Source organism: Neopsephotus bourkii, unplaced genomic scaffold (genome assembly GCF_033783945.1).
Source record: "Neopsephotus bourkii isolate Nb327-2 ecotype Australia unplaced genomic scaffold, CSIRO-AGI_Nbou_v1 NB_887, whole genome shotgun sequence".
Taxonomy (NCBI): Eukaryota; Metazoa; Chordata; class Aves; order Psittaciformes; family Psittacidae; genus Neopsephotus; species Neopsephotus bourkii.
In genome coordinates this window covers 1265276-1337364 of record NW_026901381.1, presented here as the reverse complement: position 1 = coordinate 1337364, position 72089 = coordinate 1265276, and the positions used below count along the sequence as shown (strand labels likewise).

The 72089-nt window shown below is 43.5% G+C and overlaps 1 protein-coding gene across 2 annotated transcripts; it reads right to left on the bottom strand.

Moving 5' to 3' along the window:
* Positions 1-39871: 39871 nt before the first annotated feature.
* Positions 39872-59765, bottom strand: TXNRD3 (thioredoxin reductase 3). Of its 2 annotated transcripts, XM_061357157.1 has the most exons (16): positions 59530-59728; positions 52912-52972; positions 51294-51403; positions 51010-51123; positions 49782-49854; positions 48831-48950; positions 48288-48430; positions 46825-46940; positions 46491-46716; positions 46168-46263; positions 45671-45747; positions 43670-43826; positions 43377-43484; positions 42376-42471; positions 41379-41513; positions 39872-41129 (listed from the first exon to the last, which is right to left on the bottom strand). In XM_061357157.1, the coding sequence occupies exons 1-16, from the start codon at positions 59650-59652 to the stop codon at positions 41067-41069; spliced, it is 1818 nt and encodes a 605-aa protein (XP_061213141.1). In that variant the 5' UTR covers positions 59653-59728; the 3' UTR covers positions 39872-41066. The 2 variants fall into 2 exon arrangements, 1 of the variants encoding a protein (XP_061213141.1); XR_009726102.1 differs by lacking the exon at positions 39872-41129 and having other exon boundaries at positions 41471-41513; positions 43377-43441; positions 59530-59765.
* Between the last annotated feature and the right edge of the window lie 12324 nt (positions 59766-72089).

Sequence of the window (72089 nt, the reverse complement as noted above, 5' to 3'; positions counted from 1 at the left end):
GGAGATACAGCAGGGATGAGGAATTAGCTGCAAAATGAAGATGGAAAGGAGTGATTTGGAAACTTTACCCCTTCCCATAACCCCTGATTCAGTGAAGCGTTTTTTCCCTGCACTGCAGTCGTAGCCAGCAGCATACACAGAATAAGGATTGAAATATTTTGAAGTGCTGTCACAGTGTGAATGATTTCCTTTAGAGCATCAAATCAGGCTGCAAAGCTTTTTTGTGTCTGCAGCGACACAAGAAGAATATAAATGTCACCCTATCTGGCCCTGGGCTTACAAGAGGGCAGCACTGGCCTTAACCAGGTTCTCTTTTTCGTTCAGAGTCCTTCTAAGAAATACAAAATCCCACAGCAAGCCTGAATCTCAGAGGAACAGGATTTCTGCATAGCTGGACCAGCATGACTTTGATTATTTGGAGATGCATGATTTAATCATTTCATTATGCATACCTTTTCTCAGCAGGCGCCACAGCCTAAAACAGAGAGAGACAAGCATTAGATAAAACAACACGCTTTCTAGCTAAAGAGATAGGAATCAAAGAGCTTAATCTTGCAAGGCGCTGATATCCTCAGTGCCTTTAGACTTGGCAGCAAACAGCGGGGGTGCAGAATACCACCAAATTGAGCCTTAGCAGCGTCTGCTGCTCAGAAGTGACATCCAGTGGGATGACTTTAATTTCTCCCTTCCATAGTGCCAATGTCCCACCTTCCTCCCCCTCTCCTTCCTCACCACAACATGTGCAAAGTGCTGTCAGTGTCCTGACATCCACCATCAGTTCAGGTTGCTCTGACTGCCACACATCCATCCAGCATCTGTCCAAGCTGTGAAATCATCATGGAAGAGACCTGGATCTCAGATCTATCTATGAAGGACCTAAGCAGCTTTTTGCATCATACAGTCAATAAATACCATCCTTGTCATGAGTCACAGATTGCTACTCAGCAGCAATGCACAGAACTACTTTAGATAGCAGCAGGCAGTCCATCGTGTGTGGTTAGCCTGCAGAGACTGGTTTTCCTGCATAGAATCCCTGTTACACCACTATCTTCAATTGCAGATCCTTTTCCTCTAGTATGGACTAGAAACAGTCAGAGCCAATGCTCTGCCCTGTCCCATGAGCAAAGTCTGCACTGTACCTCTCCCTTGGTACATGAAAGAGCAGTTTGGTCTTTGCAGCAAGATGTGTGCAGCCCATCAACCCAGCACAGACATGCTTGTAATGCTGCATTATTTAGTGGAGGGGGAGGCAGTGTCTGGAAGAGCCTGCCTTGATTGCAGAACAGAGCCTGTGTTCATCTCCCTGCTCTCCATTCACTTGTTTTGGTAGACAGCTGACCCAAATGGCCTCTATTTGTAATGAAAATAGAAGAGCATGCACCAAAATCCCCTGGAGAGAAGCCACCAAATGTGAGCTCATGGAGCTGGTTTTACAGTGCTGGAAATGAAGGATATTGCAGTTAGCTGTTGGGGTGGATGGCAGCCACGCCCCAGTCATGCCCATCATCCAAGCCGCATCGGTAAGGCACTAAACATCAAGCTCAGGAGGCTGGTTGGCACCCATCTGTGCCCAGTGCCCCTCCATCAGTGCAAATGGGGCTTCCACAACAGCACCAGCACAAGGTTGGTTGGCAAAAGACCTCTGGATTATTTCCCAATCCCACTATGGGAGGAGGTGGGTGAGGAGCGGCTGCGAAACCAGGTTTGTTCATTCACCCTGAATGCCAGCTTCATACCCAGGTTAGCACCCATCCATCTCTCATAAGCTTCCCAGAGAAGCTGTGGCTGCCCCATCCCTGGCAGTGTTCAAGGCCAGGTTGGACACAGGGGCTTGGAGCAAGCTGCTCCAGTGGAAGGGGTCCTTGCCCATGGCAGGGATTGGAGCTGGATGAGCTTTAAGGTCCCTTCCAACCCAAACCAGTCTGTGATTCTATCATCTGCTCCCCAGGGAACCGGGTTTTGGAGAGTCTGGCGTTTGGGTTATACCAACCTAACAGCCCATGCTAATGTGCTTCCATCAGCCGGCGGAACCCCCCCATAATGAGCAGGGACTGCAAACTCAGCATCTTCACAACAGCTCTTTGCAGATAAGGGAACTGGAGCAACAGGAATAACAACGCAGCTCTCTCTCTGCTAGAAAGGAGGCTGAGAACACTGACCAGTTTCCTACAGACCTAAGCTGCATTCGCCCAGTGACCTGAGGAGGCAAAGCTCAGTCCCAGGTCCTAAACCATGGTCTCATGGCCAATTAAATGCTGTTCAAAGGGCAGTAGAGTATCAGAGAATGTTTTGATCTCCGAGATACCAGGCAGATGTGTAATACCTACCCAGGTGTGTGTGCAGGTATCACTAACAGTCCATGCACATCAGACAGACAGGTTTCTTCCTGGGTTTGCTAACAGAAGCAGCGGTTGCTCACAAATCACAGAGAACAGAAATAATCCCTCACTTTTAAACATCAAAAAACTGTAAAGCTTCACAGCTGCGTGGTTCTGAAATTGAATTGAACGACTTGACTTGCCAAAACCAGAGATCAGAGTTCTAGGTCTTTCATGCCACAGCTGAAAGCATCAATAGCACTCAAAGAAGAGCACAGAGCTGCTTTTCAACTACTGATTGTGGCTTTAGAAGCGTTATTGGGTCTTACCCTTCAAACACAGTAACCTCAATTCAAAATGGATGTGGGAGCAAAGGAAACTGGTTTTCCACATGAGCATTCTATTACTTAAAGCAGTGATTATTCTTTCTGAAGTTCTACCTGAAACTAGCCAAGGAATCTGGATTACAATTGGGTATGAGTATAAAATCAAAAGCGTTTGAGTTCATCTCTAAGTAGGAGGGCAGCAGCGCAAGTGTTTTCTCTGCAAGCAACACAACAGCAATTCAAGAGCAGTATCTGTGCAAGCACAGGCTTGACCACACAGGGACTCAGGGAAAAAGGCTTTGGGGATGAAGTATTCAATTCCCAGCAATCACTTTCCCCACGGATCCAAAAGAATGTGTTGACTTCTCCTGAGGCTGTAGGACCTTGTGGCTCAATCAGAAGATCTCTCTGCTTAAATACAAATCTTTCTGGCTTCATATATTGTCCCAACACCTAAAATACATCAGCAGCCCAATCTAATTCATGCATTTATCCTTCTAATGCCCCTTTGATTTCCGGCACTGTTACTACTTACCTTTTACATCAGGGAAAATCAAGGCAGAAGGAATCTAAATAACTTATCAACAGCATCTCTTTTTACTCATTTCTCATTGCATTATTCAATCAGGTTATTAGAGATAAGCAATACGTCATTAACAATTGAATAACTGCTTCCAGCACTAAGGTCAGAGTTGTTCTTCTTGCAAACACAGGGAAGGGGATTGATCCATCAGCTTTTTACTCACCACAGCATCTCCTTTGACAGGCTGAGTTGGAGCGCTCAGCAACACTCAGAGGCATCTCTGGTCCTGCATCATCTGAGGCAATAACCAGGGGGGGATTCTGACAGCAAACACTAGATTTATACATATGTGTGTGAATATATATATTTATATGTCTAAACATACCTATATTTTAATAGGTTTTGTATATACACCCCAAACCCCTGAGCTGTGAGCTTCAGGAACCAATGCCTTGCATCAATTTTGCTGATGTCTGGTCCTTGTATTCATAAAGCTTCAAGTAAGAAGCTGCATCTGAGCTTCCTGGCACCTTTGCAATGTATGAAAAGCATGATCTAGGTTTGCCCCTGAGACTGCACAGTAGATGGTTAAAAATGAACAAGCAAGCAAACAAAACCCCCAGCAACCCCCAAAATCTGCTTATTTTACATGCTCAAGCTTCTCTGAAGCTGTACAAACGCTAGGAAGCAGCCAGACAACAGATGCATCAGGAAATTAGCTCATCTCTTCCAAGAACACACATTAAAATGAAGGAAAAGATGAAGATCAGCGGACCTGATGCCCTTCAGGGACTCCGGCTGGAAGCTTTGCCTCTAGGTGATAAAGCAGGAGGTGGTTAATCCAGGGCAGGAGGAGGTAGATAACATTTCTGTACTTGTACAATTCTGTACAGCATTAGTCCAGACAGGAGTCTATTAACAGTGTCTGATGGAAGCAATTGTATTATTTATTAAACTGACAAGATCAATTGGCTGCTTTGTACCCTTCTAAAGAGAACTGTTGTACTTTCATGTCCTTTTAAACACAGAGAACAAAGCGCTCCCTGGGGTGCTTTCATGAGCTGCCTTCGATTAAGAGTTCTGAGAGCATCTGATATTGTCAGAGATCAGCTCTCCAGATCCCCAGCTGGATTCGAAGCCCTCACAAAGAAAGGAAGACGGCAGCAATTAAAAGTGAGCTGAGAAGGAAGGACCTTACCTGACTTAGAGGAGTTGCTTTTACTCACTCTTCCCAAAGACTAGGCTCTCAAACCTGAGGGAGATTGACCGGCTTTGATTGCACCGGCAGCAATGTCAGGAGTAGCATCATGGCACTGATAACTGAAAATGGGAAGTTAATTCTCTTCTTTACCTAAAAAATGGGGGGCAGAGGAAGATGACAGTTTCTAGGGTATGAGCAGTATTTGATAGGGCTTAATTCTGATAGACAGAAGTGTTGTGTAAGTTATCAGCAGGTTTTACAATGAGTTGTGCATTATATCTATATAATAACCCCATGCAACATCACAGGCTTGGGGAAGAGTGGCTGGAAAGCTGCCTGCTGGAAAAGGACCTGCAGGTGCTGGTTGACAGTGGCAGCACATGAGCAGATTGTGCCCAGATGGCCAAGATGACCAACAGCATCATGGCCTGTATCAGCAATAGCATGGCATCATGGCCAGGGCAGCAGTTGCCCCTCTGCACTGGCACACCTTGAATCCTGTGTTCTGCTCTGGACCCCTCACTACAAGAGAGACATTGAGGTGCTGGAGCGGGGCCAGAGAAGGGCAAAAGAACTGACTGCATTTAGGTCCCGTTTGAGATCCCAGTATTTTTCTTTCGCAACTTTATTCTGCAGCCTGCTGCTGCTTTATCTCAGCTGCACCCGATAAACCTCAAGACTGATGCTCAGCATCAGGACTGCGCAACCCCTTGGCACACCAGCATTAAATAGCAAAGCCTGTGCCCCACCTCCCGGCTGCTGCACAACACTGCAGGAAAAGCAGCATTCCCAAAGGCTTGATCTTCCAGGAAAATTAGTACCTTTAACTACGCCTTTCCATTGCTATGACTTGACAAAATACTGCTCTTCCCTGTGAGGGTGCTGAGGCGCTGGCACAGGGTGCCCAGAGAAGCTGTGGCTGCCCCATCCCTGGCAGTGTTCAAGGCCAGGTTGGACACAGGGGCTTGGAGCAAGCTGCTCCAGTGAAAGGGGTCCCTGCCCATGGCAGGGGTTGGAACTGGATGAGCTTTAAGGTCTTTTCTAACATAAACCAGTCTGGGATTCTATGACAGCAGAAGGAAATGGCAAGACATTACCCATAGAAATGAAAGGAAGGAAAACCAAGGTAAATATTTGCAGCAGGAAAACAGAACAAGGAACACAAGTGAGGCAACACACAGGCAAACAGTGACTTGGCCATCACACGCCACCACTCAATGCCCATGTTCCCAGATCTACAACCTTCCTAGGTCTGAGGACAGTTAGTGTAGACAGGGCGTAGTCTAACAGCTTTAACTAAGAGTAGTGCCGTTAATTACAAGAGTTCTCGTTCATCTTTAAAGTATCTATCAAGAGATGACTCATTAATTTTCTTACAACTTGCATGGAGAAAACGAATTCTGAAGTCCACTAATTTATGTGCTCATTTGACGGAAATAGCTGACCTTGTCTGCAGGAATAGCCAAAGGTGCTCACAAGACAGTCTTGACGTCTCCAACCACCCTGTGATCCCAGCCTGCATGCACAGGAAAGGAAACAACTGTGTAAAAGCACAGCATTATTTATCCTGCAATGGTCATTATGGTCTCTATACAGTGACAAATGTGTCATTCCCTGTAAGTTATACGGAGGAGACAACAACTGTGGAAAATAGCTGTGGAAAGATGGGATAGTCCAGCTGGAGCACAGGAATCTCCTGCTTATCATGAACATTTCTCAGGAGTCCCCTCTCTTCTGTGCTCTGTTGGTAGGGCCAATTTCAGGACATCTGTTTGGCTTGCTTTTAAGATATAAAATAAAAGCCCATATACAAACACTGCTCTTTTCTAAAGGTAGAACAACAAATCTTTCAAAGCCCTTTCCAATGTGGGTCCATTCCCAGAGGCACATCCCAGGAAAGTCGCAGACAAAGGTGAGCTTCTCTATTTTATCACCATTCATGAGTTTTCTTTAGCAACAGAGTGATCTCATTGTCCAACTGTGCCTCAGGAGCTTTTTCACCTCTTGCACAAGAGCAACGGAGGGAAACAGATAACACTCCCATGTAAAACCACCTCCATTTACCTGCGTCACTGGGTAAACTCTTACTTGTTTCGGCATTTGTGTCTTCCTGGGAGCAGTATTTCCTGGTTTAGTAAACTTCCTGGATATAATCTTCTCAAGGCGTAATTAAAAGGCAAGTTCAAGCACATACCGTATAATGACCTGACTTTGTGAGGACATACCAACATCCTGCTTAACAGCTAGGAATATGGCTCTAAAGAATCATAAAATAGTTAGGATTGGAAAGGACCTTAAGATCATCCAGCTCCAACCCCCTGCCATGGGCAGGGACACCTCACACTAAACCATGGCACCCAAGGCTTTGTCCAACCTGGCCTTGAACACTGCCAGGGATGGAGCATTCACAGGTTCCTTGCTCAACCCATTCCAGTGCCTCACCACCCTTACAGTAAAGAACTTCCTCCTTATATCCAATCTAAACTTCCCCTGTTTAAGTTTTAACCCGTTACCCCTTGTCCTATCACTACAGTCCCTAATGAAGAGTCCATCCCCAGCATCCCTATAGGCCCACTTCAGATACTGGAAGGCTGCTGTGAGGTCTCCACGCAGCCTTCTCTTCTCCAGGCTGAACAGCCCCAACTTTCTCAGCCTATCTTCATACAGGAGGTGCTCCAGTCCCCTGATCATCCTCGTGGCCTCCTCTGGACTTGTTCCAACAGTTCCATGTCCTTTTTATGTTGAGGACACCAGAACTGCACACAATGCTCCAGGTGAGGTCTCACGAGAGCAGAGCAGAGGGGCAGGATCACCTCCTTCGACCTGCTGGTCACGCTCCTTTTGATACAGCCCAGGATACGGTTGGCTTTCTGGGCTAAGTATATTTTTATATAACCATATCTAGCTTACTTACTATTATAGAAGAGACCAAACAATCTAAGAGGTATTTACATCTCACACGTCCTCAGAAATCTACATCTCTGTTAAGTTTTTATGTCTACTTCTTACAAAGCCAGATGTACACATAGAGGAAAATACACCAAACCCAGACTTTTTCAACCAACCTTGTCTTCCAGGGCTCTCTAAAACTTGTATGATTCCAGTTTCCTTGCATAGGATCGTTTCTTGCTCATGGCACTAAATCTGCCTCACGGGATTTGGAGGTCTGCCTAAGCTCCATTTTCAGCAGGCCATCAATGTGCTTGTCTATATCAAATTTACCTCTATGTTTGTCTCTGAATATAGAGAGCTTCAATTTCTTATCTCCCCTTTTGCTGTGCTTAGCAGTACTCCATCTCAACTACCATCTTTAGGCCTGCTGTAGGAACTTACTAAAAGCCAAACCACTGGAGATGTCCTGCCAACTCAAGGCTTTAGAGTGAAGAAGAATATCTTTATTCCCCCCCCTCCAGTGAAGAGCTTTCTATCTTAGAAGCCTTTTCAGTTCTGTTTCCAGAGCTTCAGAACAGGGTCAATAAGAACGTATCACACGACTGGTCTCTTGTGCTTAATTGGGTGCATATTGATGTGTGCTCAGAACAGAGCCAGCCTGAGTTCAGCTCTTGAGCAGGGAGGGTATCACATTTAGAAAGCACTAACTGAGCCATATAGTACCTTGTGCAAGTTTACAAGGGGAAAATAAGAGATGGACAAGCAGAGGACTTAACCCTGGATAAAGCCAGATGAGGTGCATGAAGAGAATCCAAGCCCCCCTCAAAAGCTAATCCATTATGGTTACAGTGCATTATGCTTCTGAATCCATAGAACAAAGCAAACACAATCTCACTAATAACATGGGCAGGGGTATCATCCTTAAATACCTATTTTCTGGCTGCCAAAAGGGCTGAGAGAAAAAAAATCTTTTGGGGCTCTTTCTCTACTTACAACTTTGTTCTTTGCTTTATGTATTCTGAAGGTCTCTCTATCAGGGGGTTCATTTGTAGTGTCGGGAACCTGAAAAAGTAAAGCACATAAGACAAGCCATAAGCAGAAAGAAAAGCCTTACCCTTGTTTCCTAAACCAACAGACTGTGATGTGCTGCAGCCAGAAGGCATTGATTAGAAACAAAAAGTACCACCTCAGATTCCCATAGCCAACCTGGCTTTCAGTAACCTCTGATAGTGTAACACTTCCTACCGAAAGATCCTATGTGTAAGGAAAGCAGAACAAGCAAACTAAATAAGAAACACAGAGGCAACAACAGCATAATCCCACTTATTCATAGCTCAGCTGAAGTGTTGCCTATAAAACCCACTGCAGTGATTTATTCTGCTCTCATTTTAATGTTGTCAAAACCCTGCCTTCCTGCTACAAATCAACCTCCGTTCGCTCACAGAATAACCCAAATACAGAGACATTTACACTAATAAATTCTGCATTGCATTCAAATACATACATTAAACTTGATGTATAACTAAGCTACCTTCTGCAAGTGCACAAGCTGAGATTGTTCTACCAGTAGATGTCACCAGGAGTAAAGGGTGATGATTCCGGCTTTCCCACTTGGATGTCAAAAGGCACCCAGCTCCGATAGGAGGTTTCAGAAGGAACCTGAGTAGGAGGTTGCCAAAGCAAACATGATTCATCATCCTTTCTGCTGTCTGGGTGCAGGGCTGGAGGAAGACACCCATGACACGCTGCTGCACTTTGTGTGCTGATGCCAAATGGTTTCATACAAACCTGTTCCTCAGGCCGCATCTCCAACACGCATTGACAAAGGAAAGATGGAGGGAGATTCCAAACTTAGGAGTTTCCAAATCCCTGTCACCTGCAAGCCTTGGCCCCAGTGAGTATTCCAACTGTCACAATCATTCCTTCACATAGAGAAGAGGCAATCCCTGAGCTGGTTTTCCTCTTCATTGCTGTGAGCCGAGTCTAGGAACATGATGAGGGTTTCTGACACAGCACTAACAGGCTGTGTAATGGCAATATCAGGATGGTTAAAAATCAACACTCCTATAAGAAGGGTGTTGATAAAAAAGCCCAAAATGCCTTTAAAACCCACCCCTATCTGCATTCAGAAGCACAAGATCCCAGCTCTCACATCCTCACCTGTACCATGCATATGCTAAAAAGTGCCTCACGACATCAAAAGTCTCATAGAGAATATATTTTTCCATCAGTGAGTGAAATTCAAATATGATGTTTTAGGCAAGACATAAATGGTGCACAGGAGAGCAGCAGCAGTACTAAACAGGCTAAGGAACGTGTTCTGTTGTGCCTTTTTATGTCAGAATAGGCAAAAGAAATATTTCACAGTAAAAATGCAAAGGTAAAACTCAAGGCTTACAAGCCATCTATTTCCCAGGAAACGTGCATATTTCATCTTGCTTACTGCCTTCACTCACTGCATCCTTCACACAAAGTATTCCGCATCCTTTATTTTACTGGGTCTTGGTTACCAGTACCTGGTACTACAAAATACACATGAGGATTTTCTCCTATAATCCTTAGAAAAAGGATTAACAAAGGATCTGTGACGAGTGAGTGAAACCTCCTAACTGTAATCGATCAAATGGTGTTTTCTTCCATTTCTCTTCGTTGTCTTCACCAAAATTGAAGTTTAAATGAAAATCTTCAAATATGGATTCTTTTCTTATAGAACAAGATGAGAACTCTCACAAAGAAAGCATCATTTACTTCTCCAATTTACCTTTCTGTGTTCAGCCAACGGAACATAGGAGCAGAGCACCAGTGAGCTAGCTGGTGGGAGAACGGGGAAGAATTAAGTCAGTGCTTCTGTATGTAGTATTTGTAAGGAAATTCCCTTCAGAAACCCAACCTGCAGCACATAAAGGAAATTCCTTTTCAAAAGCCACCTTGTTTGCCCAGTTTAGTATGTGTGTAATATGAAAGCTTCACTTTTCTTCAGCAGGTAGCCATCTCTGCTTTGGAAGCATCTCTTTAGCAAAGCAGGATGTGAAATCTTCCAGTCTTTGGCCAAAAGAACAGCCATTCTTCCTGCAAAGCTTGTGCCCTGGAAGGCAGAAGGAATGGAACCACACAAGGTTCCATTCTTTCCTTCCACTGCTTACTGCCCTACTCCAGACACCTGCAGCAAAAGATTGTTCTTAGGTACAGTTAGCACACGGTGGCAGGCTTAGCTGCTGAGATCAATTCTTCCTCCTTCTGAACTGAAGCATCTGAGAGCAGCAGCTCATTCAGAATTCAATTCCTTGCCTTTCACAGCAGTACAAGTTTCAACTAAAGTTTTTACCGGTTCAAAAAGCAATTAGGCAAACCCAAGACAGGAAAATCCATGTGAGGTCCCAGTTAAAGCTGAAGTAGCAGCAATACCACAGCGCACTGGCTGCTATGAAGATGTACTGGAGGACTGTCATGGAATGCGTGCCCTGTTCATTTCCTCTATAAGAGACTGCACGTTCTGTCTTATTATGGCTGTTCATATGTTACATTCTCATCCAGAATATGTATGTACATAAAATGTATGTAACATATCCTACCTTTCAGGTAAGAGTCCATGTCAGTGAGCCTAGCAACACCAGCTTTTTCTCTCTTTTGGTATTTTAAGATGGGTTCTCAAAGATGGATGAGGGTGGTAAAGATATAAGAAGAGTAGTATTTTAGGAACATTATTAAGATGAAAACCTCATTTACCTATATACGAAGATGCTTACAGAGCTAGAAATCAAGATTCCACACTAGGAACCCTGCCCCATTCCTGTTTTATTTTACCTCCAAATGATGCTGCTATTTTCTTTCATCAGCAGCTCAGTGCGAAAGCGAAGAGTGTGATTTATTCTGGGTTCTCCACGCCAAACAGCCCAGTTCTGTTATGTGTGACCAGCAACCACCATAGAGGATGGAGGAAAGTCAAAAACCAAAGGTATCCTTGAAATAAAATACAACATTTAATTAGATGTTAGAATTAGAAGGATATTTTTCCCCAATTCAGATTTGTATCTATATGATGATTTCTGCTGCTTCGCCTTTCGCACAGAATTAACCTTACACATTCATTTATTTGGGCATTTATTCCAATTCACAGTGTGAAAAGGTCAGCATTAAGTGAGTCAAAAAGCTCTTGTTGAAATTCAGATTATCCCAATTTTCTACAGTGCTTACATGTTGCTCACTGGTGCAGTGCATTTTGCAGATAAAGAAAACAGACAAAAACCAGCCAAAGAACAGGGAACATCCACTAACTTCTAATGGGAAGGGCTTTTTCCACATTCCCACTTTCTATATCCAAGAAACATCTGTACATGGGAGTGAGAAGAGTAGAGCTTTAACTGCACAGCAAGATCTAAAGATCCTTTTTAAACGCTTCAAAAGCAGTCAGGAAACAAGCACAGGAGTGTTATCAAGAAGGCTCTCAGCCAGCAAATTCTCCTAAATAGCCCAGAGCTGTATTGAACAGCTTGCAATGGAAGATCAAGGAATCAAGACAATCTATGAAACAATCTTAATGCTGATTTAGTAATTGCCTGTGAATACAACTCATCCCGCACTAGATGAGGCTCAGGAGACCTAAGACCCATCAGCTCCCCAAAATAGGTCACAAATGGAGCTTTCAGTGATGCAGACACTGAGTGTGGATTCCTCTCTGGGGAATAACTTATTGCCACATTGTCAAGGGAAGAATCCATCACCTGATAATTTTATTCCATTTGCGAGGCAGTGAGCAACTTCAGCAAGCAACAGCTAAATGAACCTCGGAAAAGCAAAGCCGGTCTCAGTTGAAGACGAGGCAGCTTTAATCATAGGGACTTAACAATGCGGCTCCACATGCACAGATAGCTCAGCCTGACAAACACTGATATGTGGCATCTTGAGCCAGCACAAAGCCAACAGCCTGCCTAAAACTCAAACGTGACAAGTTGAGCTTTGACTCTCTGGAAAGACTAAACTTAATCATAGAATCATCCCAGACTGGTTTGGGTTGAAGGGACCTTAAAGCTCATCCAGCTCCAAACCCTGCCACAGGCAGGGACACCTTCCACTGGAGCAGCTTGCTCCAAGCCCCTGTGTCCAACCTGGCCTTGAGCACTGCCAGGGATGGGGCAGCCACAGCTTCTCTGGGCACCCTGTGCCAGCACCCCAGCACCCCCATAGTGATCCCTATACTGAAATCTTGCCTTTTCCATCATAAGGTGTGGAAATGAGAACACTCTTAGTCCTCAGATGAGAACATCTCCCACACCTGCTGCAGTCACATAAAGTCAGGTCCAAAGCCACAGGTATGTAAATGAACTGTTCCACCAGCTCACTCACTGACCTTGTTCCATAAATGCCCCAGTCTCTCCATTTACTCCCAGGGATTTCTCACAGCCCTGCTGTTTCTTTTGGTCTGCTGCTCTCTGGCTTTCTACCTATCGCCAACTATTTCCTCTTCATCTGTATGTTCAAAGCACAAAGCTAACAGTGCAGAAATGAATTACTTCTGAAGCTTCTCTCCATGGAGGAGCGGACCCTGTCTCTTGTGAGGACCAGCACATCATGATTCATATCAGCAACATGGGCACACAAATCTGCTGAGACACAACCAGAGGAACTGGGGGGCTGCCCTCCACACACAGCCCAGAGCTGGAGGCACAACATGCTCTCCTATACTAGCAGGCTGTCTCCAGCTGCAACACGATCTAATACATGCAAGAAAGAGGCAGGAAGAAAGGATGTGCTCCATGTAAATTTAGCCAGCCTGTTCTCAGATCTAATTGCTTTAAGTGGTTGGCAAAGCTGAGAGCATCTAATTGATGTGGAGACTTATTCCCAGCTTCCTGACAGAGACGTTTTTAGAACTGTGCTTGCTGACGAGGGACAAGATAATGTTAGGAGGCCAAAATCACCTGCCATTTGCATGGGCTGAACACCTTCTGGTGAGGCCATGAAGCAACAGGCTTAAAGACCAGAGGACATCTTGACACCTACATGGCACACCTAGGCGTGAATTGCCTAACAGGGTACCCCAAACTAGTAAGTATGCAGCAATTTAAAGCAGAACTGAGAACTTTCCTCAATTCTGTGAATGAACTTTGATGTGTTTTTATCAAATATAATATGTACTCTTTAAAAAGTAGAGTTTCACCCCTCTAAGCCAAGATCCACACCTCCTTATCTACCCAACTGCAGGGCAGCAAAACTGCCAACATGCTGTTGGCAGGCCATAGGGGCAAGGGACTCACATCAACCATACAGAACAGGCAGGACCTTGTTCTAAGAGTATTCCCAAATACCCCCTAATCTTCAGGATAACATGATTTCTCCAAGAACCCAACATTATCAAGACTGGATCGAGCTTCAACAAATCAACAGGTTGGAATGTATTTTGGAGGTAAGAAAGAAGGGAAATAAGCAATGTTTAAGGAGTGACCTTCCATCCCCTTCCCAGATAAAGCTGGAACGCTGACCCAGCCCAGCCCAAGTAATTGTGTCTAAACCATGACATGCACACTCCCTTCACCCATTTCTGGGGAAAACAAAAGCCAAACAGAAACCCAAACCTTCCAAAACAGTGAAGGGAAATTCAGGATTGTATTGAACAGTAGGCACCAGGTCATTGATTTCACCCAACTATTCACAGGAGCCAAATGAGCCAGTTTAAAATGCAAAAGAACCATCCCAAAAGATCCGAGTAAAGGTTAAATACTTGCTGATGAACCTTGCACGTAACATGGCTCTGACCATGGAAAATTGAGTCTAATCAGTTATAGTGGTTAAACTGCACGTGGGTGGAATTCAAGTGGGTTGGAAGCAACCAGGGTGCAGAAATCAGATTAAGCCTGGGAGAAACTGCAGTGTGATTATCATGTGATAATTACCCAACACTTTGACAGAGCCCAAGGCTCAGCCCAGCCCTTGACAATGAGAAGGCAGCACAAACATGTGAGTATGAAACTGCATCACTTCTCTTAACCCACCAGCATTTCCTCTGTGGCAAGTCCACGAGCATCTGATGAAACCCCAGGGGCTGCTAATTCATGAGCATCCCATAGGACCAGAAACAAGGTCCAGACCCCTGGAGAAGGCAACGTCAAGTCAGCTGCAGTGCAAATCTGTGTTGATAACCTTTTGGAATTGGGTCACCACCAATCATTCCTGTGTGTGGAGTTCTTAGAGAAACCCATCTGGTCCTGGCATCCATTTGATCTGCTCTTCATGCTGTTACCACAGCAACTGGTGCTTTAATGAAAACCTCTCAGCAAGTCAGATCTACAGATGGCCCCACTACATCACAAGGTAGCAATAGTGGATGCTTGAGGCAGGGATGGGAGGCATTTGTCCGCATGTTTACTGACAGGGTTTTCAGCCTTGTTTTCCATTTGTTCTTTTTCCTTTGACAGAAGAACCATCAGCACACCAATTTTTCTGTACCAAGAAGTACGCTGTACATTGGTCCCATCAATGCTGGCTTTCTGTTTGGGCTGCTGTGCAGCCTAAAGAGCTCCTAGAACATTGGGTTTCTGCCTTCAGTTTCCATATCACACACAAATCGAACACTTTTGGCTGTAAACACTACTGCTGAGAGATGTAACAGCAGCCACATGCCCTTTCAGAAATAAAAGGCGCTTTACAAAAGTAGGAAAATCTAATTAGATCTTCCCAATGGCACCTGGATTGGTCCTGTTGGATTCAATCCAAATTCCCTTAATACTTCAGGGAATACAGAGCTAATATTCCAGGTCTTTGCTGGGTAATTTCATGTTTGGCAATACAGCTTTTAAAACTCATTTTATTTGGAGGGAGGGAAAGTGTGTTTGTAATGAGGGTATCACATGAGCTGATGTAAGCAGTGTTGTTCTCCCAGCTGACCACCTGAACTAGCTCTGACATAGGTCTTATTTCTGTCTCTGGCATAACAGAAGTGCAAGAACTAAATCTGAGCTCTGCCAATCTTTGTCCTGAGAAGTGGAACAAACAAGGGTAAGTTTTGCCCCAGCTCATGAACCAGATGTATCTTAAAGCAACACCTACATAGACTAAATATGCTGTGCAATGCAAAGGGGAGGGTGAACAGCAGGTGAGGTGATGCTGGGGGTGGCACTAGTTTGCATTGTCCACATCTTTAAAGTCAATACTGGACAATGCCAGTGGAGATTAAAGGGAGGAAGGTAACAACTATGTCCTTGAATTGCTTTTCTTATTACTCAAAACCAAGAAGTGGGACCAGTTTAGGCTTAAAATGTTCTATGTCACAGGTATTATTTCTATCAAAGGCCAAGGGGACGGAGAGAAAGAGATTGAAGGATACTAATGGGAGAAGTGAGCAGTGTGGAAGATAACTAAGCCTGAAACAACGAAGTACATTTCAGTAAAGCTTCACTATTACACAATTTGCTCACCAATTCCTTGTAATCAAAGGAACTGAAAATATTTCACCACAAAACCCCTCCTAAATCTTTTTACCACAAGAGCATTTGGTTTAAAAGCTGATTAATTCCTCATGGATCAGATATCTTCCAATGGGCTGCTTAAAATGAGACAGTGAAAACATCGGGTAGATTTCTGTTTGCAGAGAAGTCAATGGGACTTTTGTTTTCATGTTTCCAGCTCTTTTCTGCTCCATCATTTCTTAACCAAATTGGAAAAGAAGGAGAACACATAAATCATGGTGGTTGCTCTATCAGGAGCAGAACAGTGACCCATGAAAATGTCTGGCACAAACCTACCTGCAAACACATTTGCATGTTTAGTAGCTGAACTTTGCCATCTGCAAGCACTCATTAAAAACCAACCAACAAGTCATTAGCACAAAATAGAGTGGAAAACACATTCTAAAAGCCAAGAGAGCAAAAGCAAACTGGAAACCTTCATGTTTGGGAATTGGGTTGTCCAATGAAAGCACCAAGAGACCCAAGGTACTAATTCTTAGTCTTGAATTCAGAACTGGGACTCAGTTTTGAAGATCCTGAATTGCAAGTTCTAGAGTGGATCTTCTCTGTCAAATGGAAACACATCTCTGCTCATGGCAGGGGGTTGGAACTGGATGATCTTCAGGTCCTTTCCAACACAAACCATTCCGTGATTCTGTAAGCAGGAGAAACAGCCCAGTAGGAAGAAATGATGCACAACCTATGCAAATAAGCCCACATTCTGAGAGAAAATTGCAGTAATTTAATGGTTTTCAATGGAATAACCCTGTAACCACAACTAAGCTTTCTGCTGACGTCAATCAGGTAAAAGCTATTGAGGAAATGAAGGAAGAAACTAAGTAATTGAGGAAGAAAACTCCAAATCTTAATTTGATCCCATACTGCTAGTGATTCATATAATAATATTTATATAATAACATTGAAAATCTGATTTGGAAAAGCATATGCCATGTCACACCATGACTCTTCCTCAGCAGTAAATCACTACCCACCACTTTCCATGTGTGAGGGCCGAGGACAATAATTCACTGGTCTGATAACAAGTACCATGTTTGTTCTTGCCCTTCTCCAGTGACTTCATGGAGTTGTCTTTAACTAGGAGAGCAAAGATGCTTGCAGCTCCTGTCTCTGGTCCAAGCAATTGTTTTAACTGCTCCTGAGTTATTTAACTGTTGGTGTTGACAGGAAGCTGGACATTTCTGCTCTGATGAGGGTTTTGTTTTAAGGTGTCTCAGACCCCTCTAACTTCCTATCTTAGAGACCTAAACAGACTGCTATTGGCTATGCACACACAAAACTCCCTCTTTCAATCTCCTATTTGCATTTTGCAGGCAGACCCTCAGGAATATTTGAGCTTGCCCCAGATTAGACAAGGACCTGATCCATCCCGTTACAATCAATTTTTACAGAGGCAGGATCACAGTCTCATCTTCTCCCTGCAAGTTCCCACTAAGATCATAGTGCCTTCTGCTCCCCCAAAGCCAGCTATTAAGACAAATCATATGCACAATAAAACCAGATCCTGCCAGCAGTGTACTGTACATTTGTATTCCAGACGAGATGCTGGTGTATGCCGGGGTCTTATTCACATATTGATCTGGTGGAGCAAGTACAAGGCACATAAACTTCTGGTCTGCATTAATTTGGACTATAACTCTTGGCAAGGTATCCGCTGCAAATGGTCTCCACCATGTTTTAAATCAATTACCTGAAGTAGCAATTGTTTGTTATCAGTAAGGGGAATTTAATAAACAAGTCATCCTTGTTAAATCAGTCACAGAGAAATCCAGACATTCCCATTTCAATTAATTCCCATGAATTTATAAAAATGAGACTGCTGGGATTATAGTATTTCAATAGAGCAAATTAACCTTTCCAGTCCTTGTAACTTGGTACGTTACATACACCCTGTCTATTTTTGATCTGCTGACCTTTACTTCTGGTGAGACAATTAAGTATTGTAAAGAGGCCAGGTTCTAAAGCCTGGACTGTTTTCCTCTTTAGAGTATTGTCTTAATAGAATCAGTGAAACAAAATGATGAGTTATGTTGTTGTATCAGCAGAACGGCTTCTACAACGTACCTCTGTTCCTACCAACTTGAAATATAGTGTTTTAAATGGGCTTTACTTGTCCACTCACCTGTAAATGAGCACTGCTGGAGCAGCGCTGAGCCCACTTCTGCTTTCCCACCAGCTACATCTGTTTCCTTCTTCTGCGAAATCACTGCTGGTTTACATCATTGTGAATTAGGTCAGAAACAAGCCAGCGACTGCTCATTGCTGCTAGCGAAGAGCAGCAGCACTGAGACATACATAATAATGCTCCTCATCTCCAGTCAATTAGATTTAGACCATGCGGAGCTGTAAGTACACAGCAAACTCGGGCAGGGTGACTGGCAAGCTGGAACAAACCTGAAGTGCCTCTTAAATCCATCTTTCCCATGAACTTTAATCAAGAGCTATGAAAAAACCACCCCAACTGAATACAATACAAATTTAAACAGTGAAGAGCGTTAAGCCAGACGCTTCCCGTTACCTCACGGTGACTTGCAGGAAAACCTTATCAACTTAAGGTGCTCAGCCCCTGTGTTATAATCATCACTCACCTCGCTGGAACACAAACAGCACGGTAATGTCTGCATTTTCTAACACTGTGTACTGAAGGCAGATACAGAGGAGAACAAACATGTTGTTCCAAGTTACAAAAGAGAATGATTACAGAGGGGATAGGAGCTCTTGGAATGTGCTTTCGGACATAGGAGTGTCTTTTGAGAACCATCAAATGTATCTTCAACTGAAAACTATACATTAAGTGTAATTATTATTTCTGACAGCTTGCAGGTGAAAAATAAAGCATTTATCCTGTCATTGTGGCTCACAAACTCAGTGCAGGACATATGATGTGTCCTTCTGGAGTATCCACACCACTGTCAACGTACACATTCCTTTTGGATTGTCTCCACCACAATTGTTTTCCAGGTACCTCTGTTCTCTTCAAAATTACGTGTCTAAAGAGTTTGTCCTTTGGCTGTTGTGATTTTTCACACCTTCCCCAGCAAACCCCATCCCACAGTTGTAATCCTCTGTAAAAAGCACAGTTCAGCCCTCACTCGCTGCCCAGCCACCAGCTCGACATCAACCATTCTCTCCTCCCATCTTCAGCAGCAAACCCAGACCTTTCTGTCTCTGCCCTGCCTGTAGATCAGGTATTATTTATTGTATTTACCCACATGCTCTGCCTCAGAATTTGCCTGTTCACATCTTTAAGCTTGTCAGGCCATCTCGTAAGTACACTTCATTAGTGCATCCCCTCCATCCTTACGTTTCAGCCCATCAGCCCTACAAGACAGATCCTTTCTTTAAAACCACAAGTGACTGCTCTACAAGATCTGCTGCACTCTTTATAAACCCAACACACATTTATCTGTTTATACAGCAGGTTCCAGAGGGCAGGGGCTTTTCTTCTTTGCCTTAGCACAGAGCTCATAATTTAAAACACTGCTACTAACAGCCACATTACAACAACATCAACAACGCTACTTTGCTGCAATTAGGAGGGAAGCTTGCCAGCAGAGGACCCAGTTTAAACTCTTCTTGACAAAGAGAACAATGCTGAGACAATCAGTTAAGCCTCTGTTTACAGAACCCAAAGGGGTATCTAGAAACCCCAGTTCAAACACGGACTGTCTATACAAGTGACATGTCATGTAATGGATGGTTTAGCTTGGCAAAAAAACAGACACAAGTAAACACAGTAGTATTAGCTGCAAAAACTTGCCCCATGTGCAACAAAATGCATGACCTGCATTTAGAGGCAGGTTCTTTTTTGAAAGATAGCAGGTTTTTTGTTTCTTGATATATTTTGAAGTATTGCTTTTGATACACAGCGACATGTATTACCATATTCTGCTTCTAAGAAGGAATAAACCCCAAATACTAAGGATGATATTAAAAGCTGACAACACAAAATCTTTACTAACCCACTTCCCTGCAGTATTTTTATTATGAGATCAGTCTGTCAGCATAAAATCCAAGGTAATGGGGCTTTAATCCTGTAAATACATTGTTCAGAAGCAAGTTTTCATGCAATAGCCATCCTCTAGCAGCCTCCGAAGGCAGAATGGACCCTACTCTTAGCCAGCCATGACTATGAACCAGCTCATGCCAGAAGGGAAGAAGCAAAGAGAAAAGAGGATGATGGAGTTCTTCAAAGCAAAGGAATTCCTGAGGTGTCCCTGGTTGGTGGAACAAACTTCCAGGTTGTATTCACTGATAGAAATAAAAAGAACACCACCAAATCTGTGCCCAGAAGAGGCCAGAAATGGTTTTTATTCATAGCAATAATTTCTCTGTTTTGGAAGGCAGGCCGGCTACCCTGCAGACAGAAATAGGTCCGGATTACTCTGATTAGAGAAAACCAGAGCCACTTAACATGCTTAGGTTTGACACTGCATTAGATGACAAAAACAGCAAAAACCTTCGGGGTTTGACCATTTCCTCCACAACTGCAGAGGCTTTACTCAGCATTGCCCATTAGGGTTTCTACAAAGAGGTTTCACACAGTATTACAGGTGGAGTAGGGTGCACAAGGTGCTCTGGAAGCTTCCACCAGGCACATACCTGCCCCTCATACCTGATGTCAGCAGACATCAGCAAGTACATCTTAAACCCATATTTGAGAAACTAAATATAAAGAACCTGTTCTTTTTCAGATCACCAGCAGATTCTGTTGATAACAAAAACATTTACTCTCTGTGTTGCTTTAGGCTTAGATTGTGTAATACAGGGTATTATGGAAACTCTGGTTACCATCTTTCCTTGTGTAAGCTTGCTTACATTTACTGCACTCTTTCCAAGTATAACCTATAAGGAGAGCAGGTAGAAGGGAGAACCCAGCAAGACTAATGATGCACAGGAAAACTTGAGGCTATTCTATGACCTCCTCATCAGAGTTTTGACAGAAGGCTGCTTATTAAGAGATCAAACCCTACATCTTTAAGATAGGGTGATGTGATCTGAACTTGAGCCAAATTCAAACATCTTCAACCTGAAGTTTGCCTCTGATATGAAACGTTCAGAGGGGGTTCTGCAGAAGGTTTCTCTCCAATAGACAAACGGATGGAAGGGTTTGTGCACCTCGTTGTTATTTCAGGAGAATACCAAATCTGTAATTTATTATATGGGCATATTCCTGATGAGCAAACTTAGAACACATCCAGTTTCCTTTACCTTCAGGAACACCGCTTGCATAGGTTAACTTCCAGCTAATGCATTAATCACTCCCTCACCATGAACTAAAACCACCTGTCTTTACAAGACTGGTTATGTGCTTAATAATAAAAGCAAAATCCCCTACCATAGCTTTTAACTACCATTTTGGTGTTCTAAAGACAGACATTGATAGCTTTCAGATCAATTTTATGAGCAAGCACAGGAGGACAGTTGCTATTATCTCCATCCACAGGATTGAAACCCACCAACACTGCAGAACCTTTGTAATAAATATCCATGCTAATAGTAGAGATTATTCAAATCAAGCATTGACCAACATTGCATCTAATTCAACCAAAAAGATGAATTATCTGAACAATTATATAAACTAGAAACCATGCTCCAGTCTCCCTGTTCCAAGGAGATTCCTTTTTAGTTTATTCCCTAAAAGTTGTATCTAGATGGATGGAAAAATATGAATCAGTGTACAAGGAACTACCACTGCCAATATTGGTGGGTAAGTAATGAAAAGATGATTGGCATAAATCATTCAGAAACCTTATTGCACAATCCTGATCCGTATATTAGATTGACTGGTGTTCCAGAGCTGAGAAGTACTAAGGGTCAGATTTACTCTGGAGCACTGTATTTCCTCTCACACTGTATTGTAAAGAGAGAGTGGAATTCTCATCCCATGGGAAATTCCAACATTTTGACATTTATTATCAGTGCAAATAAAAAACATTCCGAGTTTGAATCACCCAAACTCTTATATGAAATAGTAAAGGAATATCAAAATAATGTAAATATCATAGAAGTGGAAATGAAAGGAATAAAATGCCAATATAAAATACTACAGCATTGCCAGAAAGAAATAAGGGAAAATTATTCATTTTGATATTTTCCCATCAAATTTAATCTAAATCAATGTAGTCACTTAAGATGATTCATTTTTGATGAAATTGCATTGTCTGGAAAGAAAATGGTGGGTTTTTTTTTTTTCACTGGCTCTCATTATTAAAGATTGATCAGATTGTGCAAGTGGTGGGGAGAAAAATCATTAAGAATTCTGCTTTTGCAAACTTCTGTTGAGAGTAATTTTGATTAAAGTTTCACAATCCCCAGGAAGGCAAAGCAAATAGGCGCAGTAATTGTTGAGCATATTCAAAGGGTTTACAGATGGCTCTAAAGTGACTTCATAAAAGACAGCTAACTGAATTGCTAACATGGATCCAGCCCTTTGAACACCAGCTCTGCCTTCCTCCTCTGCAGGTCCTGTGGTTATTACACATCCTCGGTAGCATCCTGTGCTTTGGTCTCTTCTGTACTTCTATAGTGTAATCCTGAATATAGGACTTAGAGCCTCTCTGTTGAACCAACTTGACAGTGTCCAATTGACCATCCTGTTTAGGAGGAGATATTCTTCTTGGTATGTTCATCCTACTGTTTCAAATATTGCTCCTGCACCTTGTTTCTATGGTGTTAGGTGTCAGCTCTCTTCTCCCCTTCTATCCTCATTGTGATCCCTTCATCCACTTCACTTCTTCATTCTCACCTCCTTCTCTTGCTTTTCTCTTTTCCTACCACTCTACAGAACTCGTGTTGTCACAGACCAGAGTCTTCCCTTTCCACAGGAATAATCTCCTCACTCACTGACCTCTCATCCTGCATTAAGTTTAAACACTTCAAGGCTCTTTGGGGAAAAAAACCCACGTTTATATAAATGGTTTGACTTCAGAAAGCAAAGAATAAGTGAGCAGCAGCTTCTTTTCTGCAGGGATAGCAATTCAGTTCTATGCCAAGCTAATTAAAGGAACTCATGAAGATAAGGGATGCCTTCTGTTCAGATGGCGCTATATTTTCTTCCTACAGCCTGTACTGATTCTGTACGTCCACTCACCAGGTGCAAATGGAGATCAAACCTCAAGTGTTTCAATGTCCTTCACTGATTTAGTATAATGATTCTATCACTAATCCAGAAAAATGATAGCAAAATCAGGTTGAAACAGCAGATTCCCCTGGAATTGCTAATAAAGCAGTAAGTAGGACAAATGAAAGAAATCAGTGTCATGTACTTCCTTGCCAAAAGTTTTGATGCTGTTGTACATGGAGAAAATCCGGCTTGGAAACATGGGCTGGACCTATTCACACATATTGAACCTTTCCCTATCTTATCCATCACTAAATTTCTTGCAGACATTAAGTGACTTACGTAAAGTACTACAAAGAGCGAAAACATCAGTAGAAAGTGCCTTGCATTTCCAACTTGTAGCACCAAATCTAGCCCTTGGATACTGTGGCTCTATGAGTGATTTGGTATACTTTCTGTACTAGGGTTAGGAAATAGTGAAATAGAAATAGTAAAATAAGCCAGAGGCTAATACAAAAGTATTTCTTCCTGTATAATCAGTATTTCTCTGGTCAAAGATTCCAGTTTCACAAGTTCTCTCTCAAGGAAGTTTTGTCTTCTCCTTAAGTCCATCCAATTACTTGTAGGTGGCCCTGCCTCGTTCCACCCTAATTCCTGTTGGCGCTTCTATGCTATAATTGTGGACATCTATCACTGGCAGTTCTCTCGGCAGTCTCGTGACTTGGACACAGCAGAATGGAACTGGTGTTTAGCATTTGCTTTGTGCGTTTCCAAAGCACTAAACAACAGTTCATTACCTGCGTTTGGCAGCCGCCCAGCAAACTTCAAGCCCTTGTGAGGATGGGGACATTATCCAAGTCTATTCTCAGAATCCTGCATTTGCATTTACTCCTGCTGCAATTAAAGAATTTCTGCTTATTTCCAGCCATCTGAGAGCCCCAGAAAGATGGTGATGTAAAAAGATAGGGAAGCAATTCTTTATTATGAGGGTGCTGAGGCACTGGCACAGGGTGCCCAGAGAAGCTGTGGCTGCCCCATCCCTGGCAGTGTTTAAGGCCAGGTTGGACACAGGGGCTTGAAGCAAGCTGCTCCAGTGGAAGGGGTCCCTGTCTGTGGTAGGGGTTGGGACTGGATGAGCTTTAAGGTCCCTTCAACCCAAACCATTCTGTGATTCCATGTGATTCTTTCCCCTTTATATTGGGTATCTTGCAGTGCTGCATATCACCAGCCCTTTTGCGAACAATTTGAAGGAGCCAGATTGCTATGGTCAGTGTGGAATTAAGAAGAAGGTGGGCAGAAGTATCAGCTTAAGCTCTAGGCTGCCTTCACACAACTGTGTGTCATTAGAGTGAACTTGAATTTGCCTAGAAAAGATGAAGCAGGAACATTGGGTTTGCTTCACCCAAGCATGCATTCCTACCGTGCTAGAACGGACTCAGCAAAGTACAAGCCCTGGCATACTCAGTGCTTAAAAACCAAACCAAACAGGTAAACAAAAGCATCACAACACAAGAAAGAAGAGTAATAGAGGGCTGGGTAAATGCCTAAAACACTTTTTGGCTTGATGTGTTTTTCTAGTTTTGCATTGCTGTCTTTTCATGCCTCGGATGAAGCGTTGTTATGTATTATTACCATTAATAGCAATATATTACAACTTGCCATGATCAGCACACCAGAGAGGAAAGAAAACCTAAATTACATTCTTCTCACAAGAACAAGTCTAATAAATTGGCCATGACTAAATTTATCCTTGATTACAAATGGGGTTTAGCCATCAAAGCAGAACTGTTTTTCTGCTAGTACAAGCAGCATGAGCAAGGCAACTCTTTCATTTATGTGTTTAAAGGAAAAAGGGAGGATTTCCACCCTTTTAAACTCTACTGACTCCAGAAATACTTTCATGTCCATTTCAAAAGCAAAGGTGACAGGTCTGGTGCATGGAAGAAGTGAAAGGTCAGAATTCCGAGGTGTTTTGGGTGACGGAAACTCAGATGGAAGCACCCAGTCTGAATGAGGACACTAGTCAAGATGTGAACTTGCACTTTACACCCCCTGAATGAAATCTTGAGCACTGGGACAATTCCTTCCCTGACAGAGATTTCGATATAGCTGGTATGTTCCTAGGAAACACTGATGATTCAAGTCCACATCTCTTACTGACTGCTGATTTAGTTGGAAGCGTTCCTCTTGCTGTCAGTAAAATCTCAGTTTTACCTCAGTGCTTTAATTTGATGCTCTGGCACAAACTTCAGTACAACTCTTGGGCAGTCACTTCATTTCCTGCATACCCACGCTCTTGCTGTGATTCCTCCCTCTCCATAAGCTTTTCAGGGAAGTGGAGTGTCTGTAATTGTGACTATAACTCATTGCTCCATCTTCACATCGCAAATTGCCACTGCAATAAAGCTCAGGAGTACTCAGTGCAAGAACGCATTTCCTGATGCCTGGAGAGCTCAGCCCTGCTCAGTCGCAGTTCTTGGGGTGAATATTAGAAGCAGTTTTTCATACGCAACGATCCCACGGATTGCACAATGCAGCTCCCGGTACCTTTAGGATTCCAGCAGGGTCACACCCATTCATCCATGGATAAGTCAGCGTGGTAATAACCTTCCCAATGTTCATCTCACCGTGAAGACGTAGTAAACTGAGGTGAACCTCAGCAGTGCACACAGCCAAGCAGGTGAGAACAACACGCACCACGTGAGCATCTCTTCACCCACTGACTCATAACAAACCCTTGGCTCTCAGTAGCTGCACAGTGCTGCAGAATGGCTGCATTACTCACCCAGAGCTGTGGTGCAGCTTCCTTCATCGATTGTGGAGTTAAAGCTGGCTCTAACAGAGCCAGGGGTCAGGTAACAACCACTTAGGGCTCCACGGAGACCCCAGGTTAGGTAACGCAATGAGTCATTCCATGCACTTATCCCTTAATCTCTGCCTGGGGCCACCATCAGTCTCCCACTCGCTCTGGCAACTAAATAGGGATTATTACACCTCTGGGTGTATGAGTGCATATGTGTATAAGAAGGAAGAAGGATTCTGTTGGGGTTTTTCCTATTGCTACACAGGTAGTTCTCTCATCATTTTCGGGGAGAAACCATTTAAATCAATGGTGTGTCTGAGGATGCAATTCACAGGCAGAGGTTTGTGTAGTACACTTTAAAATACACCACTACTAAAAAGAAATGACAAACAATGAAGTAGATCTGCCCTGTACTTGCAATCCGCTTCTCTACACTCATTTTAGTGAAAATGGATGATTTAATAACCTTTCCTTATAAACAGCATTACAGCTCTTACAGAACCCAGTTTGTAGTTTGTGATTTCCCACATCCCATCAGTACAGCACCTGAGCAGTTATCAGGTGCAGAACCAAACTCCATTGCCCTCTAGTACCCCTTTCCATACCCTCTGAGACTTGTGGTGTTGCACAGTTATTTCTGAGGGCAGAGTATGAATTGCAGTGAGAACTGCCATGGTAAAAGTATAGTAGGGAATTTGTCTAGCAGGAGTTTCACTTAATGCCCAATGCACCATGACCTATACTGGTTGGATTTAACAATCCGTGACTGTGTGGCTGAGTGCATGCAATGATTTTGAGCAATCCACACCCTACATTACTGTAAAGTCATAGAATCAACTGGGTTGGAAAAGACCATTAAGATCATCAAGTCCCCCTGTCACCCCAGCACTGCTGACTCAAAACGCAGTAGTTCCTGGTTCCCATCTCTGCTCTGAAGCAATGGAAAAGGGATTTGGCTCTGATTCTTCCACCCATAGGTCTGTATCAGAACCACGAGAACAGAACTATCAGAGAGAGCAGACCTGGTTTGCATTGGCACCTAACCTCTGGGTAGGAGATGGAGCTTTCTTACCTCTGATGGGTAAAGAAGTTTGTGCACTTGTGGAATGCCTTTGGTAGCTTGGGAATGAAAGTTGCTCAGGTACAAGGCCGTTTGGGACAGGGCTTGGAGCAAGCTGCTCTAGTGGAAGGTGTCTTTGCCCGTGGTAGGAGTTGGAGCTGGATGAGCTTTAAGGTCCCTCCCAACACAAACCACTCTGTGGTTCTCTGATACTTCATAACACATTAGGTTCTTCTCTACCTGCTCCATGGCACTCCTGGATGTGCCTTGCTGAAGGATCTGGTTTAACAGCTTTTTGAAATGGAAACTGGAAATGCAATGAAAACTGGACTTTGAATCACAGCCTAGTGCTCAGTGCTCCAGCTCAATCCACAGGCTTGATAATGTAAAAGAGAATGCATCATGCATAAATGCAGACACAAGCAACAGGGCAAGTCACCTCACCATCCCCAGCTCACCTGCATGGCTCCAACTGTTTGCATGCTAGCTCTCCATCACCAGAGACAAACATCAGATGGGTGCTAATCCAAACTAATCCTTGCCACTATGGATGAATGACATCCATTAACTGTTGTGCTGATGCTGTAACTGAGGTTTTGCAACTCATGGAGCGCACCAGTAAAAGCAAAGCTTTCCTGGCCAGAACTGGAGCAAGCAATGCACTAAGCGTCCCTGTTGAAAAGGAACATGAGAACTCTACCGTGACAGAAAGGCAGCAGAAACCATAGTTCATATTGTGAGTGCTGTAACTATTTGCTTTACTTTTTGTACCTTAGATGTGGTCCTTTTTTGTATTTTTCCTCTCTCTGAAATACAAATGAGATAATGGAATTGTTGCTCTATCACTTGGCGATTCCCTAGAAACACATTAGAATGGCCTTTGGTAATTGGCTCCGCTGCAAAGCGAATGAAAGCACCTACGAGTCACTATTACATTATACAGAAGCCACAATTTAGCAAGATTGGAATTATTTTATTAGACAGTAAGACATAGGCTAGCTGGAAACACTGCCTGCTTGAGAATGCAGTCATTACCTGAAATGGTATTTTCTGGTTTACTTAGGAGAGACTATTTTAAGAGGTCTAAAGAGAAATAAGTATTGCTTTTCCTAGTGAAACTCAAGCGATCTTATTTTGATTAGGGAAGAAACTATACATCTAGTCTAGAAACAATATGAAAATGAAGCTAATATGTGTTTGCTTGAGTATTTGCACAGGATAAGTCTCCTGGATACCTGTACCCACAGCTGATGCAGATACAGCGTGCTCTGATGAGCGCTATTCCCACAGGCATTTTTTGCTTGTCTTCGTTTAATGCATCTCCACATAACCCCAAGCAGAGTTGCTTTGCAGTACAGAGGGACTGGGAACTCTTTGTGACACTCCTAAACCCCACAGCCGTTTATGTAAATAAACCATTTCACACTCCATCCTCTTTGCAGGCACTCATCAGCTCTCAGGGTGCTACCTGCAGATGGGCTACTTCAGGAGACAAAACACGTAGGCACCCACTCAAGATACAGCCCTGTTTGTAAGGGCTTTCTAAGGGCTGGATTTAGACCTGAAGCAGGCTCGGAACACAACTAAAATCCTATTAAAATGGAAATGAATTTTCCGACTCCTTTTATCAAAAATTCCTTCTTTTCACTTCCCTTCATCTCCAGCAAAGGTGCAATTTAGTGTTTGTAGCTTCTTATTTAGTCCAGCAGAATAAACAGTATTAGCAAGGTGAAAGCTTATATTAATGCATAAAAGCCCTGATATTTTTTATAGTATAATGAAGGGAAACTTAAGCAGCACAGCTTTCTTTATAGTCAAGTCACAGAATAACTTCTATAATGTGAGGTTCATAAATAAGGGAAGCAAAAGCATTCAGCTAATTTGAGACTCTCAATGCTCCATTTGCTATAAACAGGTTCCAGCAGCAAGGGCTTACAGAGAAAACAAGCAGCAGTATAGAACCAGCAACTCTTTCTTCCCTATTCAAGCACTTATTCACCCTCTTTGCCTTTATATTTACACTTACCTGTCTGCCCAAGTAAGATGAAGTGGCTCCAGTCCGTGCTATATAGTTTAATAGCCTGGGAATTCCAATCCTTTTTTCCCTTCTGATGCATGCTTCTCATGTCTTCAAACTTCTCACTTCTTTCTCCTTAGAAACTCTTTCTAACCTCTTTCTCATAATCCATTCATAAATGCAAATCAGTAACAGAAGCCTTTCAACAAGTAACAGAGCTTTTCAAGGCTCAGTGGTTGAGCCAGATCAGTTTTGAGAGCTGTGCCTACCTTACCTGAAGAAGATGGACTAAATCACCTTTAGAAGTCTTTTTCTGTGTCTTCTCTGGGTTTTTTTTTCCCCCTATAGAAGAGGATCAATATTGACATTTCAACCAGAAGTCACTGGCATCTGCAAGGAACCAGAAGAGATATATTCTTATTGACTACATTCATATATGCACCTCCAAACACCATTATCTGATCTGGTTTTGGTCAGAAATCCTTATTTCTAGTTTTTCCTTTGTCAAGAAAGGAAGAAAAAGGGACATCTGAATGAAACACATCAGGAAATAAGGGATAAATTAGAATAAGCAGTGCTTTGAACAAAGTACAGTGTGAAAGGGCAAAAGTAAAACCAGTTCCTTGCCATGTAGGGTCTGATGTCCTACAGTATCCAAAGTGAGTGCTTCCATTGGGGTACTTGTACAGAAGGTTGGTGGAGGAGCAAGGACACAGGCAGAGCATCTTGAGTGGGTGCAGGAGGAATGCTTTGATCTTAGCCATGAATTTAAAATAGCAAGGGAAAATGATAAGGTAAAGCTGAAGTTTCACTATAGGAAAAGGATTATCTGAACCTACCCTATAGGGTTTCCATTCAACTAGTCCTCTACTGAAGAACAAGCCTTGTTATAATGTATTCCAATGAAGTCCTACATATTCACTTTATGCTACAAGCTTATCTCAACTGACATGTTTAGATGGAATCAGCACATGCTTTATACATTATTTAAGCACTAGAAAGTACTGGAAGCTTTCAAACAGTGATAGAAGAGTTGCAGATGATGAAAGACCAACCCTACTTGAAGATGACCAGTTCCAGCTTTGCTGGAAGCCATGCTTCTTGCTAAGATCTTGGTTGGTTGGGACCTTTCCCAGGCATTTCTTAGTGAATCTACTCCTCATTCCGAACTTCAGAGCTTTACCCAACCTCACCTGTGGTAGGCTCCTTTCTGGAATAGCATGTTCCATGGTTTGCAATCCTCATTAAACGAGCAGACCTGTCGTCAGCACTCTGATGGATTTTCCAGCTCCCCTGTATGGACTGGATTATGGAGAGCCCCAGAACTGGCTAAAACCATTCAGACACTTGGAGGTTGCAATAAGAACAGTACAGCAGGTTCCCCTTTGACAGGAATCAGTGCTCTTTCACCACAGAGGGCAAACACAGAAGAGAAAACCATGCAATAGCCAACATCAGTTGTAACAGACTGCAGGTTATATTGCACGTGGCACTCTCCCAAAGCAAATCACCTGCTCCTATAAAGAGGTTTTTTGTGTAGTTTTTAGATTGTGATAATTTGCTGAGAGCTCAAGATCAGGAAAAACCCCAAATATCAATTACCTGCTACGGATGGCTACTGGAATCAGATGCAGCAGTGGTATGGATGCAGCAATAGCAACGGCATGGCTCTTTCCCTCTTGTTAGTAGAGATTATATTGCATTAAATGGTATTAAGAGGGTGGAGAGAAGTAGAATGCGCCTAAGACAGTGATGTATTGTGGAGCTGGATGAGCTAATTTTAAACCATTTAAAGCCAGGAGCTGGCAGCAGGTTTTCTAAGAGCTCAGTTAAGACTCATTTACCTTTAATCGTGCCCCGAACTCATCCTGCACACCCCCAAAACGTAAACCCATCACGCGCTTAGAGAGGATCAAAAACCACCGTGCTTGTTCCTGCAGGTTACAGAAAACTGCTTTTAGAAGCGGTGATGCCAAGAGGACATGACTTGCATTTTTAGGCTCATGAATGCTCTTCCATGGTAATTAAAAATGACATATCCTATTAAATCACTTAGTACATACCTTAAAGCATATGATGCAGAGGGCTCTTGAAAAAGCCAATTACACCAGATAGCTCTGTACAAGGCCAGTGCTTCAAAGCAATTTGCAGATTTTATGGGTTACATATGCTTCAGAAAGGGAGAATCTTCATGGCTTTTCCTGCCAAGAAGATACACTGCAAATAACATACAGGGCTCTCTATTTCATTCTGTTGTTGGTACTGTGAATTGGAAGGCTATTGCATAGCTGAGCCTGTATAGCACAGATAGTCACAGGTTATGAGGGAGGCCTTTGAATGGAGAGGCCCTGCTTTATACTGAACTTCAATGTAAGAAAAGAAGCACTGATAGTTAGATGATGGATAGGATGCGGTTCTGGTATTCCTTTGCCTGTTCATAGAATCACAGAATAGTTAGGGTTGGAAAGGACCTTAAGATCATCCACTTCCAACCCCCCTGCCATGGGCAGGGACACCTCACACTAAACCATGGCACCCACGGCTCTGTCCAACCTGGCCTTCAACACCATCAGGGATGGAGCATTCACAACCTCCCTGGACAACCCATTCCAGTGCCTCAGCACCCTAACAGGAAAGAACTTCTTCCTTATATCCAATCTAAACTTCCCCTGTGTAAGTTTGAACCCATTACCCCTTGTCCTGTCACTACAGTCCCTAATGAAGAGTCCCTCCGCAGCATCCCTATAGGCCCCCTTCAGATACTGGAAGGCTGCTATGAGGTCTCCACGCAGCCTTCTCTTCTCCAGGCTGAACAGCCCCAACTTTCTCAGCCAATCTTCATACGGGAGGTGCTCCAGTCCCCTGATTGAAGATAACTGAACTACACAAACACATCTGAATCAGTGCGCACTAAGTTCAGTTTGAGCAGCCAAATGCCTTGGCTATCCCAGAGAATGAATCCTGGATGTCCTCCTGTAACAGTCCTTTAGTGATGTCAACTGTTAATGGAAAAGGGAGAAGAGCCTGACTTGTGTAGCAGCTGGAACTGGGGGAGTTTCTAGCAACATCCATATTTATTACAAGTCAACACCATCCATCATTCTGAGTATTGATAGGCTCCCGGGAGCTTTGTGTCTGAAAATGAGAGGAAAGACAAATGCCCTGAGGATCACTGATCCCAGTACCTGCCCCTCTTGGGAGCCGACTACAGCTGAAGCCCTCACCTGGAGCGTAAGAGCAGCCACTGCCCCAGGTCCATTCAGAACTAAAGCAGATGGAGCTAAAAGAGTGGTGGCTCATTCAAACAGTGCCACGGTTGCCTCATGAGAATGTGACATAGATGAAAACCTGCCACCCCTGGACTCCAGCACATACCCGTCTCATTGCAGGGTCCTTGGAAGAAGACCAGGGTGTGATGAACAGACACACAAAAGGATGGCACCGACGGGCAGGAACAAGCTGGAACAGTGAATTCCCTGAGCTTTCATAGCAGACGTGACAGCCAATAAAACCAGTACATTTCCATAGGCTGACGCAGGCTCTGCTCATACACCAGTACTCACGTGTGGGGATTGTGTTTGAATACTGACATTGGTAAGATCAGAGCAGTGCAAACTATGGGGGAATATGTAAAAGCCCAGTTTAAAAGGCCTTATTGTGACAGCAATAGAACTTGATTCTGTCTCCATCGATTAGTCATCCTGCTTCCCAAACTCCAGCAAAGGACTGGGAGTACACTGCAACATGCTCAAATCACCACGTGGAAAACAGCTGTAGTGCAGAAGAGAAGGAAACAATACAAACAAACAAGAACTGAGGCTGAAGGAGGGCTCCATATAATATCCTACCCTTGCTTAGGCCACTGGCATCCTGATTTTAGCATAACACAAATGTGCTGTACACAAATACGTATACAAATAGATGTACACAAATATGCTATACACAGATATCCACAAATATGATATATACAAATAGATATACAATAGATATACACACATACGATATACATAAATCGATAGAGGGTATGAGACTATCACTTTGTTTCTTCCAGGTAGGCAAGAACTCCTCAAATTCATGATTCTAATCTTTCAGGTTGAAGTAATTAACGACTACATTTAAAGTCTCATCACTGTAATAAAGGATGACTTAAGAAGATAAAAAACACCCCAATTTAGTGTAAGAATTACCTTGACATTTTTATACTTCACTTTGATAATCATTAGGTTCTTTAATGTACATTATTTTTAGGGCTGGGTGGAAAATCTATTTTGATCATCAGGGTATTAATCATCTTACAGCACAGAAAGCAAAGAGAAGGCAGCAAGATGAACACTCCATGGCTCAGCACACCAAGTCACCTCACCAGAGGCAAGGGTGATGGGTGATTCCACAATGATACTGGGGGAAAGGCACCAGTGCTGACCAGAGCCAGAGATGAACACAGCCCCTTTTCTACTGCATATTGTACCCCTTGCTTCCCAACACCAGCCAAAATGCTTTGGAGAAGAGCTGCATTTAAATCAATTATTTGCTTTATGCTTGCTCTTCCCTGCTTCTCTTTGAGCTATTGGATGTCACAAACAAAAAGGAGAAAGAAGACCCCCCCCAGGTAAAACGTAACAGGTATTTATAAGGGGATACACAAGTGACAGCAACTAAACCAGTCTGGAGGTGAAAAATGTTGGGGTTTTTTTGTCCATCTCATACTTTCCTACACACAAAAATCACTAAAACCCCCTTTAGTGATAACAAGAAACATGCTGAAAATGATGTCTTTTCAGAAGAGAAGAAAACAAACCCATAAGGACAATGTGCCCCAACCCTGCTCGGGACTTCACCATAGAGCTGCTCGAGTTCTCAGCTGTATTGATTCCTCCATGCCTGACAAATACAGCTGGTTTTCCTACTGTTCCAAAAGGAAGTAACTCAAGGCGCAATCTGCAGTTTTTAGGAGCAATCCATGCTTGCTGTCAGGTGCCACTAGGATGAAGTGCAAAGACAGTTTGTTCCCTGATTACAAGTGCAGACTCTTGGAATACTAAAGCGATGCACAGATGGTGTGATCCTGAACGGAACAGATCTGCCCAACTAATACTGCTTTGTGGTCAGTGGCAGGACAACAGGGGAAGAGCCAAACCATAAAATCACAGCTCAAAAGCATTAACTGCTGGTAATAAAACAGGGATTGAAGGCAGAAGTGTAAACCTGAGTGCCTGTGAGAAGGACTCACATTGGAGGAGTTTGTGGACTGCATCCCCTGGGATGGAACTGGTGCTGGAGCACTGGAGATCATAGGATCCCAGCCTGGTTTGGGTTGGAAAGGACCTTAAAGCTCCTCCAGCTCCAACCCCTGCCATGGGCAGGGACCCCTTCCACTGGAGCAGCTTGCTCCAAGCCCCTGTGTCCAACCTGGCCTTGAGCACTGCCAGGGATGGGGCAGCCACAGCTTCTCTGGGCACCCTGTGCCAGCGCCTCAGCACCCTCACAGGGAAGAGCTTCTGCCTAAGAGCTCAGCTCAGTCTCCCCTCTGGCAGGTTCAAGCCATTCCCCTTGGCCTGTCCCTACAGGCCCTTGTCCCAAGCCCCTCTCCAGGTTTCCTGCAGCCCCTTTAGGCACTGGAGCTGCTCTAAGGTCTCCCCTTCAGGAGCCTTCTCTTCTCCAGGCTGACCCAGCCCAGCTCTCTCAGCCTGGCTCCATACAGGATGATGAGGAAGGAGCAGGGGGATGAAGCGTTATGACCTGACCACAACCCTCCGCTCCCGATCCCTGTGCTGCAGGGGTGGAGGTAGAAGAGCTGCAAGTGCAGTTCAACCGAGGAAGAAGGTGGTTTTAGTTTTGTTTCTATTTCTCAGTGTTTTACTCTAGTATCAATTGGCAGTAAGTGGGGTTTTCTTCCCCCAAGCTGAGTCTATTTTGCCTGTGATAGTAACCAGTGAGTACTTTCTTTGTCCTCATCTCAATCCTGGAGCTTCCCTGTCCTGCTGAGGAGGCAGCTTGGTGGGCAGTGATGCCCAGCCAAGGTTAACTCACCTCACCTGGCTTAGAAGAGCTTGAACAGAGAAGTGGAGGAACTGAGTTTCTCCTAGGGCCCCTTACAAGACCTAACACAACTGCTGGTCCCCAGCCAGCAGCAGATCTGCATCCACCAGCTCCTGTCAGCGACACGTCTCATTTTATAACTTTAAACGCTGTGCAAACAGAACTAATCCTCTCCCTCATGCAATAGCTGCTTATCCCCAGCGATGTTGAGCAACCGGCACAGTCACACCGCAGATGCGAGACAAAGCAAAGTCCTGACCTTCTCCGTCTCTGCCCCACATAAGCAAAGCCAAGCACAAGAGACACAGACACGTTCTAAATGCATGCATTGCTGCTGATTGAGGTCAGGCTCAAACTCCAACCCCTGCTGAGGGCCAACTAAATCAAATGGGAACGTCTCAATAGCAGCAACTCAGGCTTCCCAAGTTAGAAACTCAACTCCTTTACTGAAGGGGAGAGACAAATCAGAGCCTGAAGGGAAGGGACTGTTGAAGGATGCTTCATCCCATGTGGGAGGCCCTTGGCCTGTTTCCCAAGCTTTTTTCCTCCACCCTCCTGGCCCAAACACCTTGAATGTTATGGAATTGCCCAGCTGGCAATCAAGGAGCACATTTACTCACCATTAAGAGAAGCAATGCTTCTAAAGCTTGACCTTGGAAGGAGGGAGTGTGTTATCAAAGGTCAATACAACAAACATGAAAGAGCATTAGAAAAGCAATGGGGAGAGGACAACTCTAATCAACAGCCTGGAAAGAATTAGGGCAGTTATGTAGAGGTGTTTGCTCCAGGGAAAATATGGAGAGGGAGAGTAGGAAGATCTCACATCCCACTGCCTGGGCCATAAGCTTTGTCAGTGGGGACAGGTCAAGCAACAGAGTCAATGAGGCAGAGGGAAGTTCTGCCTGCACTGCAGGGAGCAGTGCACAGTAAAATCCGTGTTTCCCAGTGCCCTCACCTGCTGGTGTCACTGCCTACCCCCAGAGAAGGCAGGAGTGAGGAGCAGACACCAATTCCTTCCTCTTCTGCCCTGCCACTGACAGCATGGGTCCCTCTACCATCACACAGTGTGCTCCAGGGACATCCACTGGAGCAGTTCAGACCCCATCCCTGCTCCATCCACACGCTATGGGAGCCCCAAGTCAGAGCATGTCGAAAGGAAGATTACACAAGGAAGCCAGTGCCAGGTTCCCAAGAGTCACAGGTTTCCAAGGCAGGCCGGTGGTGAACCATGCCAGCACCTCCCCACAGCCATCAGCCTCTGCTGGATGCAACAGCAACAACACTGGAAGCACAGCTCAAGGGGAGCTTCTTGCTCAGACACTCTCAGGCTCACACACCTTGGTTCTCAATCCACTTACACCTCCCAGGTATCTCCACTCAGCAGGAACACTGCTTGGAGCAGCAGGCACAGAGAAGTCAACTCAATCACAGCGGGGGACTTGGCAGGGTGCAGTGGGAACAGGAGACAAAGTGAACCTCTTTGAGGACAGAATTCCTTATACATACAAAATCCCCCTAATCTTGTATTCCAGATAAAAACAGGACTGCAGCAAGTCATTTTTAACCCAGTTAAATAAAGAGATAGCACTTTTGTCCTTATAGTGGACAAAACAAAGCTGCTCAATGATTACAAACCTTGCTTATTACTGATGGTTTCTCTTTAGAGGTAAACTGCTTAGATTTTCATCACCATAATATCTGGACTGAAAGCTTTGTCAGAATAGCAAGTTATTTAAGGGAAAGCCAGGAGAAAATACCATAGCTCAGAAAAACCTCCAAACTCTGCTATCTCTAGCTAAGAGAGGGATTCGTTTCTCCATTATCCAGACACATCTGCAGCAGACATGCATACAGCCAGCTCTGGGAATTGGGTAACTCCTGCCCTGCACACATGAACACAAGTCACATTTGCTGGTCCAAATGTAACCATCAGACCACTGATGTTGGCTCTGCAACATCAAGCAATGGCATTTTCTATCCTGCCCTGCAGTTCAGAGGCATCAGTGCTTACATCCCAGACGTGTGGTAACACTGAGCACAGGACTGCTCCTGTTTTTGCCATGCAAAGCAGTTCTCTGCATGGACCGAGGCTATTTTTGGAGGCAGCAGCAGAAGCCAGGGAGCTCAGCTCCAAACTATGAGCTCATGCACTGTAATGAAGGTGAAGCTGTTCCATCGCAGAGCACACACTCACTGTGCAGTCTCAATTAGAAATGGTCTTTTAAGGAGTTCTTAACCAGTCTCTCCATTTACTTGAATTACAACCTGGAGAATAGCTTACGCAGCGCTGCAAACCCACACATAAGTGGTTTGCTCCATTAGATCCACTGCCTATTTTTAGTTAAAACACTTGACCTTTCCTTCCTCTGCTGTTCCCACCTCCTCTAAATTCCATCCAGGAGTTTCTCCCTTGGCAGTGTTCAGGGGAGGCTTGACGAGACTTAGGCATGTAGAAATTCCAGTTTGGAGCTAAAAACCCCAACTTAGTCTTCAGCTTTCTTCCACTATTTGAGATTTGCTGAAAGAAGGGAAACGCTTCAAGTTGTTAAAAGCCACTCCAGTGGGAAACAGTGAGAACCTGAAGATCAAACAGTACAGTTACACAGGGAAAACAATCTCATGTCTTAGTCTGGCATTTCAAGGCTTATTACAGAGTATTCAGCTTCCCCGTTAGCCTCTCACTTGCCGCCTCAGTTCTTGCACAGGGCAACCATCTGCTCATGTTACTCAAGACAGTTTACAGCGCTCAAAATGCAATTAAAATCCATGCTATGTGGAAAGCCATCTACTCATTTGATGATTGTTCTCCATGCTTATAATAACTATAACCCGAGGGTGCTGAGGCGCTGGCACAGGGTGCCCAGAGAAGCTGTGGCTGCCCCATCCCTGGCAGTGTTCAAGGCCACGTTGGACACAGGGGCTTGGAGCAAGCTGCTCCAGTGGAAGGGGTCCCTGCCCGTGGCAGGGGTTGGAACTGGATGAGCTTTAAGGTCCCTTCCAACCCAAACCAGGCTGGGACTCCATGAATACCCCTTTCAGAATCTGGTGAACAACATTTATGACAATAAAGATGTAAGCATACCATTTTGCCTTTAATGCCCATGCTTCAGTGTCCGTGTTACCCAAACTCACTGAAGACTCGAGGCAAACGAGTTTCAGGACAAGGCGTCTGTTCCCTGTTAGCTAGAAGGAAGATTGTTGAAGCTCATTGTAAGCTGCATTAGACTTACATTAGCTGAGTTTTCATCAACACAAGGTTGAAATGTGGACAAACACAAGCAGATACTCATCTAAATGCTATTTAGGTAGGTTTAACAGCCAAAGATTCTCCCTGCAGTTCTAAATGTCTACTCCTGTCACTCAAGCAAATACACACTAAGTGTTGTGCTTACTCCCTGCAGTTCCTCAGCCTAGAGAGGATCATTTCATCAGCATGTGTAAACCTATGTCCATCTTCCCCAGGTCTTATCAAGCCAATCCCCAGCAGATACACCTCATTGCACCACAATGCACGCAATTCCCCACAAGGTTTTTGTCAGAGGCAACCCAGCAAACTTGCAACACCATAAACAGGTAAAAGCTGTTCCAAAGGCTTTTCAGAGCTGCATCAGGAAGTCCTCCCCACACTTGGCCATTACACCAGGCCTGTAACTTTTTAGTTCCAGTTCTGTAAGTCATGCATTACTAAGGTACAAGCCTGAAAGGTGCTGGGCAAAAGAAGGCCTTGAGAATGAGATGATGTAGCCCCAGTCCTTGGGAAAAGTGACAACCTGAGCATTAGGGTCACAACACAGCTATGCTCCAGGCACAGAATGCTTAAGGATACTTTAGAGAAGGTTGAAGCAAGAAGACGTTCTACTTATTTAACTCAATCACAGACCAAACTAAAAAAAGACTGAAAAACCAATGTCAGACTCTGCATCCAAGGCTATTTCCTTGCCTGTTGCAGGGTCTTACTTCCCAAATCCTACCTTTTTCTCTAATACTTACTGTCAAAGCTTAGACTTTCGGCTTTTATCTATATCGCGCTGTCATAGCACCTACTGAAACACAAGCACTATGCTCACTTAAGCCACTGCTCTTGCTCAAAGCTATTTATTGTACATTTTAACTGGAGAGTTTAAGGCTTAAAAGCTAATTGTACGGAGTGCTCAATGCTTGTAAAGTATCACTTAGAGCGCTGACAGCCTGGGCAAAGCTGACATAACGAACATCCGCAATTAGTACAGTTACAGATATGCAAGTGGTAATTATTGATCAATTACCTTGAACCTGCAAATCAAATCTGAATTCGAGATAAAACTCAATTAGTGCTCACTAATAGTAAATTCAGGAAGGGATTTATTGACTTGATTTGTTTCCTCCTTCACTTCAACACGGCTAGACAAGGTGAAATTTGCCATTACCAGTGTCTCATCATAAAAAGCCTCTTGAATGCTTTATCAGCCAACTTCCATTTCAGCTGTTTAGACTGTGCAAAGTCTGTAGTATATTACCTGCTATTAGCTGTCCACCCTTATCTCCCCTTTTTAAACAGCTGAGTTTGGTTCATCCACTTCAACTCAGATTAAGGTTACTTGTACACTACTATTATGCCTTTTCAAACTATAACCTCTGAACTGTTAAGGGGGAAACTTTCAGGCCGCTCAAGTCACTGCTGCAGATGCTCTATTGAGTATTTCCATGGGACCAGAAGATGGAATTCCCCACAGTGCTGGAGCAAAACAACACCAGAAGCTCAGCAAATGTCCTCACTGTCAAGTGAAAACATTCAGCAGTACGATTAGGCACCCACAGCAAAACCTCCGTCTCCAAGAGTCAATAAACCTCAACACCAGCAAGACATTGCTAACGCTCTAGCTAGATTCTACTGAGCATCCTTCAGCTATGTTGCAGTTAACACTTCAACATCAGCATTTAGGTTCTCCTGGAATATACAGCAGTGGTATGAAACTTCTCAGTTCGAACAGACAGAATTCTGCACACCAAAATAGAAGCACATTAGGTTTCTTGAGCAAGCCCCCAGAGGCTGCAAGACAACTTGTTTCTTCATTTGAAAGGTTACAGCATGCACCAGTCTCCAGAGGTTTTAGTATTGCCTGTGATAGCGTAATGGAAGCACAATAAAATCTCAAGCACACGATACCAAAGCATGAGGTCAGACACCACGGACTGTTGTATGCATTGTTTATTGAACTGAATTCAAATCCCATGGTACATCATAGATTAAATAGTTAAAAACTGTTTGTTCACTATCATACAACGTTCAGAAGAGTCTTTCAAAACATCTCTTTGGACAAAACTAAACAGCTAAATTCAAGCACAACTCCCCCAGAGCAGAATGCTGGGGGTGGAAGAAAGCTTCAGAGTACAGACTGTACATAACACTACACAAAGCATGACAGCACACCAAGAGCTTGTTCTTTGCTGCAATACATGCTTCGAAGAAATTCTATACAACAATCATTATCATCATGGGCAGGCACCTACTGTATTAGTGGGACAGATTACTCTCAGACCCTGCCCCTGCAAGACTTCATTACTCCACGTAGGAGCACGGACTTGCAGTTCTGGGTTCTGTCATGTTTTACATTACAGAGCTGAATCTGGATCTGAGACTAGCAGCACCAGTCTCTTGAGCTTATGCTCTTCACCTCTGGCACACAAGATGCCTACACCTGTATTTTTTATCTTAAAGACATATCACCTGAGGTCAAACAACTACAAATGTAACAGCAGCGATGTCTGAGATTACTTTACAGTTTCAGACTGGATGAAGTGAGAGACCAGTGCTCGAACTGCACTGCTCAACACTGCACCTTCCCTGTGCCATCTTGCCTCAAATGAACAGACAAATGAAACAAAATGCATCCAAAAAGATAAATCAATCAACTGTAAACTGTTGGCAAGAATCATTCCATTATACATTTGTCCTCTATCTCAGGCATTTGTACAAGACAATGAAGCCTAGAAGCATTAGCTTTACTTTGTGCAACTTAATTTCCTTCAGGAAGAGTTCAGTCATCTGACCAGACGAACCAGACGAAGTGATCTCCCAACTTTGAGTGGCAGCCATCAGTTGTAGCTCACCTCACAGTAAGGTTCCGAGCTAGAACATCATAAAAGCACAGTAGTGCTGATTCCAAACAAAGCCAAGATTTACAGTTCAAGATTTCCCTGCTGCGTTACTGTTTCCACTTGCACCACTATTTGCTGAGGAAGCCTCACAAAGGCACCGCTCCCCGCTGCACTACATACAGGGGTACCGATGCCAAGTGTTTGTTCTGCTGCAAAGCAGTTGTATTTGGGCTTCCACAGAACCAAGTGTGCACAACATGAAAACACGTAAGGCAGCAGGTTTAGCCTCAGCAGCCCCTTTGAGTGATGTCTTGTCCTGATGATTTTGTAATATCCATTGTAGTGAACACCTGTAAGGCACCAAAAGGACAGCTTATTTATTGTTGCTCTGTATTATCACCCGCACAGCTATTGTAAAGTAACAGTGCCAGATTTCTTAGAACTCTTACAATGGAAAACAAGCTGCAGCGCGCAATAAACACGTTTTCTATCACACATCAATAGCGTGTGGTTATAAGTTAAGCAAATACTACATAAATCTCAAAATACAATATAGTAATCTTTGTTTTAAATCAAGCTGTGTCCTCCCCCTCTCTTACCTCTGCACAAGTTGGATGGATACCAATTGTTTCATCAAGCAACTCTTTGGTGAGACCACATTTTATTGCAGCAGCAAAACCCTGGGTGACTTCACCAGCATTAGGTCCAAGAACATGAAATCCTATTACACGATTCTTTAGAGAGGTGAAAGCAAAACCAGAGTTAGTACTAGGTAATGATTAACAAAAGCTCTCGTATGTAACCCCCACTACACTAAAAACAGATGTTGTAGAAGCAGGTCAATAGCAGAGTCTGTTACAAGAAGTGAATTAATCCAGATCATTCCCAGGGAGGCTCCAATACAAGAAGAACTTCGAGCCTTTTTGCAGTCTTTGAGAAAGGGTTAGGGGGCTAATAAGGAACAGTGAGTTTGCTTCCTCCAAGCTTTAAAGCCATGCTATTTCATCCTATCATTCCTTCTCTCCAAAGTAATTTTAAACACCAAAGATCTTCCTTTGTCTGTTCTCCCAGCCAGCATTGGCACTTTTGTTGCTAACGAAAGAAGTTGTTCTTTTTTGCAACAACAAGAACCTACTGATCAGTAGAAATTCCTATTTCTCATCACTTTTCTAGGACCAAGCACACATTTTCCAGGTTTTTACTGACTATACAAAACTCTGCCCTTTGCAAAGGGCACAAAACACAAGGTTCAGAAATGTGAAGCAAGACACCAGACAGTGAAGTTATTCAAAACCCACTGGGAATAAAAACCCTGGCAAATTCCTTCACAAACCTATCCTTAAATAGGAACTCTGGATGAAGTGTCATAACATATAAAGCTACCACTTGCTCAAACAGCTGTTACACCAAAAACCCCTCAAACCAAAACAAATCAGCTCTCTCCAGATTGATTAGACTTCCTAAAACTAATACTTCTGTTAACAGAATGGGTAGAGCTGGCCTCAGGAGGCCAAATAAAAGATTTAAGTCTTCTGGCTGGTCTGAAAGGCAATTTCCAGGCTACACTCAGCACACCCATTCCAGCCTGCTACTTACATTGTCACGTTTATTGCAGATAATTTTTCCATAACAAGTATTGTTATCTCTGCCTGCTACCGTCCATTCAAGTGGCCAGAACAAACTGTGATAAACCTAGGGGAGGATGACAAGAAAAAAAGCATTAGAATTTGATGAATTCAGATATAACTCTGATTTCTAATGCTTTCACAAATAGGTTGTTGGATATTTAACCCACCAGGTTTTCATAACATACACTAGGCAAGACAGTGATTTTTGTTCCCACAACCCAAACAGCTCATTCTCCAAAAGCCAATAGAGGAATACTTTACTCAAACCATGCACTCCTGATTTAAATACTTGTAAGACACAGTATCCTAAGATCATACTTTCAGAAAGAGAAGTGCTTCACTAATACAAAATTAATACCTAGTTACTGCAAGTTTAAACCTATTCTTCAAAACAGTTAAAAGTAGAAGCTAAATAGCCATATGGTTGAAAGATGTAAGGAATCAAACACAAGGCATACAAACAGCTTTAATGAAACTCTTCAAGGAGGTGCAAAGCCAGAAATTCCCATAAAACAGGGAAGTTACACCTGATGCTCTTATAGCCACAAAAAAAGGTCAAGGAGAAATTAATTCCCAGTTCAAGCACAGCAAACAAGCCAAAAGAAGACAAGTGGATCCCAACTTTGGTACACTTAAGTGGATCCCAACTTTGGTACACTTTGGTACACTGTCTTTAATTCACAGCCACGATAAAAAGCCACCTACAGTTTGGCCACCCACGTTTGGCCTGAAGTCAAATGGCTCTCTGCAGCATGCAATAGCTACATACAATTCTAAAGTTATGAAGTCCAGTCCTGGATATCTGGGAGTCCAATACCTTGTCAGCCAGATGACACCACTTCCATGAACACAGACCTGTCTAGCTAGCCTTCTAATCTTGTTTTAACATCATGCCTTGAGTGTACAGCAGCAAGGCTCAAGAAAAAGACATGCTCAGGCTACAAGTTAACAAGTGTTTGGTGCTCTCACCTCCAGGTTTTGCTTTCCATATTCTTCTATGGCTTTTTCTTCAGGTAACCCACAGCTGCCATACTCTAAAGGAGTAAACACTGTTGTTGGTACATTGATATAGTCACACTAAAATAAAGAACAAAATTCATATTTAGACTATGCAAGTTCTATACAACATATAACAGGAAGAGCTGTTTGGGTTTTTTTATTGAACACTTGCAGTGCCCACAGACAAGTGGACAAATCAACTTGTGTAATTGCTATTTAGAGGCAAAAAAGCACAGAAATAAGTTGTATTCTTGTAGCCTTACCTTTGTGGAACTGCCACCATAAAGCCTGCGGGCTAACAGTTTCCCTGCTTGAATGGCAACTGGAGTAAGTTCAAGCTTCCCCTCCAGTATATCTCCGATAGCATAAACATAAGGCACGTTGGTTTGTTCTTCATCATTTACAGGTACTTTCCCATTCCTTTAAAACATACAGAAAAGAGAATTGAGATGAGTATCAAAACCTTCTTCAGCGCTCAGCAAAACACAAAGGGGAGAAGTTCTACTACCAAGATTTTATCCTAACTACTGAGCATGTTTTATTAAACATGCTTCTGCTTTTGTTACTTCAACTGCACGCTCTTCAGGGCATCAATTACCTCTGAGTGACACATGGCTGGAGTCAGTATTCTGTGGGCCAGTTTTGACATGAGCAACAGTGTGCGTCTGACGACAATGAAGTTACTCAGACTTCTGTGGACTTATGATCTTTCTACTTGGTTATTATACAGCTTACAACGTACATTTTCTCTATGGGGAAAAAAGGCTGCAATATCACTCACATGTTCAAGTTGAGTTAGTAAGTTGCTAGCTGCTGCAACCTGATCTTAATATTTCTCCTGAACAACAGAATCCTGCCTCTTCCTTTGCACCAGTTCTGCACCAATACCAGGTAGAAACAGGAAACAAGTTGAATCTCATCTGGAATATTGTGTCCAGTTCTGGGCCCCTCAGTTTAAGAAGGACAGGGACCTGCTGGAGAGAGTCCAGCGCAGGGCAACTAAGATGATTAAGGGAGTGGAGCATCTCCCTTATGAGGAAAGACTGAGGGAGCTGGGTCTCTATAGTTTGGAGAAGAGGAGATTGAGGGGTGACCTTATTAGTGTATATAAATATCTAAAGGGGGAGTGTCACGAGGATGGAGCCAGGCTCTTCTCAGTGGCAAACAATGAAAGGACAAGGGGCAATGGGTACAAATTGGAACACCAGAGGTTCCACTTAAACTTGAGAAGAAACTTCTTCTCAGTGAGGGTGACGGAACACTGGAACAGGCTGCCCAGGGAGGTTGTGGAGTCTCCTTCTCTGGAGACATTCAAAACCCGCCTGGACATGGTCCTGTGTGACCTTATCTAGGTGTTCCTGCTCCAGCAGGGGGATTGGACTAGATGATCTTTTGAGGTCCCTTCCAATCTCTAACATACTGTGATACTGTGATACTGTGAATCGGTAGGAAGCGAGAAGTTTGCTCCCTCTTTAAGTCTCTGAACTGACTTGCCATGAGCTGAATTAAATGTTTCATTTAGCAGAATATTAAACTGCAGTTTCTAAGCAAATTAAGCAAATGTATTAAATCTATTTCTTAATTTCTACTTGTTGGCCACTGTGCTTAACAAAAAATACTTCTTTATGAAATATATATAAAAGAAATGGAGTTCAGTGGACAACTGTACTTAAATCCAGGAAAGAAAAGATTTTAAGGGTTCACATAACTGCTAGGTATGAGTGAGGATCATGGGACTGGAGCACCTCCCGTTTGAAGATAGGCTGAGAAAGTTGGGGCTGTTCAGCCTGGAGAAGGCTGTGTGGAGACCTCATAGCAGCCTTCCAGTATCTGAAGGGGGCCTATAGGGATGCTGGGGAGGGACTTTTCATTAGGGATTGTAGTGACAGGACAAGGGGTAATGGGTTCAAACTTAAACAGGGGAAGTTTAGATTGGATATAAGGAGGAAGTTCTTTCCTGTAAGGGTGTTGAGGCACTGGAATGGGTTGCCCAGGGAAGCTGTGAATGCTCCATCCCTGGTGGTGTTGAAGGCCAGGTTGGACAGAGCCTTGGGTGGCATGGTTTAGTGTGAGGTGTCCCTGCCCATGGCAGGGGGGTTGGAACTGGATGATTTTAAGGTCCTTTTCAACCCTAACTATTTTATGATTCTATTAAAAAAAAAAACCCTAAAAACATAATAAAAGTATAAGGATTGTTAGATATTGTTAAAGATGTAAAGAAAAATCACCACATTCATGGGTTAAGGGAACTGAGCAATACTCACTTCTCATTGATTTTGACACCAATTGTCTCTAAACCAATATTTCTGGTGCATGCATCACGACCAATGGCTAGCAAAACCTAAAAAAAAACCAAAAAAAACCAAAATAATTAAATGCAGTAATTCTATACAAGAAAATCATAATTAGCAGAACATTTCCTTTGGTCTTTTTCTGAAGAGCAGTGAAGCAGATTCTTGCCAAATACATTTTGGAAGAGCCATCAACAGTACAGGGTCCTCCGTGTGCAACTTGTTTCAGAGATGCAGCAAACGGAAGTGGAATTCATAAGAACTAAATGCCAGTTACGTAAAGTTCCATCTATTCTTCAGACAGGGCTCAACTGAATATATTATTTTCATGTATTTGTTTCTGCCAGCTTTATACAAACAACTTTTCAAGCAAGATTTCCCTTTCATTTTTTCCTGAACAACTTTTAAAGTATTTTAAGACATCGTTGTGTGCTTCTATGTTCAGTTATTTCAAATCCAGAAATGCTTACAGTATTATATTCTTCTTCAAAGATTTCTGGTTCTCCTCCAGTAGACTTTGCTGTCACTTTCAGTCTTCCGGGCATGCCTTCCTCCAGCTGTTCAACCTGTGTAAATATACGTAAGCTTAGAATGGCCTTAAGCAGTAGAGCTCACTTACATTGTCACTTCAAACCCTGACCTACTAATCCATCATTCAGAAGGAAGAAAAGCCTAATCTCATAAAACATTTATTTGTGTACACAACCAAAGCCTTCTCAGACACCATGTGCATTTGACTGTGCTGTTTAAAGTAGTTTTGCATGGAGAGAAGACACCCAAAGCAAGCACTGACCTGAACAGGTACAAACTTCTTGATGAACTTCACACCATGTGTTTCCATGTAAGCACCTATTTTTTCTGCCATTTCTTGGTCAAAGCCCCGAAGGAGTATGGACCGCACCATCACTGTGACATCCATACCTAGACCAGCAAGAAATCCTGCACACTCTAGAGCCACATAGGAAGCACCCACAACTAGAGTTTTGCCAGGGCAGTAAGGCAGGGAGAAGAGGTCATCACTAAAAAGAAAACAAGTGTAAATTACAAGGTTCTTTCAAGACAAGCTTGTTTGTCTTTGTGAACACTAGAGCTGAGGAAGTTCAGGCTGTTTTGCCTTTTCATCTCACCTTGTAATACAGTATTCTTTATCTCCAGGGATACCCGGATACCTAGGCCTTTCTCCTGTTGCCAGGACAAAAGTCTCTGCTGTGTGATAGGTTACTTGTCCTTTTCTGTTAGTTGCCTGTTTACAGAAACACGGTTAAGACACTCTTTATCACAGGAACAGGTTTTAACATAAGATAAAATATGCAATTCTTCCCTTAAATATTGTAGCTATTGTTAAGAATCAAGAACAAGCAATTTCAACACAAACTAATGCATTTAGAGAATACACACAGGTCACTGAAGAACAACAGGTTTCAATCATAAACTATCAGGCTTTCCTGACATTAGAGCACTTAAAATCATTTACTCTGAATCCTGTTAATTTCAACTACTCATTTACACTGAATGGTTCATAATTTTACTTTCAAGCTATAAAAAGCCACAGCAAATTAAGCCCCTCCGGCCTCCCACTTTCCAACACAATGCTGGTGACAGAGTAACACAAATAAGTTCTTAGGCTAATGCAGAAACTCAAAGCATCTAGTTACATTATTTCAGAGGGCTGAAGACTTAAGCTGAAATGAATTCGAACCAATATGATCTCTGGACCCACAAGGTCTTGGGAAATTTCATTTTGCCAATGCATCTCAAAGTAGGAACTTCATTCTTGCTCCTTAGTTACTTTCCAACACAGACAAAGGGAAATTTCCCATTGAGTCACCAAGTAATTCAGGTGGTAAGGGATCTCAGGAGATCATTCAGTCCAACCTCCTGCTCAAAGTCTTCCTGTTCTACTTCATTTATATTTATTATATTTATAGTTTATATTAAGTGTCCTTAGGCAGACACTTATGCAGATGACCTGCATGCTTGGACACTAGAACAGCTGGTAGACGAGGCAAGCTGAGCATACTGCTGTCTTTTCAATACTGGTCACTTGGTTTGAAACACACATCATTCAGCCTTCATAAACTCATTTGGAAAACAGACAATTACACCCACTGAACCAGTTGCCTTCAATATGCTCTCCTTCTAAGTTAACCTTGCTACAACCTTGCCAGCACATGTTTTGTCTTGCAAAACTGACAGTTGAATTCTTACGCTGATACAGCATGAGGTTCCAGCAGCGCCCTTACGCAAGTGCTTAATCTGAATTCCATTTCAGATTTTATGCTGTAGTACAAAGATTTCCCAAGTGGCAAAATCATACAGCTAAAGCTCCCCCACTTGTTCTATTCCTACAGGCCCTTGTCAAACATCCCTCTCCACATTACTCTTACGTAACAGTTACTAGGTTTGCAAACACTGTGGTATGTACTAAAGTACAATACTTTGAATCAGTAACTTATTTCACAAATGAGTCTAACTTCAGCTGACTAAAACTGGCAATGTCACAATGAGGCCTTTTATTTGTTGGGCTTTACAAGGCATTTTAGAATATGAGTCTTCCCTCCCAACTAAGTGCTTTAAACACAGCACATACCTTAATTTTGTGCGGTTCAACGAATTCTCCATATGAATTGAGGTACGTCACAGACTTCTCCCTTAAGGACACTCGATAGCCCCAGTTTAAAGAACCAATGTAGTTTTGTATTGCTTCTACCATGGTCTCCCAGTTGTGTTTAACTGAAACAAGACAGTAATTTTGTGTTTAAGGAAATCAAAGCACAATGAATCCTTAAGGAAAAACTGAAGTCTTAGTCACTGCACATCATGCTTAAAAAAAATAGATACTATCAGTAGTAATGATGATACATACTAAATTCTTGTTCCACTATGCTAATATTTACCTGATGTGTCACTATCTGAAATAAGCCCATTCTAGAAGTTTTCAGGTAATATAGGGTGCAAAACATTCAACATTGCAACCCTTGAGGTTTCTATGGCTCAAGAATGAGGATGCCTTCCGATTCACTTAGCTACTGAACTCTGCCTCTAGTTTACCAAATCCAAAGTACAAGAATGAACTTAAGCTGAAAGGCTCATCTGTACACTGTCTTGATCTGCCCTCTGTGTTCTTACTAACCTTGTTCTTCATACTGCCATCCGTATTTCCTTGAATCTTGGAGTGCCTGACCCAGAAGCGCTGCTTGATGCATTAGCTTCTTTGGAATGCAACCTACATTTACACATGTGCCACCAAGACCTAAGATGGAAAGAACCATGTTATTACCTGTAGGAACACAATATTTATGTTCTTCCTATCATGTGCTTTGTATAATCAGCCATCAGTGATTATCAGTTGGTGATGTCTGGTACAGCCACACAAATAATATGAAATCTCTGTTGTAAGAGACATTTTAAAATACAGTGAACACACAAAGCTTACGAGTTTGATTCAGTTTAAAAGATGACTTGACTCATTGAACCAAGAAGGGTACAGTGTGTTGTCTTAGACCAGGACACTTACTGCCACGTGCTTCAGATTATAGTCAGATTAGCAAGTAAGCAAAGCAAAAAACCTAGAGTTCAGTATCATCTATTATGTGGTATTTCAAACATGTATTTCTTTTAAATCTTAGCTATGAAAGGGCATTCATTCCTAGACTCGATAAAACTTGACCAATAAAATTCCCTTACTCATTCTCAATTGCAATAGCATTAACAAGGTTAAAGAGCAACTGTCTTCAATTATGTAAGGGTGAGAAATGCACAGCCATATAGTCATAGTGTTCTAGAGGTAACCTGGATCAGTTGTCCATGAAACTGATTAACTAAAAGACAACCCTCGCCTCCCCCCCAAACAAGACATTGTGAAGTGAACAGAACTAGAAGAACATCTGAGTGATAGCAATGCACAAACCAGAAATAACTGTCCAGAAAATCAGGCGTGCAAGGAACATAGCTCCTTTGGCATCCATGTTCCAGAATTACAGGGAGTCAGCCACAACTTCTAATAACAGTTTATAATATCTAACAACTCGGTATGTAACACTGGCACTCCAACACCATAAAATCCAAGTTCACAGAAGCTTACCCCATGAGGTTCCAAGAGGCGTTGGAACAACGTAATCTAAAACCAGTACTTTCTTTCCAAAGCCAGCAGCTTCCTATAAAAGACAGAGACAAGTCAGCATTCCTGAACCAAGAAAGCCTCTCTGCTCCTTTATGGTCACAGTATACATAGCACTAATGGAAGGGCCCTTGGCTAGTTAGTCTCATTATCATCTATGGCTCTCCTACCTCCTTCACTAGATAAGAAGTGAAATCCCTCAGAAACTCTTAGCTTCTTTCAAACTTTGAATGATGCTTATGTTCAGTGCAGCACCCATATCATACAAATGCTGTGATCTGAAGAGGGCACGAGATCTATCAGCATACAGTCATCTTCTATGTCACTCAAATATTTATGCTGTTAGCTCTCCTTTTCTCTCAGGCGGGCAGGACTGACTAGGCATGCTCACGAATGAAAAGGAGTGACATTAATAAACTGGAGACAGGCCAATGGAGGCCCAACAAGATGCACAGAGGACTGAAGCACATGCCCTGTGAGAAGGATGATGGAACCTGACACATGCAGCCTACAGAAAAGGTGATTTTGGAGAACACTGCAACAGTTTTAATACCCATGAGAAGGTCATTAAGATGACTGCAGCAGGCTGCACAGCAACTGCCAAGGCTGTCAATGACAACATTACTATACCCAAACCATAGACTGATGGTTAACATACATGGCTGAGAGGTGTGAGAGTGTGTTCAAATCCTTCAGGTAGAAAACCTATTCCAAACCTTAGGTCCTGAGGTACTCTGAACAACAGCTAATTGTGCAAGAGGTACACAATCTCTTTCTCCAGAAAGAGAACTAAAAAGTGAAGCAGTTCCTTGAGAGAACAGTTGAAAGCATTTCAGTTTAGATAACTGATGATCCTGAATCCTAATCAGTCAAAAGCACTTCAAGAGTAGCCTTTGGTTTTCCAGATTACCATTTGGAAACAAAGTGCCACATGTACACATAAAGAGGAAATACTTAAAAACTCTTTGTCCCACCCTTAGCCAGAAACCTAAAGCCTGTTATTAGGATTGAGACCTGAATAGACTGGCTAGAAACTGGTCCACACAGACGATCTCCTGAGTGAGCACTTTAATAACAAGTTGAATGGTAGTAGCCATCAAAATACAGCCTGTTTCATACTACTGCAATTAACAGAGACTACCGAAGAAGTTTCATATGCAACCTGTTCTTTAATGCAATTTTCATGTCATACCTTGGAACACGCAAGTCCACCTGAGCCACCACCGATAATAATGAGGTCATAATCATAGGGTTCTGCATCTTTGCTATCTCCAAGAAGTTTCTGCAGGGATCCATCCTGATAAGCCTGGGAGAAAAGTAAAAATCTAATCACTACACAGTTGTGAGCAAACAAAACCTGACATTCCCTTCTCTGACCCAGATCACCCAGCCTGATGTGTCCCACAAAATGCAATCATGATCAAATAGAAAATTGATTCTGTAGTTTTGTCTACTTCCAGCTGATTTTAAAGTTACCTGGTACGTTGCATCACAGCCACCTATGTGAGTTCCATTCACAAATACATTAGGCACTGTCCGCTGGTTAGTTAGTTCTACTAACACTTGCTGAATGCTGGGGCCATCAGCTAAGAATAAAAGAAAGAGGTACATTATAGAACAATTTGCAAGAAGGCCGCTTTTAAAACAACCTGAAGTATTAAAGATTTGGACTGCAACATACTGTAGGCCTGCCAAGAAAACTCTTATAAGCATGCCATGTGTAGACTTCCTGAATATAAGCAAGCCTTCACAAACTGCTTCTCAAAAAAGCATGCTTAAATACCAAGGATGTTTGTGTGATTCAAGCTATAATTCTACAGAATGGAGTAAACATGAAGTAACAAAGTTTAGCCCCTATCTTTCCTGGAGTCTTATCGGCCTCTTCCTAGCAGTGTCACATTTAGCACTACACAAAAATTCTTTTCCAGGTATCATAACAGTTTTTCTTTCATGAGAGTTGTCTGGTTGGGGAGTATGTGCTGTGTAAATGCATGTACTTTCACCCAGCAGCTTTGCATTATAAGGCTATGGGAATTGCAAGACTCTTCTACTTACCCTAATTCCACCTTCAGACTTTTTCTACCCACCACAGTCTTAAACCTTCCAGTTTTAAGATTATCATTGCCTGACCTGTCACCTAAATCATCCATCAGCACCTGCAGACCAAGCTCAATTTGGACCTCTCAGCAGTAAATGTAGGAACAAGAGTTTACAGTAATCACTAAAATGTTTTTACTCCAAGACTGTTCCTTCTTATTATCAGAAATCAGAGTAATTATAAGGGAAATACATTATTAATTGAGGAGTTCCAGGAAAAAATATTGTGCATTGTACTTTGCATATCTTGGGCTGTAATTAGTTCACAGTATCACAACTTTCAGTAAAAAGAGATGCTACAGATTAATAAACAAGTGCACTTTCCAAACACTGCTCAGGCACAAAACACACACACAGAAAGTATTAGCACTTTAAGCATCAGACATGAAGTTTTGTACAGGAAAAAATATTACACATTCAACAGTTTACCTACAGTGCAGACATGAGTTTACTTGTTCATAAAGCTACATTAAAAGCTACATGCATTATGTACATTACGCATAAGTAGCTATACATGTACTAAAGCTGAAGCAGCTTGGGCTTCGAAAACAACACCACAACCTCAAAGTAGCAACAGCCAAGGCACTGGAATTTACCCTGCCCTGCAGTGACTCAGCAACTTTCTCTAGGAAGGTCACTCCTATACCAAGTCAAACATTAGCAACTCATTTAAGGCACCGCAAAAGAACCTGAGGCAGAAGGAAAGATATCACAGGTTTTTTCCCAAAAGACAAAGCTTCTCAGAGGGAAATCAGATCTCTCAACCTCTATCAGCTGATGACTTGTACACAAAGAGTCAAAGCCTTCAGTTATATTAGAAAACACATCCTATATTAAAAATCCATTGAAGCCTAATTGCTTTTATAGCCCCATATATTAGAATTTATTTTAATTGTTTTATATATCCTCCAATTAGTTCAAGGCAGCTTTAGGGAGTCCTGCATCCATTTTTAGTTACATTAAGCAGCACGTGATAGATTTTCCTTCTTCTACTTACCAGTTACATCAAGCTCCAATGCATAGTACTCCACATGCAGGGAACGGAAGAGTTCTTTCACCTACAACAGAAACAGACACAGTGCCAGTGCAGTGTTTTCACAAGACCTGATAGACAGCTGAGAGTAAACTTGATGAATGGACATAGAATCATAGAATGCTTTGGGTTGGAAGGAACTTTAAAGCCTATCCAGCTCCAAACCCCTGCCACGGACACTAGACCAGGTTGCTCAAAGGCCCTCAGATCACAGCAGCTTTCCAAAACAAGTTTCATTACTTTTATTTTACTTCCTGTATACAATTTGCTTAGCTGCAGAATAACTGCCATATGGAAAAAACATCAAGAGGAGAGATAAGTAACAGCCACATTCCTTGACAGTAATAAGGAAGAAAACAGGGAGGGTAAGGTGCAACACAAAACAGTGTCAAGTAAATGCAAAATAAAAAAGCCCAAACACAGTGTATATGAGAACAGTTTTAGTTCAAGCAGGGAACAACTACTGCAAGGAGTCTGAGTTGTGTTGAACATAGAAAAGAAGGGAATTAAAGAGCTGTGTCTAAATAAATAATCGACTACCTCAAGGAAGAGGAGAAGCAGTGGTGGAGTATGAACTAATGGTCTCCAACCCCATCAAAAGATTAGACTTCAGGAGTTTTTCTTAAGAGCAAGACACTGGAATATATTGCCTAGGTACATGACAATCTTCATCAGTGGCTGGCTTCAAAGTACACATCAGAAGTGTTTGAACCACAGGGGACAAGACTAAATCATCTCTTGCAGTTGCTTTCCAGCTCTGATTTTCAGCTTGCTGTTTTAACTGCATCTCTCTCAGCGTCCAGGTTCAGAAAGGAGTGATTCTAACTAGTTTGCCATTGTTTTACTAAATCAGTCATATCTTGCTTATGAGATACATTCAAAGTTAATATCAGAAGGTAACAGTTATGGTTTTTAACCTTTTGAATAGCTCCTTTTCTCCATTAAGCAGAAGCAGCATTTTGAAGATGCTCTTGTCATTAAAAGGCTGCTTTTTTCCTGCATTGCCATGAATAAACGCAGACACAGCATCCCTAGAACGTGTCCTAGAAACCCATTTTATGCATTCAGAAGTGAGCAATAAATAACTCTATAAAGAAGCTAGTCTGAAAGAAAAAAAAACCCAAAACACCAACATCCTAAATGACAACTTAGTTGAGATTTACTGCCCCCACCTCCCTAGCAGCGTCCTGGTGTTTTTCTATCATCAGTTCTGGATGGACAGAGTGTGCCATTACCAGATTCAAATCAGGAAGCCTTTTAGAACTGAGATTTTTAGAGTAACATTATCTGTTAAACTGGCACTATTGAAATTGTGAACTGTCCTTTCAGATGGACAATGCCATACCTCATGGCCCAGGACTTAAAATTATATATGGCAGTATTTACTCCTTTGAAATATAATTTGCAGACTTAACCATGCAAATAGATATTGTAAGGCAATGTGTAAAGAAACTACCTGCTTTAAGCATAACTATCTGGATGAAAACAGCTCTAGCAAGAAGCACTAACTGTCTGTGTGATGGATCCACTTGCCAGCAGGAGTCTGAACAATGAAGCACACTAAGTTCCTGCCAATTCAGAATAAATCTTTTACAACCAGCTTTGTGATGAACCTCACATTTATTGACAGCACTTCACTAAGAAAGAGTAAGTTGAGTCACATCTAATAAACTTAAAGATGTCAAACACATGATGAATAAAACGTTTTTAACGTTACTGTGAGCTACTTTGCCCAAAGGCTGAGTATTCCAGTGCTTTCTGCTGGAGTTTCAGCTTTATGCAGACATACAGTGTTTGTATTCTCTGCCAACCATGTTGCAAGTTTCTTACAACACCATATATCAACCATAATATAAAAAAAAATAAGCTCTGCATTAGTTCTAATCCAACTCCCTGCTCAAAGCAGGGCCAAACACAATGGTCAATCATGCTGCTCCAGCACTCCAATTCTAAGTAATTACAAGGAGAGAGATACAACAGCCTCTCTAGGCTGTTCCAACATTTGACCACCCTCACTGTAAAGAATGAGGATGTCAGCATCCTAATTATAAGTAAATACTGCACTTCATGCTTATGAATAGACCATGCTTGTGTTGTGCTAATGAAAAGTAACAAGTATATGACCAGTTATGAAATCTTCAATACAGGGCACAGACAACAGATTAGTTCAGTTTAGAAAACTATTAGGAGGAGTAGAAATACAACATCCACTATATATATATATATATATATATACACACACTATATGTATACTAGATATAGGATGTCAGCATCCTAATTATAAGTAAATATTGTACTTCATGCTTATGAATAGAACATGCTTGTGTTGTGCTAATGAAAAGTAACAAGTATATGACCAGTTATGAAATCTTCAATACAGGGCACAGACAACAGATTAGTTCAGTTTAGAAAACTATTAGGAGGAGTAGAAATATAACATCCACTATATATATATATATATATATATACACACACTATATGTATACTAGATATGTAGTAATATCTAGGTAAGGTGAACAGGAAATGATTTCTGGGAAATACTCACTGGAACAAACAGCAACAACTGCACTTCTCAGAAATCAATTTTGAAATGAAGAGGAACTAAACCTCCACACAATACATAAACTGGAGAACTCGCTGTCAGCTGACAGTGACAAAGCCAAAATTAAAAGGAGATCAAAAAAGATGAGACTAACCAGTGAAAGAAAGTTCCACTGAAACCTTTTAGCTCAAAAGTAATTACAAATGCAGGTCAAGTTGTTCCTGAGCCTCACAGTGCTGGAAACTTCAGGAGGACACTGGGAAATTTCCTTCATTATATCCCAATCCCAAAAATGGAATTTCTCTAGTCTGAAACAGGATACCAGGTTGCACGGTCACTGATACAGCCACTTACTTCCCATCTGACCAATGCAACAGCCTCTTTACCTAGTAGACCCTTCCAGTTGTCACAAAAAGAGACTAGCAAACCTTCCAAATATTAAACAGAAGATAATTTCTCTGAAACTGAGAATCTGGTCTAACAGATCAGAAAACTCTTCCTGGAAATGCTTTCTGCAACTAGGGTTGCCAAGCAGGTTCAAAATATGCTTCATATAGTAAAGCAATAATGGCATGTCCTAGGTCTGCTGTTTCACCTCTCAGCTAACATTCTATAATAGCTACAGCTGAAATGACCAGCAACCCCTATGGATCAAGAACAAAATCAGTGACAGCATAACATATAACTAGAATAACCTGCAAGTTCTATGCAGCCACAGTTGTTGCTCTTAAAATAATTTCAGTGTATCACAGTGCTCAGATATGGCAATTCTTCATGCTAAACCCCCGTGTTTTATTTATGCATTTCTATCTTTTTTTAAATATTAAATCTCTTTAGGGTGGTGAGAAACTAAGGAACAGTCAAGTTAAGTTATGAGAAGGAAGTTATTCTAACACACACCCTCCTCCACTGCTGCCTGGCTAAAGCAAGTGAACAATAAATTTCATATGCAGAAACAGGACTGCACAATTGCCTGGCCATGCTACCAGCTAAACTGAACAGAAGCAACTGCTTCATTCATTTAGAGAATTTATTTGCAGTGCTGTTCTAAAGGAAAGCATAATCTTAATTTTCTTCCAGCGCGGCTACCTCCATTTGAAATAAAGAAATCCTTCCACATCCCAAATTAGGTCATTTTAGAGCATGAGTGTTCTCTGAAGAAGTGCTAAACATCATCAGTTTTTCAATTAATCCTACCAAAAGCACATTGCTAACAACCATCCACGTTAAAAGGCACGAACAGTGCACACTATTCATATCCATCTGTCTTTAAGAACTCAAAACTGTGTGATTACAGGCTAAGTACCCAAGCTGTAACTACACTTTCAAATTATATCCACTTCATTAATTCTACAGAATAGATCAGCTAGCAAGAACGTTGCATTCACAGAATTACAGGATGGTTGAGCCATGGGACCACCACAGGTCATCTAGCCCAATCGTCCTGCTCACCCAGAGCACATTACTCAGGATTGTCTCCAGATGGCTCTTGATTATCTTCAGGGAAGGAGATTCCACAACTTCTCCAGGTACCTATTCCAGTGCTCAGTCATGCTCACAGTGAAGTTATTCCTTGTGTTCAGGTAGAGATACCCGTGTTTTAGTTAATGCCTACTGCCTCTTGTCCTATCCCCTGGCCAAGAACAGTGGTTTGCTAAAGGCCAAGTAAGCAACAACTACTGTTCTTCCCTCATCTATCCAGGCAGTTGTGCCCCTGGAAAAGGCAATCAGGTTGGGTATGCACGATTTCCCTTTCCTGAATCCATGCTGACTACTTCTGATCATCTTGTCTTCCACGTGCTTAGAGATGGCCTCAGGATAAGCCATTCTATCACCCTTCCAGGGACTGAGGTGAGGCTGACTGGCCTGAAGTAGTTCCCAGAGTCCTCCTTGTTGCCTTTATTGAAAGCTGGGGTGACATTTGCTTTCTTCCAATCCTCCTGATTGCCATGACAATCACCATTACCTACTGTTCCCCATTCCTTTCACTATCTTCTAAGCCTATGGTGGGAGGGGTGGCAAATACTTACACCACTGCAGATATTTCTCTGGTGTATCACTTGATGTCTCATGTGTGCCTTCCTTTCCTAAGCTTTCTTCTTCCAATTCTCCCTCTGCAATATATACCTCTTCTACATGTTTTCTTCATTATATTATCTTTCTCTTCTGTTCCAAACAGGAAAGTAGGCCAAGAAAATCTACCTACAAGAGCAATCAGCTCTTCTTCCTCCCCCTTGTTTATCACCTCTTCCTGCATAAAGATTCATATAGAGTCTTTCAGCTCTATAAATGGATGTGAGAGGGGGCCCTCCCACTCACAATATTCATTCGTTCCCTTTCTGAGACAACAGAGATAACGTTCCTCATATCTGATTGTTTCCCTGAAGCAAGCACTCCTGCCTAATGGAGAAGCTCTGAACAAAATACAGGAAAGAACATGAATCTGGAATTTAATTACTGGGCTGTAATCAAGTCTGTATTTCCCTTAAGCTCCTTGTGTTAGCCTAGCCCCCACTGCAATAATAGAGACAGATGGTTTAAGACGTTACTATGCCATTGTATGATCTCAAAAACACTGGAATGAGTGTCATGCATATCAACACTTGAGCAATCATAAACACTAAAAGCACACAGAGCAATATAGACTGACACAACTAAGTATTTCTCAATGAAGAGCACCGAAGTTCTCACCAAAAGGATCTCTCTTCTCAACAAAACATATCATTTTTGTCAACTGGACTAGACTTGTGCAAGTCTCCAACTCTTCATTTGCTAAAAACTTCTGCTAAGTTGGTAAGTAAGTACATTTTAGGAGGATCTGAGCTGCCTACAATGCTACACTATCTTTCTGCCAAAACAGTCTTGGAGAGAAAGGCATTGATTGGTTTGCCTACCCTCTCATACACAGAGGCTTCCCTCCCAAAACCTCACTTAAATTGCAAGCGAGAGAAGATACAGTCATCTAAGTTTCCTATATGAAGGTCGTATCTCCTCCTTGACAACAGCTACTGGAGCTAAACCTAACTTACACATGTGAGTGCAACTTCTGAGCGTTTTCCTGGTTGTCATTTCCCTTGAGGAACACCAAGACTCAGTCCTTTGTTTTTCCACCATGGCCACATCACATGTGGTATTATGAGGTTTAACTTAGCATTTCATAACATGCTCTTTGCAAACATCCAAGAATCACAATACCTACAAACACCCAGGTGCTGGATGGGTTATGACTATAGTGCTGTACTGTAATATTCTAATGAAGATGCTGGTTTTCTTTAATGACTGGCTCACCAGTTACAGCTACCCTGTCATACTGCTGCATAACCAGGGGTGGAAAAACACCTTTCTTTAAACATCACAAGTAACCAATAATGTTTGCTTGGGTTTTTTAAGCACACATTATGGCTGGCATTTAGAACTTACAATCTTGCTACAGACCGTAGTTTCCATCTAGCTTAAAGAGCAGAAACTGAACTAGTCCCTCCCTAGGGACACAACTTTATCCAAGTTAAACGCAAATGCAGAGCTCAAACTTTCAGTGAGGCAGCAACACAACCAGCACTATGGCCATCAAATAACAGATACAAAAGCTGCCGAGCTGGTAACAAGCACATTGTGTGGAGCCTCCCACACGTGCATCTCCGCCTTCACTCACGGGACAAAGGGAAAGAGCCACCAGTTCTTTTCCTCTTCTAAACGGCCCCAGTTAGGCTCTTTTCAAGACTGAAACGGGGGTTCCCAAGGGGTCAGGACCTAATGCCTACGTGGGACAGATAAAGCGCTGTTTCTGTGCTCTGCAACCCCCAAGGCGCAGCATCCCCTCAGCGCTGCTCCCCTCGCCGGGGCGGGCCGCCAGCCTGCCAGCGAGCGCCTCAGGGCACATGTGTCCCGCCTCGCCCTGGGGCCGCGCCAGGCCTCGCGTCATCCTCACGGCGGGACAAGGAGAGCGGCTCCAAGAGCCCCCCACGACCCGGTGTGGCCCATTCCAAGGAGCGGACCGACCCCCTCGCCCGCCGCGGTGCCTCCCGCCGCCGCCGCCTCACCTTATTGCAATAGGGACAGTAGCTCTTGCTGAAGATGACGACGCGGTGAGAGGCGATAATGGTCCGCACTTGGAGCTTCAGGCCGTCCCAGTCCGGGAGCTGGGTCTGTCCCGGCGGCGGCATGGCGGGGCCGAGGGGCTGAGGCGGGAAGCGACCGGCTCCTACCACCCCGCAGCACCCGCCCTGACCCCTTCCGGAGCGGGGAAGGTGACGAACCCGACCGGCCTATGCGCAGGGAGGCGGGGGCACACTGCCAAGGGGCGCTTCCCGTCCTGCCTTTAATCCGACGCAGAGTGACTCACTGTAAAACAACAAAAAGTGCTTTTTTTTATCAGAAGCAGGAGCGTCGCTACTCACTTAAAGGCGGTGCAAAAAAGGGTAAACTTTCACTTTTATAACGCCGCTCCTCCCCTCTGAGAGGCGGGGTGGAATAACCCAAGAGGAGGTGGAGGAGAGCGCGCATGCGCGGGGGGCATCCCGGTGGCAAGAGCGTCGTTGTGTTGGCCTCCATCGGAGTAGCGGCCGTCGTTGCAGCGGCTGCACCGGGAGGCACAGGCCATTACACCGGGTGTCCTTGGCCTCTCGGACGCGGGAGGCGGCCATGGGGCCGTGTCCTGGTGTGGAGTAAACAGTGCAGCGGGGACCGGTGCTGCGTCCTCTGTGCCCTGTTAGAAAGGGCTGAGCGGAAAAGCTGCCTCCTGCAGCGGCAGGGCACCTTGCTCCCTTCTGCCGCTGGTCTCTTGCACAGAGATGCAGATGGAGCTTCTGTAATAATATGGATTCTTCTGTAATAAAGTGGATTATGGCTTATAGAACACATTAGCCAACACAGCAGAAAGGAGCTCCCTTTCCTTACACATCCCAACGTTAAAACAAGGGAATGCTGCAGCATTTGGTACTGCTTATCATTGCACCGATTTCTGATTGAATTGATTATTCTCCTCCCAAGAATCATAGTAATTGTCAGGACTGAAGGCCTGAGCAGTGGGAAGAGCCTATATCAGGGCATGGAGCGGGAGGAATCCTGTGTGCTTACTCCCTGCACGAGTGGGTTTTGGCTGGGGAATGCATGCTGAGGTCCCAAGAACCTGGTCATCTCCCTGCAGAGCAAGGAGGGTTTATCAATGGCTACAACAGGTTTCTGTGCCCATTCACAAGGGGTTGGCCTGATTTAACATCTGAGAACTTCACTGATGGCACCACATCGATCCCTGCAGGCTCCTGAGTGATAGGAGTTATTTTCCACAAGAGACAGAATGGTTTAGTAAGGTTCAGTAGGAGTTTGTAACTAAGCAAGTAATAAAAAGCCAGTGGTCCCTCCCGTGCCATGCTACTGCTATTTACTAATGCTAAATACAATCATGTACAAAAGCTGTAATGCCCCCGGTGATGAAAACGAGCCTGGTGGAAGACAGCTGAATTAACTCTCTTTTTGGGCATGGTTATCTGTGGTGCTCACAAAGATGTATGTTATTCCAATGTTAGCGATGAAAGGGTTCTAGACCAAGAGTTCTTTACATTCGCTACACAGAAAAACAGATCGGAGTTTGACAGGTTCTTATTTCAGTAGCAGCATATAGGAAAGCGGACATGGTACATTTGTGGTTGGTTGTCATAGTTACTGCATCTTGAGCCTGGGTCAAGATGACCTTCATTAACTGAGGCATTCATGAATAAAACCAGGTCCCGGTTTGGTTTGCAAGATCAAAGGAGATCATCTGGGATGGGTTGTAGCAAGGATGAGTTGTTTAACAGCTTGGCAAAGTGACCATCTGACTAACCAACTTGGCAATGAAATTAACTTTTCCTGAAGTGAACTTCAGGAATATTACTGCATTATAATACTACAAATCACACCCACAGGTCAAAAAGACCCTGTCCCAGGTGAGGAATCCTGCTCTGAGCATGCGTAGTGATTAGAAGGGATGACACAGCAAATATTATAATTATATGTAGATTACAACCAATCATTTTAAGTGGGAGTGTACTGCCTTGTGCCTTTTGTGTATAAATGTAATGAAGAAGCTGGCATTGGGCGTTCCTGATTTGTGGAACAATTCACTGAGCAACCCAGGTCTGAATAAATGCAATATCTCTCCAGAGCATATGGAGTTGGGTTACTGCACGCTGGGCATGAATCTGCTTTTCAGACAACATGGTCACTGCAATTACTAAGGTGTGACGTAACATGCAGGGGCTAAAACTACTCTCTGTACTTTGTTCATAGCCCAGCCAAAACTGCCTGTTTGTTTCCCATCTTTGGCTGTTTTTTCTCCCTCCTTCTCGAACTAACCTTTTATCTGATGAGAAACATCATTACCCTTAGTATTCTTACAGGAATTAATATCACAAGCTCAAGGGTTTGTGTTACCGTCTGGAGGCTGGTGGGTTTTCATCTTGCACTTGGCATCCATCAGCTCCAGAAAGGTCAGAGAATGTAATAAATACTCAAAATACCTTTTTCTCAGCACTGATGGCAACGTGCCGAGCCCCCTGATGAATAAATGTCCAAGGCAAATTATGTCACTTGAGAGGGTTTTTTTCCCTTCTGTGCTCTCTCTGCTGTTGATTATTAATATCACTGTTACCTTAGAGGAGGATGAGGTAATGGTTTTAATCTAAAGGAGGGTAGATTCACACTAGATATAAGGAAGACCTTTTTCATGATGAGGGTGCTGAAGCACTGGCACAGGTTCCCAGAGAGGTGGTGGATGCCCCATCCCTGGACACATTCAAAGTCAGGTTCGATGTGGATCTGAGCAACCTGCTCTAGTTGAAGATGTTCCTTCTCATTACACAGGGGTTTCACTACATGACCTTCAGAGGTCCCTTCAAACCCAAACCGTGCTTTCAATCTATGAAGAATGGATGATGGGGGCAGTCTCAACTTGGAACAGAAATGGTGATCTGAAAGCACTATAATGCAGTATCTTGCTTAGCTTTGCTTTCCTCAAAGATGGAGTGGAGGAGAGAGCAGAGAGGTGAGGGCTTGCCACGTTGGCAGTTGTTGATGGTTGAGAGAAAAAGAAAGGATTGAACTCTGGAGAAAGAAGAGGGAAGATGACTGCTCAGTTCTAGAGAGGAAAGGACCGTAGCAGTAGCATCTTCCTGTGCACCCCAATAGCTTAGAGTAGCTCTGATTTTTGTTAACAGTATAAGCCCTGAATCTGTCGTTTGTTCTGTGCTGGTGGTTTTTTGTCCCTCAGGATACCAGTTCATACTCAGCTCTCAATATCTTACTCTTCACCTGTGCTGGGGATAGATTGAAGGGCTTGACTAGAGCTCTTTGGGCAACTATTCCACTCACTAGGAGACTGTGTCGGAATACCTGAAACAGCAGAAGTGTTGGAAACCTTTGTGAGTGAAGTGGTTTCCAAGAAGAGATTTTGAGGAAGGGGCAAGTGGCTATGGAAAGAATCAGGAAACTGTTCTAAACATAGACGTTGAAAGACTTGCTTAATAAAGGTTTAAGCATGCTTGAACTGTGGCTCCCTCCAGGCCAGTGAGCAGTTACACAAAGGGCTTATGGATGATAGAAGGCTTCCCTACCTTCCACATAAAAGGCCTTGGACTGCTTTCTCTAATATAAACAGAATAAAAGCAACTGGTTTCATTAAGACAGTCCTTTCCTCTGCATTACTCAGCTTAGTCTGAGGATTAGTAAAAACCAAACCACATAAAGTAATTCTTAATGATGTAGCATAACATACCATGGGAAGGAATTGAGGTAGGAACTCCGAGAGGAGATTTATGAAGGGGAGGGGATGGGAGGGAAGGGAAGGAGAAGAGATGGGATGGGATGGGATAAGAAGGAAGGGAAGGCAAGAAAAATGAAGGGAAGGGTAATTTCCTCAGAAAAAATAACAAGTGTCTGCTTTTGAATTGCCTTAGAAATTGGTCATAAGCCAGGAGACAGTCAAAGTCCTTAGCCATGAGCGTGGTTACACCCATTGTCAACGCTAACAATGGAGACTCCATGGAGACTGAACCACGCTGGAGGCTGTTGAAAAGCTGTTTTGATAGCCAGTCATTTGGGTGCCATGCAGATGGCCTGCAGCTCAGAGTTTTATGGTTCAGTGTTGGTGGCAAATGACGTCTGGCTCATTCATAGATTTTGGCACTATTAAGTATATCACCATCATAATTGAGAGCCCTAATAACCCTGTGCTCTGGTTCTGAGATTGGGGGAGTCTTTTGGGTCATAAGAGACTTTGGCCAGGGTGAGAGGGGAAGATCTTAGGGAGAAATGATTATTCATTCACTAAAGAAAGAGGAAAATAAGGCCTTCAGGGAGTAGCAGCGCTCTCTAGGAAGGGCTGGTCATAGCAGTAACTTCTGTTAGCAGTGGTAGTGCCCAAGTAGTGAGCATACACACAACAGAGGGCAGTCGCATCCTCATTGTTGTGAAGATCCAACATTCCACCCAGGAAAGCTTGTCTGGGCAGTGGTAGAGCATTGAAATGAGAGAATTGGGTGTTAGGTGCTACTGAGAAGTCAATGGGGGGAGCTCAAGACCCACCAGGAATATTTTTTCTTCAAGCACTTGAATAAATAGTGAGAAGCTGCTCTGCTCCTTTTGAAAAGGCATCAGAAACAAGGCAGTTAAAAAGAAATAATCAAAGTGGAAGAGTTCAGACCTGCATCTGTTAATGATGTACATGCACGGCTTTTTCCATGCACAACTCCTGCCTGTGAAGTTGTCAAAGGGAGAGTGGGTGCTTTGAGTTTGCTTTCCTGGCTTTGCAGACCATCTGCTAGCTTGTGCCTGTAAATGAGAGGTGGCTATAGAGCTGCTGTTCTGCAGACCTGCTGGTGGTGGTGGTCCTCCGCTTCAAAACCTGGCCTTGGGACTCTGCTGAATGTGTCCCATCTACTCTTACCTGTCACACTTACAGGTTAAAATGTATGGTTAGCATCCCTCAAACAAGGTTTAACTTTGATTAATATCAGTATTATAAAGCGCTAATTGTGGGCATGACGTTTTCTGAATGCATTGGAATTCCATTGCCAGCACTTAGGCTCAGGGAAGGTCTCCTCCCACAGGTGCAGGGCACAAGGGTTGTTGATGGTGTTATATGTATTTCACAATAAACAGGGGTATAGAGAGTGCCAGGTCTTCTTCCTCAGGTGGCTGGAAGCAATGAGGCTGTCAGGCTCCAAGGATTTGTGCAGACCTTCCCCCTTTGCCCATGTGAAGCATTAACGAAGTCAGAGAGACCCAGGCTGGATCTAAACCTACACAATAATGGCCTCTGTGGTTCAATTGTGTTAAGTGCTGCAAGCCAGAAGCTGTTCTGGGGCTGACAGCAACTGTCGGTGCTCAGCTACTTTGCAGGATGAGCCCTTCATTTGTCTGCTTTAACAAACAGCGTGGTGCCCATCTCCCGTGCACCGAAGTCACCTTTCCATGCTAAGTTTCTTAGGAAGGCTTTTCAAAAGAAAAAGGAAAAGAAAAGAAATGGAGAAATAAAGGATGAAAAAGTCCTTAATCTTTTAGAAATATCGGAACTTGGCTGTGTTTCTAAGCAAAACCGGCTCCTTTAAGCAGTTATATGCTGCACATCTCTCAGGAGAGTATTTTAATGAAGGTTGTTTTCTTCTCTTTCAATTCTAGTCAGCTTTAGGATGAAAATGCTTTTGCACTTCCAGTGCAGGGGTCTTGGCCTGGGGTCTGCTCCCCTTGGCATTCCTCACTTCCAGTGGCATTCCTAGTGTCTTGATCTGTGCGCTATGACGGTGCCATTCTCCACTTGAGAGACACCATCAGAAGTAGCACAGGTTGACATTTCAGAACAGGGAATATCCAAATGTTTCCTACAGTTTCTATAGCTAGACCAATTTATTTCATCCTGCAGCCACGCAGGAGTGCTCAGCAGGGAGGTCAGGTAATAAACTCAAAAGCACAGATTTCTACATTGCCTTGTGTCATAGATTTATTATCTGGTGTATCTCCTCAAGTCTATGTGTGTGGTTTTTCCTTTAGGTGCTGAACAGAGCAGGGATTCTCCCAGTTTTCCACCCTTGGGGTAGCTGCATCAGAGGGATATCTTTCTGGACACCTACATTCCCACCCTGTTGGCAGTCACCTTCTCAGTTCTTAATTCCTTTCTGTGGACAAGCAGGCTGGACATCTTTGGATCCATGGAGTTGAAATCTCTGCCCTTAGTGCCTCTTGGTTCATGCATCCTCTGCTCTCTGCTGATCTGAATAGTGTTGCTATGTGCATATGTCAAAAGAAGCCATCCTTCAAGGACTTTTGCTGCCTCAGTGGAATGAGGTGATCCTTTATAGTAGCTGATGCTGACGAGGAGAAGCTCTTGGCTGGATTTCTGGATCCATTCAAGGTTTTGCGTCAGCTAAGTAAGGCGGTTCCTGCAGTAAAAACAGGCCCGCCCAAGAGGCTTATAGTATTTCCTGCTCCTGGGTGGTGATCTCAAGGAGCAATCTTTCTTGTGGTTATTTGGTGCTCCCAGGCCTGGCTGGGACCCAGGGAGATGCAGGAAGCACAAGCGAAGGTTTTGTGGAAAGGAGAAGACAGAAAACAGACCTGTGTTTACTGAAGGTTTAGAGATGAATGAAGCTCAGATTTCAGGAAAGGATCAAATAAACCCACATTTGTGCTGGAATAGATGTCACGGCTTTGCCAGATAACAGCATAACCCAGACACAAACCCAGCGTGTTGTCAGATCTCAGCATTTTAAGACAAGTCTCTCAATTTCTGTGTTTTGCTTGAAACAGCGATGGGGGGAAGAAACTCTACCTTCCTTTTAAGCTTCCATTGCAAAAAGTGGCTTGGAAACACGGCTCTGACAATCTCAAATGTGAGGCCAACTTTGGAAAGGACTAAACCTTTCTTAACGGCACAGTTTCAGAGGCAATTGATTTTTGCATGCTTTAGTGGCAAGACTCAACAGTCAGCTCTTTAGAGCTTGTCAGCTGATTGACTCTGGATTCAGTTTGCAGGCGGTCCCTATTGTTCTAGCAGGTTTAAGCAGAATGAAACACTCCCAAACTGCCGTGTTTAATTGGATATCATCTTTTAATATAGTTAATATAGTCTTTTGGAGTATCAGAAATGGTCTTGCTCTTCTGCCACGGCACCAGCAGGCTGCTGGTTTAAAACCCTGATGCCTGTGCAGTCCCTGTGTTCAGAGGTACTTTACATTGCCAAGACAATAATCACAGCAGGTCTGGCTAATTTTAAGTTATTGACTTTATCGTTGGTGAATCTGTGAAAGGAAGCCTTAGAACTGCTCAGTGAAGGCCTAAAATCCAAATCACAGCAAATGCAGTTATTGATTTTAATTAACTGAACCCAGTGTGATAGCAGCTTAAAGGAAGAATTGCCAAAGTGCTGTCGCTGGCCTTCAGGTTTCCCAAGGCTGCCTTGTGTTTGTCCTTCTCCAGTAATCCACAAAGATCCCTGTCCCCAGCATCTAGCACTGCTACCAAAATCAAGCTTGGGATGACAGGAATGACCGCTTTCCAGCCCATCCTTCTCTCCTGAGATGGTGGTCCTTCCAGCCAGCTCCAATTCGTAGAATCATAGAATCAACTAGGTTGGAAAAGACCTCTTAAGATCATCAAGTCTTTTGGGTGGCATGGTTTAGTGTGAGGTGTCCCTGCCCCTGGCAGGGGGGTTGGAACTGGATGATCTGAAGGTCCTTTCCAACCCGAACTATTCTATGATTCCGAGTCCAAACTTTACCCCTGGACTGCCAAGTCCACCCCTAGCATCATCCTTGGTCTTGCCAGTCTTGCGTGTCCTTGGGTTTGTTCACATCGTTCTTGTATGCGTTTTGTCCCAGGAGGATGTGGTGAATGGGGCTGAGGGTGGTGGGAAGGACAAAGCAACAAGACTATAGCAAGTAGTTATTTAATACCTGGAGCTCTGTGTGGAGAGGAGGGACAGCCTGGCTAAGGTAAGGAGCTGCTCCGCTTCTGCACTCCCTACTTGATATTTCAATTGCTTTTGCTCTCCCTCATATGGAATCCATTTTGTTGTTTCAACTTCTCTCTAGCTAAAGTGGTTTATGTAGCACCTTGGATGTTACGGAGTCATTGATAAGTGCTAACAAACCATCTGCTTATCTCAGTTTGAGCCAGAGGATAGGCTGCAAAGCATGGCAGGGTTGGGTTGATTTTCCCACCCCCCTGCTTTTAATATGTCAAGGAAAAATGCAGCAGAGGGCACTGTGTTGTTAGGATTCAGGGGAACACTTACTCAATCGCACTGGGTGGCTGGGAGTAGCCTCCTCCTGATGCCTGTATGGCTAAATAACAGAGTAGTAACAGCGCTTCCTCTGAACACGAGGGTTGCAGCGTTTCCAAAGCAGCCTTTTTTATGCTGCAAGGACTTGGCTGTTTTCATTTTGAGAGTACCTGGGAAGTGCTAGCATCAGGGTCTTTTCCTATAATGTGCAGGATCTGAAAGACAGCCTTATTAAAGGTGCAGCGCTGAAGACGAATGGCACAGAGTAGGCAGGCTACCTGTAAGAACATCATGGTTTGTTATTTATAATGGGTGGCTCTTCCAAACCTTTGGGATTCCCATGGCACTCGGCAAATTGAGTACGTGAATGTTGTTCAAGGGAAGCTTGTTCAAAGAGAGCAGGCAGCTGGGCCCTGGGACACAGATGCGGATGCAGGGAGGGGTGGGATGCTGAAATGCCGCTTGTGGGAAGTCCCTGTTCACACAGAGCATGTCATGGGATGTTTTAAAGTATCTCCTTAATAAATACAGCCTTGTTGAAGGCATGATTGGAGAGAAATGCAGACAGCAGATAGCATGCAGTGTGCTCACAGCACTGAGCTCTGCCACACGGCTCTCGCGCAGCAAGTGGTGCAACCCCCTTTACCTCTGTTAATGGCATTTGATGCATCTGGACACAGAGTCCATGGGTTTAAGAGGCCCTGTTTGTTCAGATTGGAGCCTGGCAGTGCAAACCCATCTCCCCATGCCAGCCTTTGCTGTTAAGATAATGCTAATTAATTCTAGATGCTTCAGGTCAGTGGTGAAGGTTTCTCTGATGGGTAAGGGCTCTGCTAGAGTGGGGCATAGATTTGGTCTCATAGACTATACCCATGAACAGTGAAGCATAAGCCCACAGAAGAGGCTTATGAGGTCAACTAGATTGCTCTTGTGCTTCAAGTTCAGCATGTGCTTAGTTAGATACATGATAGTAGAATCATAGAATCCCAGCCTGGTTTGGGTTGGAAGGGACCTTAAGGCTCATCCAGTTCCAGCACCTGACACGGGCCTGGACCCCTTCCACTGGAGCAGCTTGCTCCAAGCCCCTGTGTCCAACCTGGCCTTGAGCACTGCCAGGGATGGGGCAGCCACAGCTTCTCTGGGCACCCTGTGCCAGCGCCTCAGCACCCTCACAGGGAAGAGCTTCTGCCTAAGAGCTCAGCTCAGTCTCCCCTCGGGCAGGTTCAAGCCATTCCCCTTGGCCTATCACTATGTGCTCTTATAAATAGCTTATATTTAATTCATAAAGCTGGATTACTGGCAGAGGGAAAAAGACCCAGGGAGGAGGATGGACTGCTCTGACACCATCCTGTCAGGGCAGTGCCAACATGGCAGAACATGCTAAGGGTGAGGAGCAGGTAGAGCCTTGGAGAGTAAAGCTACATCCCATGGGAGCAAGGGGTTCATTCAGTCTGTCCTGTTTTGGGTCAAAATCAGATGTCCCATTTCAGTGTACATTCATGACCTTTCAGATGGGTTATTAAAGGAAATGGGAAGTGGAGAAGCAGTTATAAAAATGAACAGCATTAAAAATCCCCCCAAATTAGAAGAGGAATAAAAGGAAGAAGTGGAAAGCTGTCCTCTCTCTCCCTCACGTAATTGATGTTTTTATCCCAGTAATGGTGACAGGAGGTGGTCAGATGGCATTATTTAGCTGAATGGCCTGCGTCTTCATGTGTGCTCAGATAAAGTGCAAAATGACCTTTAAAAGAAATCCATTTTTAAAGATTCTTTTTGCTTCAGAAAGGTCCAACTTCAGCAGCTTGGATTTAATTCTGTCCTCGAGGGAAGTGGCTGTGGGGAGGGAAGGCAGTGCTGGAGGTGTCACAGCAAACTAATGGCAGGGAAAATGTCACTTTAAGAGTGAGTGGAAAGCATGTGCCTCTGCAAAGAGGAACTGAATAAATCCTCTTCACCTTATTCCTTTTCTCATGCTTGATTTCTGGTGTCTTTTCTTCTCACTGCTACTGCCTCTGCTTATGTTAACACCAGCTTACTAGCTGGCTCATTGCTTAGGCTGAACCCAGGATCACAAGAACAGGGATGCTGAAGCAGTTCAGCTGCACACACTTACAGACACAGGCATGGGAACACAAGTGTCTCCAGCTCTAGGAACACAGACTGTGCATTTTCCCCTGTAGATCTCCAGCAATTGACTACAAGCATCTCACAGCTGTGAAGGACCAACAGCAGCAGATAGGTGCAAGGCCAGGGATTTCATCACTTCATAAGGAGCAGATTCTCTCCTTAGTGCCCACTCACACCAAGCCTCCTCTCCCCACAGCACATGGACCTCCTGGGCTGACCATTTCTAATGTCAACCAAAGACCAGTTGCAGAGCTTCCCAGGGCACCTTTATTTCCTTGCACTTGAAGTGTCCAGCTGCCTATTGAAGTGAAGCTGGAATTGACCCTGCTGGCAGCATTGGTTTGGCTTGTCCTTTGGTTAAGCTGCTGACAAGCTAATTCACACTGCTTCATTCTCCCTGGAGATCCCAGCCCTTTCCTGGCCTTGTTGGGAAGAATAAAGGAGACTGGGATGGGGATAGACAGCCAAGACTACCTGTGTGTTGGCCAATATGGGGGTATCATGGAGAACTGATTCCTGCCCTGGGATGAAGGCATAAGCTCACTATGGACTGATGGCTACATGGTGCTTTGGATAAGCTTTTGCACACAGACCCCTCTGTGCCTGTATCTCGATGCAGGATGATGCCTGATGGCTTGGCTGTCTTAGCTTGGCCCCATTCTCTCAGCCCTGGTGTGTCTCAGAGATAATGTCCAACAGGAGATCCAATTAGAAGCTTGACTGGCTAACCAGAAACAGCAACTGGAGGCAGAAGCTGGTGTGCCTGCTGTGGATAAAATAGAAAGCTCTACCTGCAGATCCATCTGAAGGCTGCTATTGGAAATTACTGTGTCTTGCTTCTTTATTGCTATGGAATAGTCTGCTGCTTCCAGGCCTTGGAAGCAACGACTCATTCACAGGAGTCCAGTAACTCTTTGTTTTCCCTCTTGCTGCTGACAAACACAATAGTTCTCCCTCTAACAGCAGCTTGTGTTGGAGCTGGTTATTATTGCAGCAAACAAGGAATTCAGGTATAATCCGATTGGCCTCTGCAGGAAGAACCTGGACCTCAGTGTTCTGCCTTCCTGGAACACTTGGAATCTCCACTTCTTTGTGCATCACGTAGCCGTGAGTCTCGGCTGCCTGGATGACCGCAGGCAGGTAGTCAAAGATGACTTTAAAGGCTGGATAATGTGTTTCACACCTGCATAATCCTGCAGTAGCCTGGAGGTTTAGAGTTGTTTTGTACTGGGTTTGATGTAGGGCTTATTTTAGGCTTTCTGGAGAGATGTTGCTTTCTTAACTAACACCACAGCAGCAAACGAACTGCTCTGCAGAGGACCCATTTGCTTGATGCTCTCTGCATACAAACCAGGACTTTGGGGGGGATGTCTGTGTTCAGACATGCACATGGGTGGAGAAACGCTGCCCTATGGATGGGAATGCACCCCTGCACATACATGCAGGTACTCTATGAAACTGCCACCTGATGAAAGATCTCTGTCTTCTCAGGTTTATGTATATGGGCAAACACATGCTCGTGCATGCAGAGGGAGAGCTGCCTGTCCTCAGACACAAAGGCATGTGTCTATACAGAGATGGGCAGGAGCAAAGCCATAAATGCGCTTCAGTTAAGAGGCATCTTTTTATAAGGTTTACTCATGTGATGGTGCATTTATCATTGCCAGCAGCCTGACTCTACTCAGACCCCTCACAAAAGAGTTTCACCTTAGCCTGTGTGAACCCACGAACTAGGGGTGCAATCTAGAGAGAAAAACATGGGACATAATATAAGAGCAATGTAGAAGTCCATTTTGAGCTATTCTCTCCTCCCTTTCCACTCTAACCCTCCTAGTCAAGTCATTAAAGATGCTCCTGCTGTTTTTACTCCTCCAACATCATTTCTTATAAACTTTAATAAGTAATCAGGTGTGATCAATGCCAGCTACTTCTTACTCCTGCTCCTCTTCTTACTGTTCTGGTGCAGAGTGGTTCTGTATAAACAACCTCCTGGGGATCCTGCATTGATCTGTTCTCAGCTGAGCTGAAGCTCCAGCCATTTGCCTTCTTTCATTGTCCCTGGGAGAACCTGTTCTAGAAAGAGGAGGATGCTGTGAAGGCAACTGCTGGGGTGGGATCTGGATCTGAAGCCTGAGACAGCCTCTGTGGCGAGGGCAGACACGGCTCAGGTTCAAGTGGGGAGATTCAAAGGGGGCACTTGAATGTTCTCTTTTTTGCATC

Excerpts from the sequence above, each read along its gene's own strand:
- TXNRD3 (XM_061357157.1), bottom strand. The coding sequence starts at position 59,652 with ATGCCGCCGCCGGGACAGACCCAGCTCCCGGACTGGGACGGCCTGAAG. Across the intron at positions 52,973-59,529 it reads ACTGTCCCTATTGCAATAAG|GTGAAAGAACTCTTCCGTTC; the intron begins GTGAGGCGGCGG and ends TTTCTGTTGTAG. Across the intron at positions 41,130-41,378 it reads TCCATCCAACTTGTGCAGAG|GTGTTCACTACAATGGATAT; the intron begins GTAAGAGAGGGG and ends GGTGCCTTACAG.